General features: G+C 38.6%; 2 protein-coding genes across 2 annotated transcripts in view; one reads left to right on the top strand and one right to left on the bottom strand.

The window, feature by feature from the left end:
- The window catches only part of sntg1 (syntrophin, gamma 1), a 121,089-nt gene extending 96,476 nt beyond the window's left edge, over window positions 1-24,613 (top strand). Inside the window, exons 14-19 of the mRNA XM_061920481.1 lie at window positions 406-522; window positions 894-965; window positions 5,829-5,981; window positions 6,122-6,214; window positions 13,680-13,790; window positions 13,861-24,613. Of these exons, the coding sequence (XP_061776465.1) occupies window positions 406-522; window positions 894-965; window positions 5,829-5,981; window positions 6,122-6,214; window positions 13,680-13,790; window positions 13,861-14,043 (729 nt within the window). The 3' untranslated portion in view covers window positions 14,044-24,613. The remainder of the gene's footprint in view (window positions 1-405; window positions 523-893; window positions 966-5,828; window positions 5,982-6,121; window positions 6,215-13,679; window positions 13,791-13,860) is intronic.
- A 9,398-nt stretch (window positions 24,614-34,011) lies between these two features.
- On the bottom strand, window positions 34,012-70,025 carry pcmtd1 (protein-L-isoaspartate (D-aspartate) O-methyltransferase domain containing 1). Its single transcript, XM_061920482.1, has 6 exons — window positions 69,803-70,025; window positions 50,045-50,503; window positions 46,113-46,215; window positions 43,223-43,394; window positions 37,380-37,503; window positions 34,012-37,176 (listed from the first exon to the last, which is right to left on the bottom strand). Exons 2-6 carry the CDS (start codon window positions 50,349-50,351, stop codon window positions 36,794-36,796), a joined length of 1,089 nt encoding a protein of 362 aa, XP_061776466.1. The 5' UTR covers window positions 50,352-50,503; window positions 69,803-70,025; the 3' UTR covers window positions 34,012-36,793.
- Window positions 70,026-72,089: the final 2,064 nt, after the last annotated feature.

Raw genomic sequence — 72,089 nt, 5'->3', positions numbered from 1 at the left:
AAAAAACATTTTGATGCTCCTGCATTACATGATTCGAACCAGTACACACGCTAGCATTAGCATTAGCACACTGCCGTTACATAATTCATACATTTGTTAGCATTAGCATCACACATTTATAACTTGCGGCAATTTTGTTCATGTTTGCAATATGCTTGACTTATTGACCTAAGCTGAAAAACGTGCTAGTATTGGCATTACACTTTAATATGTATGATATGATACAAATTGATATGTTTTGGCATATGTACTAGCATTAGAATTATACTTTTATGAGTTCATAAACTAGCATCCAAACAACACATTAGTATTGATAAAAATAAGTAATATCTTATTGCTAATCATTACAATCCTTGTAATACATTGTTTCCTGTTACTGAAACAACATTTTGCTACATTGCACAGATCATCTACATGGGCTGGGCTGATGAGAAAGAGCAAGACTCAGTCCAGGACCGAATGTACTCGCCAAAGTTTCTGGCTTTAAGGGGTTCCTCTCTTTTCAAGTTCTGTGCTCCCCCGGTAAGCTTATTTTCAAACCTGTGTTGTTTATTTCTACTTTTGTACGTATTTATCTAGCTCGCAACTATTGGTGATTTACTCTGTGATTTATGATGATCATCAAATGTTTTTATACTGTTTTTGATATTAAGAGATTATGACAATCGGCATAAGCTTTCGTCATAATGGAGATGTGCAAAGGTACACACTGTAAGTGTTATTTCTGGCTCCACTTGATCTAAATGAAATGTACTAATGTAAGTGAAGGCTATGCATTGTGGCAGCTTGTTTATTATCAAAGACAGCGAGGGCTACTCAGTGTGAAGAAGAAACCTTTTAAAAACAGCAACCATCAACAACCATTCATTTACTGAAAGGTCTTCCACTTTCAGGTGACAACGTGGGACTGGACCCGAGCAGAGAAAAGCTTTACTGTCTATGAAATCATGTGCAAGATTTTAAAGGTAAGTCCCCATAAAAAACAAAAAGCACCAAAGGTGTGTTCATTGGAGAGAGGCTCATGCACTTAGACCGCTCAAGACAAAAATGCAATATAACATCAAATATTTCAATAATATATGAGTGTGAATGTTGTCTGTCTATCTGTGTTGGCCCTGCAATGAGGTGCCGACTTGTCCAAGGTGTACACCGCCATCCACCCGAATGCAGCTGAGATAGGCTCCAGCACCCTCCGCGACCCTGAAAGGGACACGCGGTAGAAAATGGATGGATGGATATTATCCATGTGTTATGTGTACAAGAGGAGGAGACAGCACAGACAACAGGGGCGTAGTATTAAGCTCTATTTGATAATATATATATATATATATATATATATATATATATATATAATATTGAATAAACAAGGGAATGGAGTGTGACAAAATACAAGAGTGCGTGGTGTTCGACTATGAGTGGGAAATAATTGCTGAGTGTTACCGTGAGTGTTGAGCGAGAGAGGCGGAAGTCCAACAGGAGCAGAGCGGGCTCGTAGATCCGTGAGCAGGCAGGAAGTTGGGGGCTATAGTGAGGCGTCGAAGGTCTGTATCCAAACGGGACGTCAAGATCCAAGACGTAGGCAAGGAAAAACGAGACACACAGCTCGAAACGTGGAACGAAGGTAGATGTACGGGTACAGGTAACTATGTTGTGTTGCGGGATAGTAGGTTGTGCAGGCTTATGAAGGCAGGCCTGATGATCAGCTTCAGGTGTGTTGATTACCGGTGATTGATTGCAGCTGTGCACCGACGCAGCCTCTGCCTGAGTGGCGCGCACAGGTGCACTCTTGGATGCGCAATCAGCACAGCAGACAGATGTGTGCGCATTGGAATGCACCCATGCTGTGACACCATTGATGTTATCCATGGATAATACGGATATTATCCATCCATCCATTTCTACCGCTTGTCCCTATCGGTGTCGCGGGGGGTGCTGGAGCCTATCTCAGCTGCATTTGGGCGGTAGGCGGGGTTCACCCTGGACAAGTCTCCACCTCATCTGTGTGAAGTTAACAAACGTCATTTAAAACTACTAAAGGAGAACAAAACGCATCAACTGAATTCATTTTAAACCGCCCCGGTCCCTGGTTCAATCCCCACCTAGTACCAACCTCGTCACGTCCGTTGTGTCCTGAGCAAGACAGTTCACCCTTGCTCCTGATGGGTGCTGGTTAGCGCCTTGCATGGCAGCTCCCTCCATCAGTGTGTGAATGTGTGTGTGAATGGGTAAATGTGGAAGTAGTGTCAAAGCGCTTTGAGTACCTTGAAGGTAGAAAAGCGCTATCCAAGTACAACCCATTTATCATTTATATTTATCTATAACAGCTATAAAATGATCAAATAAATTTGCTGAATGGACGATATGTGTAATATTTTATATTTGTGACCGTCCAAAATGTTGACACACACACACATAGAACGGAAGATCCGCGTCTGTCCATCGTCTGTCTTGGCAGCAAGAGCACAGATCTTGCCGCCGTGTGTGGAACTGTCAGTTTGCTAGTCCTTCTGACACATGCTAAATAAAAACGCAAAATAGTTGCTGCAAAACAGTTATGAGTTTTGATGAATCACATTGCGCATGCTAAAAAATTATATTTGCATTTTCTCCTCCCAGTATTGTGGATTTTATGTTAATCAGCATATATTTTGCATATTAATGAAGACAGAGACGCAAAATAGATTGCACACCTTATTCTGCGTAATTAACAGACGCAATGTACTTTGCACACGTTTAGTAGATCAGCTTTGCATGTGCTGTCAAGTTTGCCTGTGGGTTAGTACACTTAAACTTTCAGTAAATAGTAAATGTATTCTGATTCTTCGGTACACAGTCTTCGGTTCCCACGTCGTAAAAATTAAAGACAGTAATTGTTCCTTGCTTCATACATGGACTCTGTAATTAAATACAGCACAAACGGTCGCAAAAGGCTGCAGGAGCGGAGATCCAGACATGTAGGGCACCTCCCCATGCCCGGGCAGTGCGCATTACCACCGTCTTCAAAGACGAGGTGTGGAAGCGTACTGAACACCTCCACCAGTCATGAGTAGCAAAAGTGTTTCTGATTGGCAATCAGGACACACACCTGTCCCTAGTTGCCGATCTAGATGCTTTCTATGCCGGCTTGTACCTTGAACTGTGCTGGATCATTTTGCCTTGTACTTGATGTGCTGCATAGATTTTTGTATAGGGGTGGTATAGCTCGGTTGGTAGAGTGGCCGTGCCAGGAACTTGAGGGTTCCAGGTTCGATCCCCGCTTCTGCCAACCTAGTCACTGTTGTTGTGTCCTTGGGCAAGACACTTATCCACCTGCTCCCAGTGCCACCCACACTGGTTTAAAAAAAATGTTACTTAGATATTTGGTTTCACAATGTAAAGTGCTTTGAGTCACTAGGGAAAAGCGCTATATAAATATAATTCACTTCACTTTTTCTTTGCTTCCTGTGCACTTCCCAGCTGCACTATTTTTACATTTAGTTTTCCCTTAATAAAAGGGTTTTTCGTTGTCTCTGCGTCCTGCGGTCAAGACCAACAACACTAATTGAAGCGTCAAACAGCGTTGAACGAGCCCTGGCGTCTGTTACACCGTGGGGTTCACAGGAGTCGGCCGGCACGCATGGCGCTTGCGGTCACGTTCCTCCTGATGCCTTGATCCATTACCAAAATTTTCAGGACCCCCAAAATCTAAATTTTTTTCACCATACCTGCTTGGAAAATATGGGGACTTTTCATGCATCAAAGGCTTAAAAAAGACATCCAAATATATTGAATTAAAAAAAACTGTAATTTCAATGGGGTCCTTGCAGTGCTCAGCATCGCCCCTGTGGGGTCCTAATAAAATAAAGAATAAAATGAAATAAACAATTAAATAAAGCCACTTCAGACTGTCATCATTTGTAGCGATTAGGATCAAGATCTGAACTTGTGAAACCGAGTTAACGTTATGTGTTTTGTGGCGAACCATCAGATCAAAATTTGGCGTCAGGCCACTCCCAAATTTTGCAAGTTATCATCGCTTCACGGTGGAAGAGGGGTTAGTTCGTCTGCCTCACAATACGAAGGTCCTGCAGTCCTGGGTTCAATCCCAGGCTGGGGATCTGTCTGTGTGGAGTTTGCATGTTCTCCCCGTGAATGTGTGGGTTCCCTCCGGGTACTCCGGCTTCCTCCCACTTCCAAAGACATGCACCTGAGGATAGGTTGATTGGCAACACTAAATTGGCCCTAGTGTGTGAATGTGAGTGTGAATGTTGTCTATCTGTGTTGGCCCTGTGATAAGGTGGCGACTTGTCCAGGGTGTACGACGCCTTCCGCCCGATTGTAGCTGGGATAGGCGCCAGCGCCCCCCGCTACCCCAAAAGGGAATAAGCGGTAGAAAAATGGATGGATGGATGGATTATCACCCATCAGTTAAGTATCCATTTCTGATTGCCTAAAGTGCAGAAATGACAGCTAAATTGGTGATGCCATGGGGCAGTTTTCGCAGCTAGGCTTCACCCACTACAAGTAGGTATGAACAGGTACTGATCCATCAGGCACTTTGAGGTGTCATCATCGTCATTTCTACCAAATAAGATCAAGATTTGAATGTTCGTCTTTATTGGTAAATCATCCAAAGGAATGTTTGGTGCCATACCACGCCCACATCTTATGGCGTTGGCAAAATGTGTTCGCAATTTATCATCGCCTACATGTGTAGTATCTGTAAGATTAACCGCGACTCATTTGGTTAAAGTCCCTACGAGGAGTTTGTTAAAGTACGACCCCTTTTTTTGCCAAGGTACAAACCAAGGTGGCCAACTTCCTGTTTATTTTCAGGTATGGGTTCCTAGACTTTTACATGCGTCTCGTCATGATAGACGTCTCCTGCGATTTTTACTACGATACGTAAAACTGGCATAGGAGGGGCAAATATTTTACAATTTTAAAGGTGGCACTGAGAGCCAGTTTTGAAATTGCAATGTCGGGACCCACAAAATCAAAACATTTTCGCCATACCTGATGCACCTGAAAAAATATGAGGACTTTTCGTGCATGTTAAGGGCCCCTAAAAGGTGTCCAAAGTCCAAACGTATAGAAGAAGTGTCTGGCCCTAATAAAGATCATAACACAAATTTATACTAACTGAAAACTGTGACATCCATCCGTTCTACCATTTTCTACTGCTTGTCTCATTCGGGGGTGCTGGAGCCTATGTCAGCTGCATTCGGGCGGTAGTTGGGGTACACCCTGGACAAGTCGCCACCTCATCGCAGGGCCAACAAAGATAGACAACATTTACACTCATCTCATAAAAATACCATCAAAGGGTAAAGTAAAAACAGTCGATTTTTGTTATTTTGTTTGGGAATTAAGTTGATTGAGAGATTTGAGCAAAGAAAGGAAAAATAATATCCAAAATTATTTTTATGCTCTTTGAAAAATGAAGAATTTTATATCCTGTTTGCCTTTGGGGTGTTGTCGAATTTCTTCCAATAAATCGTACTCTTGTGCAAGAATTGAATTTGACATGAAAAAAAAATATTTAAGAAAATTGTATGATGTAGTAACACAACAATTATGGCCAACAATACAGCATAAAAATGACTTTACTATGAATAATAAGGTCTTCCTTTGTCCCCTAAGGGTTAGAAAACGCATAACATTTCTTTTTAGTCTATTTTAAAATGACATGCTCAATATTTTTTATTTGTATAATTAAACGATGACAACTGCAGCAAGCGAGTGTAGCTGATAGTAGCAGTGGGACAGCATTTCTAGAGTCATTCTGGGGATCTTGTGTTCGGTGTCAGTGTCATTGGACCCACACACGACGTCTGTTGTCTCCTCAGGACAACGACCTGGTGGACAAGAGGCAGCACTGCTTCAGCGTGCAGACAGAGAGCGGCGAGGACATGTTCTTCGGCGTGGAGCTCGAGTCGGAGCTGCTGGTTTGGGAAAAGGCCTTCCAGATGGCCACTTTCCTGGAAGTGGAGAGGATACAGGTGGGCAATGTCCATAAAGGATGATCATTTTAGCGGTAGGCTACGGCTGAAGATCAATGACATCAGCTCGCGGGAGGGAAAGAGATTTCTGCGTCGGTTTGTTCAACGCAAAGTTCACAATTTTTTTCTCCTCCATGCAGTGTAAAACGTACACCTGTATCATGGAGAGCCACCTTATGGGACTAACAGTTGACTTCAGCATGGGCTTCGTGTGCTTTGATGCCGCTTCTAAGGTGAGTGAAGAACACCACCACTGCCGTACAGAGGTAGAGGTAAACAAAGACTGCCTCTCTGGGAAGTCTGAGCCTCGCTATGAGTGGCAGAATCTGGATGGTTTGGGTTAAGGAACATTTGTTGTCAAACATCTAGGCAAAGTCACGACTTGCTGCTTGTTACCATGAACGACAAACTCGAAATAGATATGACTGAGAGCCTAATAGGGCGGTGTGGTTAGCGCTTGTGCTTCACAGCAAGAAACTCCTGGGTACGATTCCCAGGCTCAGGGTCTTTCTGTGTGGAGTTTGCATGTTCTACCCGTGACTGCCGGTTTCTCTCCGGGTACACTGGCTTCCTCCCACCTCAGAAGACATGCACTTGGGAATTTGAGTGTAAATCAGACCTGAAGAAATTAAGGCCCGAGGCCCGAATGCGGCCCGTTAAAGGCCTACTAAAACCCAGTACTACAGACCACGCAGTCTGATAGTTTATATATCAATGATAAAATCTTAACATTGTAACACATGCCAATACGGCCAGTTAGGTTTACTAAATTACAATTTTAAATTTCCCGCGGAGTTTCCTGTTTAAACGTCGCGGAATGATGACGCATGTTTGTGACGTTATTGGTTGGAGGGGACATTTTAGCCCAGCACCACTTACGGCTAAAAGTCGTCTCTTTTCATCGCGCAATTACACATTATTTTAGACATCGGTGTTGCTGAATTTTTTGCAATTTGTTCAATTAATAATGGAGACGTCAAATAAGAATGCTGTTGCTGGAAAACGGTGGATTGCAGCTGCCTTTAGCAACCGGTGTTTCTTTGTTTGTTGTGAAGCTTTAACACAGAGCGGTCAATCGAACATGTTTCTCTACGTCAACCAGCAAGTTTTTGGATGGGACAATTGTGATATTAAGTCGGCTCTTACCGGAGACTTGAGTGGACGTTCCTCATCCACAAATCTTTCATCCTCGCTCAAATTAATGATGAAATCGTCGCTTTCTCAGTCCGAATTGCTCTTACTGCTGGTGGCTCACATTATAAACAATGTGAGGATGTGAGGAGCCCTCACACCGGTGACGTCACGCGCACATCGTCTGCTACTTCCGGTACAGGCAAGGCTTTTTTATTAGCGACCAAAAGTTGCGAACTTTATCGTTGATGTTCTCTACTAAATCCTTTCAGCAAAAATGTGGCAATATCGCGAATTGATCAAGTATGACACATAGAATGGACCTCCTATCACCGTTTAAATAAGAAAATCTAATTTCAGTAGGCCTTTAGGCTTTTCAATCTGGCCTGCCGGATATTCCCAAATGATTTTTTTAGATCTTTAAGATGAAAATTGTAGCTGCCTTTATGATGTGCAGTGATGTTGTCAAATGACCGTAAGTCTTGAACTATACACAGTTTTTTCGTGGTTGAAATCTGCACGTTTGCATGATGTACTAGTTACGATGGTAATCTAAGTCACAGCAGCTCAGACGAGGCACCAAGCAGTGTGGGTGGGGAGCATTTCTACAGTGTTTCCAGAGCGGCTAGCCTGAAATGCTGGTGTCAGGGACAGATGCGGAAGGAGATGTTTACAACAAAGTTCTCAAGCATAGTGCTGTATCAGATTGTAGGTGTGGGGGGATTACCCATCGCGTTCATATGTCGCTCTGTTTGTTGCATTTTTGTTGCGTTTCGCTTGATATGTCTATAGAGAGGGCGTGTGACATTCACATGTTGTCAATATTCAGTGTATATAGGCCCTGCGATGAGGTGGCAACTTGTCCAGGGTGTACCCCACCTTCCACCCTATTGTAGCTGGGATAGGCACCAGCGCCCCCCGCGACCTCAAAGGGAATAAGCGGTAGGAAATGGATATATATATATATATATATATATATATATATATATATATATATATATATATATATATATATATATACATATATATATATATATATATATATATATATATATATATATATATATATATTTATACAGTATATACTGTATATATATACATATATACATATATACATGTATTTATATATATATACATATACATCCAGTATATATATATATATATATGTGTATATATATATATATATATATATATATATATATATATATATATATATATATATATATATATATATATATATAGATATATAGATATATATATATTTATATAAATATATATATATGTATGTAGGTGTGGGAAAAATCACAAGACTAATTCATCTCTACAGAACTGTTTCATGAGGGGTTCCCTCAATCATCATCTCCTGATGATTGAGGGAACCCCTCATGAAACAGTTCTGTAGAGATGAAGTAGTATTGTGATTTTTCCCACACCTACATATTGCGCTCTACCACAGTATCGAGCACTATTCTCTGGATAATCCAATCAAGACATATATATATATATATATATATATATATATATATATATATATATATATATATATATTAAAGCCACTAATGCAATACGGAAAAATAAGCCATGGTAAATTTGAAAATTTAAATGAATGACCAAATCTGTTACCCAGCAGTGTGTAACTCAGCATAATGCTATTTTTCTTCTGTGTAGCTAACTTTCAGTGCAATGTATGCATTTTTGGACTGTGGGCACAGTTGTTTTAAAGGCAAATTATCTAGCTGAGTGGCACACAAGTACAGCCATATTGTTTTGGATGTTTTTTGGCTCCATCTCCTGCAATAAGAAGACCCAATGTCCCCCAAGGATGACTTACTGTGGGGTAGATGTTGCCAACATATTGTTTACATTCCGCACAGGCCCAGTGTGAATCGAAGAGGCGGGAACTCCATAATGAACACAGAGTGTACCCCTGTGTGTGTGTGTGTGTGTGTGTGTGTGTGTGTGTGTGTGTGTGTGTGTGTGTGTGTGTGTGTGTGTGTGTGTGTGTGTGTGTGTGTGTGTGTGTGTGTGTGTGTGTGTGTATGCGTGTGTGTGTGTGTGCGTGTGTGTGTGTGTGTGTGGTGTGTGTGTGCGTGTGTGTGTGTGTGTGTGGTGTGTGTGCGAGCGTGTGTGCGTGCGTGCGTGTGTGTGTGTGTGTGCGCGCGTGTGTGTGTGTGTGCAGTTTGTATTTAATAGCTTCTTCCACAAAATCAGCTGTTTAATTCCTGCTAATGGACGAACAAACAAAGGACAGAACCACCAGCTCAGCAGGGATCAGGCCTTCCTCTGGCGAATTCACCTAAAGAGTCATGTTAGAATCATCATTTAACACAATTAGCTGCACCCCCAGGCTCTTGTATCAACACAAAACCATAACAATAATTAAAAAAAAAAAACATTTTGCATTGTGATTTATTATGATACAAAATGAGAACACCATCTAACTTTGTCTTGGCCGGAACCCATTCTTAAAGGCGATGCCAGTAGCATACTCTTCCTAATGGATGAAAAGCACTTAGTGTTGATCTGTTCAATAAATTAAGACATAAAATATGTGCATCTACATGAATCAGCAGATGACTCCATGCTGCATTTTACTGCATGTGACCGTACCAGGAAGTCCAGGAAGTCATGTCCCAGCTCATCAAACAGTTCAATTCAGTTTATTTGGAAAATGCCAACGATTCAATGTAATGCATCACATATTTCCAGTTGTTTCATTACTTCATGTCCGAAAAGAAGTAAGAAGAAGCTGAGCTTATTTAATCATACCCTTTTTAATATCATAACAATCTTCATCTCATTTCCTTACTGTTTTTAACAGTACAGTATATAAATAATGATAAAAATAATATAGACACATTTTAAATATATAAACAATCATTTTCTCCCCAAAAAAGTTCAATATGTTCATCGTATTTGTTTTTTGTATGTATATATATGTATATATATATATATATATATATATATATAGATAGGCGCCAGCGCCCCCCGCGACCCCGAAAGGGAATAAGCGGTAGAAAATGGATGGATGGATATATATATATATACCAACCCCATTTCCATATGAGTTGGGAAATTGTGTTTGATGTAAATATAAACGGAATACAATGATTTACAAATCATTTTCAACCCATATTCAGTTGAATATGCTACAAAGACAACATATTTGATGTTCAAACTGATAAACATTTTTTTTTGTGCTAATAATTATTAACTTTAGAATTTGATGCCAGCAACACGTGACAAATAAGTTGGGAAAGGTGGCAATAAATACTGATAAAGTTTAGGAATGCTCATCAAACACTTATTTTGAACATCCCACAGGTCTGCAGGCTACTTGGGAACAGGTGGGTGCCATGATTGGGTATAAAAACAGCTTCCCCAAAAATGCTGATTCGTTCACAAGAAAGGATAGGGCGAGGTACACCCCTTTGTCCACAACTGCGTGAGCAAATACTCAAACTGTTTCTTAAAGTGCCATTGCAAAAAAATTAGGGTTTTCAACATCTACAGTCCATAATATCATCAAAAGGTTCAGAGAATCTGGAGAAATCACTCCACGTAAGCGGCATGGGCGGAAACCAACATTGAATGACCGTGACCTTCGATCCCTCAGACGGCACTGTATCAAAAACCGACATCAATCTCTAAAGGATATCACCACATGGGCTCAGGAACACTTTTTTTTTTTTTCTTCTTTGTCATGAAAAAATGAAGTTTTTGTCATGAAAAAGGGAGGTTTTTATGGTTGGTGCACTGATTGTAAGTGTACATTGTGTTTTTTATGTTGATTTAATAAAAAATTAAAAACATTTTTTTTATTTTTTTTTTATAAAAAATTCTTCTGCGGCCCGGTACCAATCGGGTCACGGCACAGTACCAGGCGCGGCCCGGTGGTTGGGGACCACTGGTCTAGAACATATACATAAACATAAGCATGCTGCTGTGTCCATAGAAAGTTCTACATAACTTGATAGTTTCTTTAAAAAAAAGATCAGCAGAATGTAATATGTTTGAAGTAACTTAGTCAGATGAAAAGGAGGGCCATTCAATCAGTTTGAGACTGTTATCATGAAATCTGGACAGTTTTAGTTGAGGGCAACTTGTATTAAAACATCGTAGAAGAGTCACAACAGTACACTATGCTTATCACTACTGTTATTATATATGAATGATGGCCTCAGTTGAGTGTTTTTGCAAAAAATCGACCAATAATAGTTTCACTATAATGCATAGTAAAACTGGATAGTTTGGGCAAATGTGTGAGACATAGTGCATGTCACTGTCAATCAAAAAAATCTGAATAGATTGGTCAAATTTTTTTCGCCACAAAACAGGCTGTAATCTTCACAACTACTCAGTGGCCTAGTGGTTAGAGTGTCCGCCCTGAGATAGGTAGGTTTGGGAGTTCAAACCCCGGCCGAGTTAAACAAAATAATATAAAAAAATGGGACCCATGGCCTCCCTGCCCTGCTTGGTACTAAGCATCAAGGGTTGGAATTGGGGGTTAAATCACCATAAATGATTCCCGGGCGCAGCACCGCTGCTGCCCACTGCTGCCCACTGCTCCCCTCACCTCCCAGGAGGTGAACAAGGGGATGGGTCAAATGCGGAGGACAAATTTCCCCACACCTAGTGTGTGTGTGACAATCATTGGTACTGTAACTTTATTTTAAAGGCCTACTGAAATTAGATTTTCTTATTTAAACGGGGATAGCAGGTCCATTCTATGTGTCATACTTGATCATTTCGCGATATTGCCATATTTTTGCTGAAAGGATTTAGTAGAGAACATCGACAATAAAGTTGACAACTTTTGGTCGCTAATAAAAAAAGCCTTGCCTTTACCGGAAGTAGCAGACGATAACGTCACCCGTGTGATGACTCCTCACATCCTCACATTGTTTATAATGGGAGCCTCCAACAAAAATAGCTATTCAAACCAAGAAAACGACAATTTCCCCATTAATTTGAGCGAGGATGAAAGATTCGTGGCTGAGGGTATTGATAGTGAAGGACTAGAAAAAAAAAAAAATGTAAATTAAATAAAAAAGTGACGGCTCCTGGCTGCGGCATTGTGAGCATTTCAGATGTAATTAGACACATTTCCAAGGATAATTCTGGAAGATCCCTTATCTGCTTATTGTTTTAATAGTGTTTTAGTGAGATTGTAAAGACATACCTCGAGGTCGGATGGCTGCGGTGAACACGCAGTGTCACATAGAGAAGCCGAGGAGCCAAGCTCACAGCTGCCTTTTAAACAGCTGCTACAGGAGGACGAATAATCCACTGATGTCTCCGGTAAGATATATCTCACAATTTTCCCATCCAAAAACATGCTGGTTGACGTGGAGAAACATGTTCGCTTGACCGCTCTGTGTTAAAGCTTCACAACAAACAAAGAAACACTGTCTGTGTCTTGGTGCTAAAGACAGCTGCAATCCACCGTTTTCCACCAACAGCATTATTCTTTATAGTCTCCATTATTATTTGAACAAATTGCAAAATATCCAGCAACACAGATGTCCAAATTACTGTGTAATTGCGCAATAAAAGAGACGACTTTTAGCCATAACTGGTGCTGAGCTAGTACACTATATGTCCCCTCCAACCCGAAACGTCACAAACACACGTCATCATTCCGCGACGTTTTCAACAAGAAACTCCGCGGGAAATTTAAAATTGTAATTTAGTCAACTAAACCGGCCGTACTGGCATGTGTTGCAATATTAATACTTCATCATTGATATATATGCCGGAGCGGCATGGCGTAGTGGATAGAGCGGCCAGCCAGAAACCTGAGGGTTGCAGGTTCGCTTCCCACCTTTTGACATCCAAAAAATCGCTGCCGTTGTGTCCCCGGGCAGGACACTTCACCCTTTGCCCCCGGTGCCGTTCAAACTGGTGAATGGATGATGAATGAACGATAGGTGGTGGTCGGAGGGGCCGTAGGCGCAAACTGGCAGACACGCTTCCGTCAGTCTACTAGCTGTGGCTACTGATGTAGCTTACCACTACCAGGTGTGAATGAATGTTGAGTCCCACATCTCTGTGAGCGTTTTGAGTGTTTAGAAAAGCGCGATATAAATCTAAGTTATTTAAACTATCAGACTGCGTGGTAGTGGGTTTCAGTAGACCTTTAACAGTGCATCGTATGCTACTTTAGGCTGCAAAACAGAGTGGAAAGGTCAGAAACATGTTTGCAATAGTCAAAAAAGTTGTTTTGCATATTATGACAGTGCATAGTATGTAACATGTGCCACTTTGAATCCTAAAACATTAAATACGAATAGTCTTGCTTAAGTGTCAGATTAGCTGAATTGGGTATGTTTGGCTCTTTGGTTGAAGATTTGAGTATTTCCCCACTCATCTCTTGTTTTGACGATGATGTTCTAACCTCAGTTGATAGTGATACTTGCCTCCAGAGGATTCTAATAACAGAAGAAAATATACATTAATGTTCTTTTTACTTCCCTACTGGCTATAATAACATTGGCAACACTGTCGAGTTTCATCAATTATTCATTTTCATATAAACACATATGTGTCTGGTTGATAACGTTTCAGGCTGTTCTGTGGAGATACAAGTTCTCTCAACTGAAAGGATCATCAGATGACGGCAAAAGCAAGATCAAGTTTTTATTCCAAAACCAAGACTCCAAATCCATCGAAGCAAAGGTAAAATAACTCTTCAGATCGTGTCTTAATAAAAGAAAAGATGACTTGGTTGTTGATTTAATTTGTGCAGGAACTGGAGTTTTCCAATCTATTTGCGGTGCTTCACTGCATTCACGCATTCTTCGCTGCCAAAGTGGCGTGCCTTGACCCCGTGTTTGTGGAGAGCCAGGCCGCAGCCGCCAACGCCGGCATCCCTTCTCTGTCGAGCCTCTCGTGCAATTCGCACACTCCCAAACTAAAATTCACCACTTGACGCAGCACCTCTGGATTAGTCACGACTCTGTAGTTTAAGATGGGAGAAAGACAAAAAGGACTTCATAAAGACTTCCTCAGGGAAAAAAAAAGTCTGGAATTTCTCACAAAGCTTTTCTGGGACTTTGAGAGTACAAAAAGACTCAATGGACACCAAGTGTGCAATGTGAACATATTTTTAGGCCAACCTGGGACATCCTTATTATTAGTCAAATTATTATGATCCACACATCACAACAAGAAAAAGCAAGTGGTCTACTTTTGTATGAACGCTTACTGAGGTTTTGGAAGGATATCTCTGCTTACTTTTTGTTTGCTTGCACTACATGTGCAAAAGGGGACATACATCTTCAATTATTTAGGGATCCAGGGGTTCTCTCCCTTTTTATTTGTATTTGTGTTACCTCTGGAAAAGTGAGATTGAATTATGTCCATCAAAAATATAACAGTTAATAACTCGAGGTGTCATCTAGATTGATGATTTAATTTAAACAAATAAGGTGGCACAATTGTCCATCCATCCATCCATTTTCTACCGCTAATTCCCTTTGGGGTCGCGGGTGGCGCTGGTGCTTATCTCAGCTACAATCGGGCGGAAGGCGGGGTACATCCTGGACAAGTCGCCACCTCATCGCAGGGCCAACACAGATAGACAGACAACATTCACACTCACATTCACACACTAGGGCCAATTTAGTGTTGCCAATCAACTTATCCCCAGGTGCATGTCTTTGGAAGTGGGAGGAAGCCGGAGTACCCAGAGGGAACCCACGCATTCATGGAGAGAACATTCAAACTCCAAACAGAAAGATCCCGAGCCCGGGATTGAACCCCAGACTACTCAAAACCTTCGTATTGTGAGGCAGACGCAATAACCCCTCTTCCACCGTGAAGCCAGGGTGGCACAATTGTGAGAAATAACATTTTTCTCCACTTCCTGTCCGAACTGTTAAAACTCCCAGCGTACTTAAATGCGTCACAACAGGGGGGTGGGGTGGGGGGGTCTCTCCCTTTTTATTTGTGTTATCTCTGGAAAAGTGAGATGTAATGATGTCCATCAAAAATATAACAGTTTATTCCTCAAGGTGTGACACATGGTCATCTCAATTTATGATTTAATTTAAAGGTGACACAATTGTGATAAATAGAATTCTCCCACACTTCCTGTCCAAACTGTTAAAATTCCCAGGGTATTTAAATGCGTCATAACAAACCACGTCTACGTGACATCCTTCTCTTCTTCAGTCGGTCAGCCGTGGCCGCGCAACAATTTATCCATCCGTTTTTTACTGCTTGTCCCTCTCAGGGTAGCGGGGGTGGCTGGAGCCTATCCCAGCTGCATTCGGGCGGAAGGCGGGGTGAACCCTGGACGCGAAATGAAAATTAAAAATATTGATATGACTAATGGAACAGACATAATTACACTAGCAAACTACAAGTACATTTCAAGTTGAAGTGGCGGTGAAAAGCAGTGCTAACTTCTAGCAAACGTAAAGAAGAAGAGTAGTTCAGGTAAGTCACCTGTTGTATTTATTTCCTAAATGTAGTTACGTCAACAATATGTTGTTTAGAGCAGGGGTCACCAACATTTTTGAAACCAAGAGCTACTTTTTGTGTACTGATTAATGCGAAGGGCTACCAGTTTGATACACACTTAAATTGATTGCCAGAAATAGCCAATTTGGGTATTCCGTCGTACATTTTTTTTCCTTTTACAGGTTTTTTTTGTAGAGGATAAATGATGAAAAAAACACTTAATTAAACGGTTTAAAAGAGGAGAAAACACAAAAAAATGGAAATGTAATTTTGAAACAAAGTCTATCTTCAATTTCGACTCTTTAAAAGTCAAATTCAACCGAAAAAAAATGAAGAGAAAAACTAGCTCATTCTAATCTTTTTGAAAAAAAAAAAAATAATAAATTATGGAACATCATTAGTATTTTTTCCTGATTAAGATTAATTTCAGAATTTTGATGACATGTTTTAAATAGGTTAAAATCCAATCTGCACTTTGTTAGAATATATAACAAATTGGACCAAGCTATATTCCTAACAAAGACAAATCATTATTTCTTCTAGATTTTCCAGAACAAACATTTTTAAAGAAATTCAAAAGACTTTGAAATAAGATTTGAATTTGACTCTACAGATTTTCTAGATTTGCCAGAATAATATTTTTGAATTTTAATCATAATAAGTTTGAAGAAATATTTTACAAATATTCTTCGTCAAAAAAACAGAAGCTAAAATAAAGAATTAAATTAAAATGTATTTATTATTCTTTACAATGATAAAAAAAAAACTACTTGAACATTGATTTAAAATGTCAGGAAAGAAGAGGAAGGAATTTAAAAGGTAAAAAGGTATATGCGTTTAAAGATCCTAAAATCATTATTAAGGTTGCATTTTTTCTCTATAATTGTCTCCCTGAAAGTTATAAGAAGCAAAGTAAAAAACATAAATTAATTTATTCAAACAAGTGAAGACAAAGTCTTTAAAATATTTTCTTGGATTTTCAAATTCTATTTGAGTTTTGTCTCTCTTAGAATTAAAAATGTCAAGCAAAGTGAGACCAGCTTGCTAGTAAATACATAAAATTTAAAAAAATAGAGGCAGCTCACTGGTAAGTGCTGTTATTGGAGCTATTTTTAGAACAGGCCAGCGGGCGACTCATCTGGTCCTTACGGACCCGCGGGCACCGTGTTGGTGACCCCCTGGTTTAGACTCTTACTTAATGAGTTATTTGTCTGATGGCGCTGCTTTCAAACCACAAAAACGAGCACCCTTAAATACAGCTGCCATGTAAAAGTAACAGTCGACAACAACTGTACAAACGGTGATGGGCAAGCTACAAGGAAAATGTAGTTAACTAAGCTACTACTTACTCTCAATAAATGTTGCTGAGCTACGGGGTGAACTATCCCTGTAGAATGACCAGACGGAGGGAAATACTTTCTGAAGTGAACTTTGTTTATAAGGTGGTACAGCTCTCAGTGCTACTGGTTGTTATCACAGCTCCTATATAGATAAGAACCAGCTTGCGCATGCGCAGTACACAATAACAAATACAGTGGCTGCCAAGGTACAATATACCAAGAGAGCATTATATGAATGCTCCACATCCCTCTTCTTTAGCTCAACGTAAAAATAATATTTCAATACTCAGCTGAACTTCATAATAACTCAAATTCTAAAATGTATCAAAAAAAATCTCTATAGGGTCTTCAATGTCCAGAGGGTCTCCTTGTGCCTCACCATGGAGAGGAGGTGCTCCATAGACAGCTGAAAAGAAGGGCTGCAAGTCGGCACTGTCGGTCGTTGCTCGGCAACCACCAGATCAATCATCCATCCATCCATCCATTTCCTACCGCTTTTTCCATTTTGGGGTCGCGGGGGGCACTGGTGCCTATCTCAGCTACAATCGGGCGGAAGTTGGGTACACCCTGCACAAGTCGCCACCTCATCGCAGGGCCCAGATCAATCATATATCTGTGATATATGATTCAACTGTCTCACCTTGGATCTGGGACCTTGTGTTGAATTTATGTCTCTCCATTGTGATGTTTATTTGGGGACTGCAGATCTCCCGAAATTAAACATTCGGGGTCCTCTTTTGACTCAGCCCGAGTGATGACCGGCCCTGGTACGCCATCAGCGGCGGGTCTTCTCACTTCCGGTGTGTAAACAAACGATCTTTCTCTTTCAATAGCCTCCGATCCATCTAGATTGAGGAGAATGTAGGCTTGTGTGCGGACCGCCTTGTCATAGTGTGCAGCCACGATGAAAATGTCATATTCCTGTTCAAACACTCACCAGTTCTCTGCAATGTGTTCATCAAAGACGAGAGGGTCCGGTCTGCGGAAGCCGTCTGCCATGTTGCACGGCGCGCGTTGGAATTGCCGTTAGCAACGTTAGAAACGGTCCAGAGTTCTTACTTGATGTACCTTTGTGATCCGTGGCAAGCTGCACGTCCCAAAGTGTCCGCGTTCACTTCTGACACCATGTAGAATGACCAGACGTAGGGAAATACTTTCTGAAGTGAACTCTGTTTATTAGCTACTCGCTGGTACAGCTCTCAGCCCCCACTGGTTGTTATCACAGCACCTATCAGCACCTATATAGATAAGAACCGGCTTGCGCATGCGCAGTACACAATAACAAATCCAGTGGCTGCCAAGGTACAATATACCAAGAGAGCATTACGTAAATGCTCTACAATCCCCACAGAACTGTAGACAGCTACACTACAAGTTACACGGCAAAGGTAGCCTACTACATCAGGGGTCCCCAAACTACGGCCCGCCAGCGTCCAAAATCCAGGCCGTTAAAAAAAAAATTCCATCCATCCATCCATCCATCCATTTCCTACCGCTTATTCCCTTCGGGGTCACGGAGGGCGCTGGAGCCTATCTTAGCTCTCAGCTACAATCGGGCGGAAGGCGGAGGACACCCTGGATAAGTCGCCACCTCATTGCAGGGCCAACGTAGATAGACAGACAACATTCACACTCACATTCACACAGAAGGGACCATTCAGTGTTGCCAATCAACCTATCCCCAGGTGCATGTCTTTGGAAGTGGGAGGAAGCCGGAGTACCCGGAGGGAACCCACGCAGTCACGGGGAGGACATGCAAACTCCACACAGAAAGATCCCGAGCGCAGGATCAAACCCAGGACTTTCGTATTGTGAGGCAGACGCACTAACTCCTCTTCCACCGTGCTGCCCTATTAGTAATATTAAATTTATTTTTGTATTATTATTATTTTTTTTTTTAGAAATTTGTCCTTTCTAATCCATTTTCTACTGCTTGTTACTCTCTGTGTCTCCTAGCTGCTCAGGCAAATCATATTGTCTAAAAATGCACTTTCCCATCGACAACGTGACATTATCGCGAGAGCCCGGCAAGTGCCCGCTCTCTCAGTCAATTAGTTTACAAGGAATATATATTGCAACCCCCGAGTCAAAAAGTTTGGGGACCCCTGTACTACATCAACAAAACATAATGATGTTTTAATTAATGTACAACTTTCCACCATACAAATCTGCAGAGAATAAATGCGCAGTTTGATTGTTTATTTCAGTTAACACAAACTGGAAACATGCTCTCTGTCTGGCTTTTTTAACATATTAACATTTCTTCTAACTTGCAAAGTTGGGGTACCCTTTGCAAAATTAGGGGTGTGGGGGCACACTGGAAACAAATTAAATTAAAGGCAGTGAAACAATAACGATAATATTAAATAAACACTAAAATATATGCTCTATTGGAATGGAGAGTTTTCAGCACAGGATAAATTACTGTTTCAACAGAAACCCCAGTGGCAAAATGACAGTAACATGGCCAAAGAAAAAGCGTAACAACTTTGTCTCACAAAACACACATTATCAAATGTCATTTTTACCCTACAGCAGGGGCCGGCAACCCAAAATGTTGAAAGAGCCATATTGGACCAAAAATTCAAAAACAAATCTCTCAGGAGCCGCAAAAAATGAAAAGCCATATATAAGTCTAATAAGGCAACGCATGGCGTAAGTGTCTATATTAGCTCTAATAGTCTACTATCAGAATGACTACGTGTCGCAGTCTGAAGCAAATCTTCATTGACGGAAATGTTGAAATTTTATATTTATTCTACACATTTTTAAAACAATAGAAACCATTAGTAAAGCAGAGGCTACTCCAAAGGTGAGATAATTCCTGGAAATTACTGGCTTTTAATGGCCAAAGGTATAGATGTGTGTGCAAGCTAAAGGAAACAGCAGGCTGTCTTCTTTTAATAGATTTATTACAAGCTTTGGTAAGATAGGTAATGTTTGCTGTGGTTTGGAACAACATGGCACAAAATCAACTATCTGAAATGCAGCCAATATTACATACAGATAATGTGTCATGAGACATGCAAAACTAAAATATATACGTACACAGAGGATAAAAGTAAAGGATAATAAATAAGCTCAAATATACCTACAAATGAAGCGTAATTATGCAATATGTACATACAGCTAGCCTAAATAGCATGTTAGCATTGATTAGCTTGCTGATTAGCACACTAAGAAGTCACTAACATCAACAAAGCGTACCTCAGTGCATTCACGCACAGCATGAACCTTTTGGTGGACAAAATGAGACAAAGAAAGAGTGGAAGATTTTACGTGTAAACAAACTGTTGCGTCACAGTCCACACTATGGTGAGTTCAAGAACCGCCAAAATTAGTAGGACAAAACGATGTTCACCAAATACTCTCATCAGTAAAGCACACATACAAACATATTAAACAGTGGGCTTTCCAACAACTCGGAAGGTTTGTGTCATGTTTGTCCAAAAACATACTAAAACAAAAAAAATGTTTTCCCCCTTTTTTTTTCCATTTTCAATGCTTTTTTAAAATTGCTCCATGGAGCCAATAGGGCTGCACTAAAGAGACGCATCTGGCTCAAGAGCCGCGGGTTGCTGACCCTGGCACTACAGGAATTAATAAAAGTGAACATATTTTTGTGCCAGAACTGGGCTACTATGTAGCTTTTATACCAGTGTTATCTAAGCAGCATGGGGTAATCGGTATTGACACTTTCCCATCGCCTCTCTCCTCCCCGAGTGGTTTGTTCACACAGCTGTGCACTGTCAAGTTAGCCAGAACAAAACAGAATGTTTATAAAATGTGTAAAATAGTGTTAATTTAAAAAAAGTACCGGTAACTAACCTATTGATGCACCCTGGAAGAAACATAATTATTTAATTAAGACCCTCACTTCATGTGTTTTGTGCCACCGCTGCAGGAAATGTGTTTTGATTTTACGTCTTACTTTTAAAGTGCCCAGGGGGACAAGCGGTAAAAAATGGATGGATGGATTGACTCGCCATATCTTGCCTCTGATTGGGCTATATTAATATTTTGCCCTAACCTTAGCTAATCGTAACTCATCATCATAGATATCCTCAAAGGTAAACCAACCAATCATCATGGAGTTTCTCCTTTTTTTTTTTTTTTTTTTAGGATGGATGGATTTGCTTTTCCTTTTCACTCTTTGAAGCTTGTACCTTTTATGGATGCTACATGGGTCTAAAAATAGCTAAGCTACACCAATTGCTAGTAATTCAAAAAGTACAGCCATGCTACTGGGAAATGTAGTTAGGCTACTCGTGGCTCATTAACGCCCATCACTGTGTAAAAAGAACTAAAAACTAACAAAAATGACTCATTGCACAATCAATGCAAGTATTAAGCTTGTATGAGTAAGTTTGGATGAGTTGGGTGTGGACGAACAAGTCTATTAAACACCCTTAGGCCCTGTTTACACTGCACACCAAATCAGATTTGTTTTAGCCCTCAAGTGACACAGATCAGATTTTTATTTGTATTTTTTGCCAGTCTAAACGCTCCAAAGTATTTCAAATCTGATCTTTTGGCATCAGATTCAGGCCATATCAGGAGGTCGTCTGATTGGAATCTGATCTTTCCAAATGTGACTTCAGTCTAAACACAGTTTGACCTGAATGTGATTTTTTTCCGTTAGCTTTGGGCAAACTCTGTCACTCGTGTGCGCCGGGAAAGATTCAGTCGCCAGCGGAAGTGAATATTTCATCACAACAACTGGTTTCGGTGAGCAAAGTCTATTTAAGACGACCGAATATTATAAATGTATTATAGTGCGCAAATAATAGGATATATGTAATAAGTAAATATATATTTTCATTCTGAAGAAATAGCGATTGTTGAAAGACCGGAATTGACGCTGTGGCGCATTTGCTTACATGTGAGTTGAAAAATAAAGCTCACGTAGATACACCCTGATGTCCGTCCCTCCTCTACTTAACATCCATTGAAGGATTAGACCCCTCCCAAATAAATTACACTATATCCATTTATACATGATTTTTTTTTACATTTATTTTCACTTAAAAGAGTAACACAAATTTTGGCCTGCAGTGTATACAAAGTCTTAGAAGGAGGTGTCCAAATACCTTTGTCCATATAGTGTACTCTAGTAGCAGGAGCAAATTGTTTACCGCTGATTTAATTACATTCAATAATAGGCTCATCTCTACATCATAATTAGTAAACGTGACTAGAAAAGTAGACTTACTTTCCCAACAATGTGTAAATAAGCATTGACCTTAAAGAATGACTATGTGTAACGATTCATTTGTAGAAGTACTGTTAGTGTGGGGTGTCAAACGTGAAGCGCCACTGAGGAGGGTTTAGTTATGTCTGCTATATACTGTATATGTATATTTTTGCCACAATATAGATTGCAGGATTTGGCAAGTATTTGAGTATGTTATAGCCCTCAAAAAGATTATTTATTTGCCAAATTGAGATTAATAGTAAAGACTAAAAATTGTTCCATTTGTCATTTACCAACAAAGCTCAATTTTTTTTTTTTTGCTTACCATATTTTGACCCACGTTGGATTAGTTTTTAAGCATAGGAGCTCACAGTGGAAAACATGTGGACACCATTGCTCTATGTAGTATTCTCTAAGTCATTTATTATTAACTCTATGGACCAACTTAGAATACCGTATTTCCTTGAATTGCCGCGGGGCGCTAATTAATTTAAAACCTCTTCTCACTCCTGCGCTTACCAAAGGCATGCGGTAAAAGAAAGCATGCGCTAATTATTTTAAAACCTCTTCTCACTCCGGCACTTACCAAAGGTATGCAGTAAAAATTTTAGTTTGATGTAAGCTTGGACCTTAAATCCTACTGGATAGCTCTTCCCTTTATGCAATTTCAAATGACCGGTATTGAAATCCGCCTCCTCCATTTTGAAAATGATGACAGGGGAAGTGTCACTCGTGACATCACAAGTTTGACCAGGCGGTAATACTAAGCATGCGCTAATTATTTTGCGACGCGAGTTTGACCCGTCAGTAATTCAAGGCAGGCGCATACTAAATGCCCGGCGGCAATTCAAGGAAATACGGTAATATAATGAGCTATGATTGTTTACTTTTATTTCATGGATATATTTTCACTCCAGTTTGTAAATACTGATAGAAATACTTATTAAATATTACTTCTTATATTAGAAGGCCACTCAATGGTATGAGAGGCCATTTTATAATAATTCAGCTCTGCTCCAATTTGGACTTCTGAAGTCAAATAAATTGCAAATAATACCTGAGCTCCCCTGAGTCCATCAACTCTGGGGGTCAAATTGGGGTCATGGCAGAGTGATTCATAGTCCTGAGTTTTGAGGGAATGAAAGGTTTGTGCACAAATGAGGCTTCTTGTGCTTTGCAACGATCTTGGTTGGCATTATTTACCCCTCAAAAACACAGGATTTTAAGAGAATTGAGTGGATTTTATTTTTTGGCAGATGTTTTATTAACAAATGTGCTGTGTCATAAATAATAAATGAGATATTTTATTACACTGATTGTTTTTTTGTGTGTATTAGAGCGTACACTTATACAAATGAGCAAATAAAGCATTTTGGTCAATCTTTCTGATTATTGATGTCTCAATTGTAGATATAATATTTATTGATGAACTTTATACATTCCATTTTCAACACTTTTATAACAGTTTTATGTATCAAAATTGAGTACATTTAAATCACTAAGAGTTTTCATGTTTAATGTCTATTCTAATGCAGTCGTTTTCTAGAAAATATGTATTGCTTTACATGTATTAGCAAATATTTTTTTTCAAATTTAAAAAGGAGTTGTCAGGGCTGGGCGATATATCGAATATACTCGATATATAGCGGGCTTGTCTCTGTGCGATATAGAAAATTACTATATCGTAATATTCGAGTATACGTTCTCACGCAGTTGCTTTTAGCTGTGGGCATTACACTGCAGGCTTTTATCACTCTTTGTTGTCTCTCCTTCTCACAGAGACATAAAACAAGCGCACCGTCTTACATACGTCACATACATATACGCCCCTCGCGGAGCAAAGCGGTAGTAGCATGGTTAGCGTTAGCTGTGTTGCAAGTGTTAATACGAGAGAAAGAAAGTACGAATCTGGTAACAAATGAAGGAAGAATTAATTCCCAAGATAAACAGCAGGGGATCCATCGTCTGGTGGTGGTTTGGCTTCAAACGGGAATATGTCAAACAGACAACCGTAATTTGTCGAGTGTTAGGCAAAAGCGTTGCTACAAAAAGTAGCCGTACTGCTAATACTAAAAGTCACCTGCGATAGAATGAAGAGTGCTTGAAACCGCACATGTCAACATCTCAGTTCGGTGCCACACCAACAAAATGCAGAGGCAACCATTTCCACATTAACACCGTATGAAAAAAATACTCAACAACAGAAGGGGATAACGTCCGCAGGAACCTACCAAATAGCGAAGGACATACACTATTTGATTTACTATTATACCGCCCATTTTTATTTGACAGTTATTAAAATATCTTGTGTGACATCATGCACAGAAGTGCACTTTATTCTTTTTAAACTATTGTGGCGTTCTGTACAAAAAGTGCACTTTAATTTAGTGTTGTGTTGATATGTCATCTTAGTGACAATCTTGCACTTTCTGTTTTGAAATGACATGAGTGTTTGTGCCGCTGCTTAATAACTGTTTAATAAATACAGTTTTGTTAATTAACTTACTTGTGATTTCCCTCTCTGCATGAAAGTTTAAAATGAGCATATATTAATGCAGTATGAAGAAGAATGTTTTAATGTAGACACATAGAATCATCATACTGCTGTGATTATATGCATCAAGTGTTCATTCGAGGCTAAGGCAAAATATGGAGATATATATTGTGTATCGTGACATGGCGTAAAAAAAATCAAGATATTAAAAAAAGGCCATATCGCCCAGCCCTAGTTGTTGTAGTTGAATATTAGGGATGAGAATTAAAACAACTCACAATTCAATTGTAATTTATTTCCTAGGTTGACAATTCGATTCAGAATAAATTCTCACTTCAACATAATGCTTGATTAAAACCGATTAGCACAATATATTATTTGGTATAAAAATGATAATCAAACCTTATCAAAAAAAGTTACAAACCTTCCTTTTTGCTACTGATGTATAATGTGTATGCCAGGCACATGCGATCAGTTGGGATGGGTACGGAATCTAGTTCTTTTTTGGCATGGACCGAATCCCGCTGGTCCTATCAGGCAGGCACCGATTCGCGTAAATCCTAACGGTGCCATGTTACAGTACCTGGGTTATGCTTGACTTCACGCCTGGTTGCCGACTCAGCCTGCTCTTTGCACTACGACACTTGGCGAGCATTCTTGTAGCACTGGGAACGAATTCAGCCATATTATGTCTTACCTTCTACACACACTTATGCAACTTCCATCCATCTTCTTCCGCTTATCCAAAGTTGGGTCGCGAGGGCAGCAGCCTAAACAGGGAAGCCCAGACTTCCCTCTGCCAAGCCACTTCATCCAGCTTTTCCCGGGGGATCCCGAGTCATTCCAACGTCAGCCGGGAGACATAGACTTCCCAACGTGTCTTGGGTCTTCCCTGTGGCCTGCCCTAAACACTTCCTGAGGGAGGTGTTTAGGACATCTGGCTCCTCTCAATACGGAGGAGCAGCGGCTTTACTTTGAGCTCCCCCCAGAGGGCAGAGCTTCTCACCCTATCTCTAAGGTAGAGCCCCGCCACCCGGCGGAGGAAACTCATTTTGGCCGCTTGTACCCGTGATCTTGTCCTTTCGGTCATAACCCAAAGCTCATGACCATAGGTGAGGATGGGAACGTAGATTGACCGGTAAATTGAGAGCTTTGCCTTCCGGCTCAGCTCGTTCTTCACCACAACGGATCGATACAGCGTATGCATTACTGAAGACGCCGCACCGATCCGCCTGTTGATCTCACGATCCACTCTTCCCTCTCTCGTGAACAAGACTCCAAAGTACTTGAACTCCTCCACTTGGGGCAGGGTCTCCTCCCCAACCCTGAGATAGCACTCCACCCTTTTCCGGGCAAGAACCATGGACTCGGACTTGGAGGTGCTGATTCTCATTCCGGTCGCTTCACACTCGGCTGCGAACCGACCGAGTGAGAGCTGAAGATCCTGGCCAGATGAAGCCATCAGGACCACATCATCTGGAAAAAGCAGAGACCTAATTCTGCAGCCAAAAAAACAGATCCCCTCAACGCCTTGACTGCGCCTAGAAATTCTGTCCATAAAAGTTATGAACAGAATCGGTGACAGCAACTTCCTATGCTGTTAAAACACTTCATATATTCTAACACCTATGTAATTTTAACGTGAACACTTAAATGGGCACTCACACCTAATAATTGTCCAAAATTGTTTACTTTTAAATATGTTATGCCTGGCCTGAGAGCATACCAAGTGAACTGTTAAGTGATGAGGGAACACTGTATACAGAAAAATACATTAAAACAGTACTGTTCCAGCAAAATCTTGAAAAAAATCAACCTTCGATTGGATACCTTACACATTTTTTAACTAAGCAAACGCTCCACAATTTATCCAACTACAAGTTATTTGGAAGTAACCTTCTGATCTAAACCAACGCAAGTGTTCAATAAGACAAACACTTATTAATGGTTAGGGAATATCCAACATTGGGGGAGGGTGTCACATTAAAGAAAGGCGTGGCCTTAACCGGAAGTAGGTTAGACAGTAGTCCATACGTCATAATATTAAGGGTTTCCCCTTTGTGTAAACTATTGAGGTGCAACACACCATCAGAATTAGGTTTTGTTTCTTTTATACATGAAAACAATTTTAAGTGATATATTGTATGAATGGATATAACGTTTATAGTCTATTATTTACCTACTATTGGCTATAATAATATATCATGCAAACGTTCCTCATTACTTTATATTGACAAAAACGTGCGTGCAAATCACCTGTCAGAAGTGCGTCGAGCTGGCAAAAGTAAGGCGAGAAGGTTGAAGAGAAAGATGATTTAAGCGAATTAATGCATTTCTTGTTCAAGCCAGTGTAAACTACCCTAAATGTTTTGACAATACTACAGACAATAATGTCCAACTTTACGCTGTGCAAACTAAATTGCCACATTCAGGCAGGGCAGAATAAAGTGTACCCTTTTTTACCTTTTACAATTAACAGTAGCAATTGGAACTGCATTAAAAAGTCAAATTTTTTGTGTTAAAGCTAACTGTGATTCCGATCAAATAAATGGTTTTAATATAAATTGTATTATTAATAACTAATAATACTAATAATTGTTTTCAAATATACATAATACATAAAACATTTGTTTAGCCTTTTTGAAGAAAATACCCAACCGCCATATATATATATATATATATATATATATATATATATATATATATATGTATGTATGTATGTATGTATGTATATATATATATATATATATATATATATATATATATATATATGTACACACACACACACATAGTGGCAATCGAGGGAAAATCGTAATAATTGATGACCCCCCAGGTGGAAGTAGGTATTATCATTTATAATATTTATTGGGTGGCCAACATTTTTTTGTAGTACTAACTTCATAAAGATTTACAATCCTCACAGGAAGATATTAGATATTTATAGTAAAAATCATAAAAACAAATGTATATTCTTTATTTATCTATTCCAAACACCATCCTCACTCACGGTTTCAACTTTTGGTTCTTCTTTAAGATGTATTTAACTTTGTTTCGCCTTAAAAGTCAGTTTGATTGCAAGTAAATGTGCCAAACAAGCAGGGAATATGTTTGCTGAAACAAAATCCAGGAATTAACCTTAAACAGACGCTTTAGTATAGCTGCAAAGCACTCTGAGAACGGGAGTCAGCCAGGCGGCGTCAAGTTGTTTGCAGCCATTTTTATTTTACGTCGTGATGATTTGTGACCCCTACAGGTGCAAGTTGGTATTGTCTTTTGTAGTTTTAGAGGATTCCCTTGATTTATATTTTTCAATTTGTTAATATTATTTAAGGGAAATAGTTCCTTTAAACAACTATTTTTACAGCATTTTACAAAAGTCAAACAAGCTTGCCAGGGGCAATCTTATATTATCTAATTTTAAAGATTTGTCTTTATATTACCAAGACTGTTTTGTAATGATGGGGTTATAATCTTCCCAATACTTCCGTTTTTAACTGTCCCATTGCATTTAGGAAAAGCATAATTTACATTCATATTGGATTCACTTACTATATAAATGATATACTAACTTCAAGACGTAATCAACTTTTTATCACTTACTGAAGCCAATGTGATTGATACAAAGATAATTTAATAAGGTTTCAGTTAGTAATTTCCTCCTCAACTAATTTTCTGGGATATATGGCGTATTAATTTGACGTTATATTTAAATATTTTAAAGTGGTGTTAATTTTCCAGCACCCCTTGCGACCCCGAGAGGGACAAGCGGTAGAAATGGATGGATGACTTAGTGTGTTATAATATTTAACACATTATTTTCAATTGTCTGGCATTTTATTGTAGGAATGCTAATAGTTTCCTTCTTTTTTACCATGTTTAAACAAGTCTAAATGTAAACTTTTTTATTATAGTCTATTTTTTTTAATCTATTCTTCTAACACTTTTTAAATGTCTGTCACTGTAATGGTAGAAATACTGGTATTTTTCACCTATTTGCAATTATTGTTTACTATGTTTATCAGGATTCTTCTTCTTTGTAGTTTGTGGCGCCTATTATGTATGATGATGACTTAATTTGACGTTGTTTTATTTTGATTAAAATAACATGTATGTCTAATGTTTTTTCATTTTAATAATAATTACACGTTATTTTAAATGGCTATCACGACGTAAAAATATCGATACATTTCTTGTATTTCTAACTATTGTTTACATGTTTATTAAACGTATTGTGAATATAATTGCATTACAACTGCATTCTGGACACATTTAAAGGGTTTATCCCCCTATTGATGCTAAAGAATAAGAATTAGAAGCTTTAATCCTCTTTGCACAACATTTAATTTAAAAGTTGCAGTTAGTCCTTAGCTCCTTGATTTTAAAATATGTAAACAAGTGTAGTGTGACTTTATAGGACTTCTAGACTATCACATATTCCCACGGTTTTATCCTTGTTTTTTCTAAAAACTAACCGTGCCGTTGCTGAATGTATGCAGATCATAGTTTCTTATTTGTTAGTATTTTAGAGCACCTCTTTTTTAACCCCTAACCCTTTCCTAAAGCAATAATAATATTTCATATATATTTGCAGTCTAATTGTTAATGTTGTAAGATAGAAGACAGTAGTTTGTGCAAAATATTGTTTTTTTAGAGAGAGAGTGTTTTTACAAGCGTGTTATTACAAATCCAGCTGTGTACAAACAAAACATGAAATGTGGGCTAATACTTTACAGATACTGTAAAATGATTGTTCATGTTTTTCAGTTAGTATAGAATGGTGTATTGCAGGGGTCACCAACCTTTTTGAAACCAAGAGCTACTTCTTGGGTAATGATTAATGCAAAGGGCTACCAGTTTGGTTTGATACACACTTAAATAAATTGCCAGAAATAGCCAATTTGCTCAATTCACCTGTAATATATATATATATATATATATATATATATATATATATATGGGTATTTCTGTCTGTCATTCCGTCGTATAATTTGTTTTCCTTTTACGGAAGGTTTTTGGTAGAGAATAAATGATGAAAAAAACACTTAATTGAACGGTTTAAAAGAGGAGAAAACATGAAAAAAAAAAAAAAATTATATTTTGAAACATAGTTTATCTTCAATTTCGACTCTTTAATATTCAAAATGTAACCGAAAAAAAGAAGAGAAAAACTAGCTAATTTGAATCTTTGAAAAAATTAAAAAAATAATTTATGGAACATTATTAGTAATTTTTCCTGATTAAGATTAATTTTAGAATTTTGATGACATGTTTTAAATAGGTTAAAATCCAATCTGCACTTTGTTAGAATATATAACAAATTGGACCAAGCTATATTTCCAACAAAGACAAATCATTATTTCTTCTAATTTTAAAAGAAATTCAAAAGACTTTTTAATAAGATTTAAATTTGATTCTAAAGATTTTCTAGATTTGCCAGAATAATTTTTTTAAATTTTAATGAAATAGGTTTGAAGAAAGATTTCACAAATATTCTTCGTTGAAAAAACAGAAGCCAAAATGAAGAATTAAATTAAAATGTATTTATTATCCTTTAACAATAAAAAAACAAATTTACTTAAACATTGATTTAAATTGTCAGGAAAGAAGAGGAAGGAATTTAAAAGGTAAAAAGGTATATGTGTTTAAAAATCCTAAAATCATTTTTAAGGTTGTATTTTTTTCTCTAAAATTGTCTTTCTAAAAGTTATAAAAAGCAAAGTAGAAAAATAAATGAATTTATTTAAACAAGTGAAGACCAAGTCTTTATAACATTTTTTGGGATTTTCAAATTCTTTTTGAGTTTTGTCTTTCTTAGAATTAAAAATGTTGAGCAAAGCGGGACCAGCTTGCTAGTAAATAAATACAATTTAAAAAATAGAGGCAGCTCACTGGTAAGTGCTGCTGTTTGAGCTATTTTTAGAACAGGCCAGCGGGCGACTCATCTGGTCCTTACGGGCTACCTGGTTGGTGACCCCTGCTGTATTGCATTGCATTGTTGTGCATTACACACTGAAATGTGATTCAGCTGTTGACATAAAAGCCAGATTAACTCCCGCCGTGGCGACCTCATGGCTAATACCGAAGCATACCAATGTGTTGGTATGCTTAAAAAAAAAAAAGTTTCCTCAGTGTTCACGCTTACAATAATAATGTCGCTACGGAACGTAAATGAAGTATTTTTGGAATGCATTTTTAAATAGATTTAGAGGTTGAATGGATTGCATCCATTAGCTGCATGGCTAACTATGTAGAATGAGCCGAGTTGTACATGGTAGGATGCAAAATAATTCAAAACCTTTTGTCTTCTTGTCGCTCATATTAATTGTGAACGATGGGCAAAATTCCAAAAAAGGGCACTTATGTAATTATGTCACTTATAATACTGAAAGGGACAAGTGGTAGAAAATGGATGGATGGATGGATAATACACAATGTCCAATCTTACTTAAAAAGGCTACTTCAGCCCTCTTTCAATCACTTTTCTGGTGACATGTTACAAGAGATGTAAACCAGGCTTTCATTTAGCTTTAATGAGTGGACTGTGCGGTTTGTAATATTTCTTACACCCCTTGTAGGAACATCGATAATTCATGAACTTCTCCACATATTGGGAAATAATTGTAATAATATATACTGCCCGAATGCAGCTGGGATAGGCTCCAGGGACCCCGAACAGGACAAGCGGTAGGAAAGGGATGGACGGATATAGTACATTGTGTTTGTACTATTACTATAGTCCATGGATACGTTCTTTTAAAGTTAAAAAGCGGTTACTACAAGACAACATTAAGACCTTATGGCAGTGGTTCTCAAATGGGGGTACGTGTACCCCTGGGGGTACTTGAAGGTATGCCAAGGGGTATGTGAGATTTTCCAAAAATATTCTAAAAATAGCAACAATTCAAAAATCCTTTATAAATATATTTATTGAATAATACTTCAAAAAAATATGAATGTAAGTTCATAAACTGTGAAAAGAAATGCAACAATGCAATATTCAGTGTTGACAGCTAGATTTTTTGTGGACATGTTCCATAAATATTGATGTTAAAGGTTTTCTTTTTTTGTGAAGAAATGTTTAGAATTAAGTTCATGAATCCAGATGGATCTCTATTACAATCCCCAAAGAGGGCACTTTAAGTTAATGATTACTTCTATGTGTAGAAATATTTATTTATAATTGAATCACTTGATTATTTTTCAACAAGTTTTTAATTATTTTATATATTTTTTTCCAAATAGTTCAAGAAAGACCACTACAAATAAGCAATTTTTTGCACTGTTATACAATTTAATAAATCAGAAACTGATGACATAGTCCTGTATTTTACTTCTTATCACTGAAAAAAGGTTGAGAACCACTGCCTTATGGCAACATTTTCATGCAGTCTATTTTTAAGGCAATCAACACCATAAGTGTCTTCACATTGAGGTTTATAATATGATACCCTAATATATATATATAAATCGTAGTAAAACATGTACTTGTTGTGGAACCACGTCTGGTGGCATAAAAGGCCACCATTGTGCTACCAGAGAAGTGTATAAACCCTGGTAAATGTCAGTTATTTTATACTGCTGACAAAGTTTAAACTAAGTTTGCCATCAAATTATATGATATTGTGCCGTTATTTAATTCTATTGGCATTTAAAAAATATATATTTTTATTCTCTATCCACATTCTAAACTGACCATCCCTCAAAAGCCCCCATTTTCAGTGGCCCTTGGTTGGTTCATCCATCCATCCATTTTCTACCGCTTATTCCCTTTCGGGGTGGCGGGGGGCGCTGGCGCCTATCTCAGCTACAATCGGGCGGAAGGCGGGGCACACCCTGGACAAGTCGCCACCTCATCGCAGGGCATGTGTTGTCCAATCTCCCGGCACAATGTGAAGCTGTCTCCCCTTTACAAGAAGCAAGCCTCCATACGCGCGTCGCGAAAACGCCCCGTCGAAGTTTTGTCATTGAGTTGTGAATGGTGACTGTAATTCAAATGCACTCCTACAGTACAGAAGGTTCAAACACTGCCCTATGTTTATATCACAAGAAAAATCATGGACAAACCAACTGTGTGGTATCTGCAGTGTAGTGAATCTGGACTACAATAAAAGACTTACTCCCGCCTGGGGGGTCATAAATCCTTGTTACGCAGGGACTACAAAACAAAATGGCCAGTTTAGGCCTCACTCATTGTGTGTGATGTAACTCCCCACTGACCCTCACCTAGACAGCTGATGCATTAGAACCACGCCCCCTTTTTTGATTTACCAAAATATTGGTATCGATTTATGATTAATAAAGTATGTCTGATCTGATATATATATATATATATGTATATATATATATATATAATATGTGTGTGTATGTATGTATGTATGTATATATATATTATATATGTGTATGTGTGTATATATGTGTGTGTGTATTTATACTGTGTATATATATAGATGTGTGTGTATGTCTATATATATATGTATGTGTGTATATACACTGTATGTGTATATACTGTATATATATATGTGTGTGTGTGTATATATGTATATCTATATATAAATGTGTGTATATATATATATTTATATATATATATATACACAGATATATACTGTATTTGTATGTGTATATATTTATATATTTTACACACACGTGTGTGTGTATATATATATTTATATATATATATACACAGATATATACTGTATATGTATGTGTATATATTTATATATTTTACACACGTGTGTGTGTGTGTGTGTGTGTGTGTCTGTATATATATATATGTATGTTTATTTATATATGTGTGTGTTCATATATATGTATATGTATGTAATGTATGTGTGTATGTATATATTAATGTATATATTTATGTGTCTGTGTGTGTATCTATAGCCCGACCCATGAACACATTTTTTTTTAACCATATGCGGCCCCCGGGTCAAAACGTTAGGGGACCCCTGGTATAATGCATCTAAACTGCAATGCATGAAAAAAAATGCTGCTTGTGTAAAATCTTTCCAAGGATTTGTGAACATGTGGTAGAACACACGATGACCTCACTGTCTATCGGCATATTCATCCTGTTGTACAATCTACAGCCTTGCAGTAGTAAAACAAAAAAAAAGGTGAAAATAATAAGATGTCACAAGGGTGTGAGATGTGGAGATGCATGTTGGATGTTGCAGCATTCTCATTCTGTTACGGCAAGAGCCAGTTGACACAAAGTTTGTTGCAGAGTCACAGCCTGTTGCCAAACGCCTTAGTTCAAACAGCAGCTAAAGGAAAAAACATGTTTCCACCGCATCACGGCGCCTGCATGGCTCCTCTGCCTCCTTATCAGCACCGCTTTTCTTACTCCCGCCTTGTCAGGACACTCCAAATAAAATGGTGTCGTTAAAATGAGAAACCAAAGAAGGGTTTTACGATTGTGACCTTTATTTGTGTGCCAAACATCCACAGAGAAACAACACGTTTTAAATGAACTGCACGCTTCAGGAATCATCCAGCGTTCCAGAATTAGTTTCGGCTCTTAAAAGCAGCGTCGCTCGCGGGTCGTTCGGCTAGAAATTGGCGTACGGCCTAAGACTGAAAGTTTCTGCCGTCATGTGACTTCTCATTGGCTAATTTTAAATTGTAGCTAATACAAAGGAACCTCCAAAGTCAAACAACTTGTACATTTGCAAAGGTTAGTCAAGGATTAATTCCAAATATTTGCTTTTTATTTGTCCTTTTTGGAGTTCTGCTTACAAAAGTATATTGCTGAATGACAATTAAACCTGATATATTGACAAACCTGTAATCATTTAAAAAAGGCCACAAGACAGTATGACTTTCTGGTTTGGTAGTTTTGCTTTATAAAAGGTAGTTAATTAACAATGTTAGCATTTTGTCAGTTCGACTTTGAAGGTTCTACTGTACAATTTGTAGTAATTTTTTGGGCCGCAATTCAAATGAGGGATTTTTTTTTAACTGTCATCTTTCCTTATTGCTCACTTTAAAGGCATTCTGATTGAAAGTAAAAAAATACACAAATTAAATGTCACATCACAAACTAATCATCCCCCTTTCCCCCCAAATCAGATTATATGTAAAGGAAAAGAACACTACAATAAATGTATAGTTCTCAATCCAACAGACAGCAGTGGAGTTTTGGTGTACACAGTTGCCAGTGTGAAGTTACAGTACAGCAAGAAGGTGCTACAGTACAAGAAACCCAAAATGAAAGTGTACACTACTGTATAGTCATATATGTTGCTTTTCTGACAAATGTACACCTCAGCTTTGATCCAAACACTAAATAATGCATTGAAAGTAGGATATAGCGTACTGCTGGAATGATCATCCTTAAATGTGACGTTGGCACTTAAAAAACGCCACAACTAATAATTATGACAATACAACAGGAAAGTTCTGCAGATATTATAACGCAAGTCCGATCTGCAGTACAAATGTTCACACAATAAGGTGCTTTGTTGGATTTTTTACATTAAAAAGGCATTTTGCATTGCTTTCAATACAAAGCTTAAACTAATCACTTCTCAATAGTCCTTTTGATTGATTTATGATACATATTTTTGTTTAAAAATAAGTATTTCATGCATTTTCAACACTTGTTTCATTCTTGTAAGAGGATCCATCGATATCATTTGTCTCCCTCCAACGCATACCACGTCAAGTATTTCACAAAAAACGCAGCTCTCTGTAGAAAAGGTTGCGTTAAAAGGTGCCCGCCGTAGAAAAAGTATTTTTGTCGTGACCTCTTAGGAAAGGAAGGTAGAAAAACCCATCATGTGTTCCTCCCACCCCACCCTCCATATTTATAAAACTATGAATTTGCTTTTTGTTTCCTCTGTGAAAGAGGATTAAATCCGCAAGATGGCTGCAATAACAAGTACAGTGGAACCTACCAAAGTCGGAACGCCCCAAAAGTTGCACAATTTGGACATTAATATAAAACACAACATGCTTGAAACCCCCATAGAACTAAAAATAAGACATGGGAAAGCGTCTGGTTATTGCTTACATTCTGTATCTACCCCTATTAGTTCCAGCAATCCCTATAAAACGCCACTAGGTGACCATAACGCTTTGCAAACACATTCCCTATTACAATCTTTCCGGCATCCACAAAAGTTTGCGAAGTTTTACTATATTTTGGTTTGATTTAGTCCCGTTACATTGCGTCTACCTGGGCAAAAACAACACATTTACATTATTTTCTAACAGGGAAAAAAAGTGAATCAGCCATTCATAGAAAAGAGTCTGACTATTATCACATTTGATATACCAAACAAATAACGTACTCCATTTTTCCAGCAATGCCTATAAAACAACACAAGGTGACAGCATCGCTCTGTATTTATTGTCCATGTTACATTCATTCGAACAAGCATCTTTAACTGTGTTTTAGTTCGATTTTGTCTCATTATGTTGTTTGAGTGGGGGGAAAAAACGTTATTCTTTAATGCAAAAAATGTTTTGAAATTAGAAAAATGTGAAGCAGCATGTTGGAAATTGTAACCATAGAACGGCAAATAGGACATAGAAAATATCACCTAATATTTTACCGAGAAGATACTAACATAAGTACACTTAATAATTCCAGCAGTGCCTATAAAACACCACTAGGTGACAGTATTACTATTTGTACTATACAAATTATTGTGTCCCCATCAGGCATCTTCGGAGTGTGAGTAATTTACTTTATTGTAGTTTTTTTTATACATTTGGTCGGTAAACAACTAATTTCTAATGGGAAAAATGTGGTTTGAACTAGAAAGTTTAGCATTTTAACCATAGAACAGAATGTATCCCGAGTTGTTTACATTTTTTTTGTATTTTCTTTTTTATTGTGTAAAATGTTAATCTAACACTGCCTGTACAGTTAATTAAGTATTTTTTTGTTTTAAATTAGAACGACTTTAAACGGTGTGTTCCACTTTGGAGGTTCCACTGTACAAATCTTGTCCTCTGCAGACATTTTGGCGTGATCAAATTGCCAAAAACTAAATATTGAAATCTTCATTCTGTGTACTTTATGCACTGATATTTTATGTACAAAACCAAAAGAAAGCCACCTGTACAAAGAACAATGGTAACATTATTATCCAGTGTTATCTGTGACACCACTTCCCTGTACAGTTTTGGCATCAAGACGTGTTGGAAATAATGCTCCATTTGTACTGGAGAGGGAAAAAGGTTATTTCTTCCTATAGTAGAGTAAATATTCTTTAAGGGACTCCGGTAGCGGCAGAGCCATGATTTGGTCTCTAAACATGTTCGTCTGCTTGAGGATTTCAATATCCCCAACGTCTCTCTCCTCCTTGTCTTCCTCTTCGGCGTCCTTGTTCTCCTCCTCGCCGTGCTCCTCCTCGCTCTCCACCATTTGGGGGATCAGCTGGTTGCCCACGAAGACATAGGTGTTGATGCGGCGCCGCCTGCAGTGCCGCCGCTTGCGCTTCTGGGGGACCCGCTGAACCGCCCCTCTGGCCTGGTCCTCCTCGCCGCCTCCGGCCAGGTCTCTGAGGGTACGGCGGATGTAGATGCGAGAAAGATCCTGCAGGGTGCGCACTGTGACGGGGGCTGGGGACAAAGAGAGACAAGAGCGACCAGGACGGTCTTCTTCAGCGGCAACTTAACTAGGTCAGGAAGAAACTATTGCAAACAGGAAAAGTCTTCCCCGCTCCAAGCCAAAGTCAGACTGATTTAGCTTTCCAAAGATGGACTGAGGCACACTTTTCATTTTATATTTCATATATTTGTGGACAGAGGCTGGAGGAACTCACGCAACTGGACAGTGTCAGGCTTGTCCCCGTCAGCTCTGCTCTGCTGGGCCAGGGGGGCAAAGGACACGGCCAAGATGTTTTTGCTCTCCCATGTGCACTGTCCTGTCCTGGTGATCTGGGTCAGCTGCAAACACGCACATACAGCTCAACCTCCAAAGTACAACACTCTTCTTAAAGAGTATGTACACTAAAAAATTAACATGTTTTCCGGACCATTGGGCGCACCGAATTAAAAGGCGCACTACCGATGAATGCTCTATTTTTGTTCTTTTTTCATATATTTTCCGCACCGGATTATAAGGTGCATACAGGAATACGATTATTTTTTTATTTTTTCTAAATGTAAACACTTCCTTGTGGTCTGCATAACGTGTGATGGTGGTTCTTTGGTCAAAATGTTGCATTGATTATGTTTTACAGATCATCTTCAAGCCGCTTTCAGACAGTCGCTTCAGGATGCGCCGTTTTGTGGGCGGTCTTATTTACGTGGCTCACCTTCGACAGCATCTTCTCCCCGTCATCTTTGTTGTAGCAGTGTAGCGTGCAAGGACGGGGGTGGAAGAAGGGTCAAAAGATGGAGCTAACGGTTTTAATAACGTTCAGACTTTACTGAATTCAATAACGGAGCAGCATCTCCTCATCCTTGGCTTACTAGAGCAACATCAACACCGGAAATGTGTCCCATGAAAAAACATCTGACCGGAATCCTTTAATTACTGAAATTCCTTGGGTGAATAATGTAAACTCACTACACCGGTATTTTTTAGCGCTTTCATGGTGAGTTTACTGACAGATATAAGTAAGAACTTTACACTATATTAAAAATGGCAACATTGGAGGATGAATGTCCCATAACAAGAGAAAAAGAAGAAGTTTATCACCTTCGGAGTCGCCACGGACTACAAAAGGCGGATTCGTGCAAATTGTCAGGACTTTTACAGATCAGCAGGTACCAGAAGGTAAGAAAAGTTGCTTTAGCATAATATTGCAAAACAAAAACGCCAGATATTATGTCTTACCTTATACACACACCATAATAATACTCGTAAGTTAAAGCACAGTACAATACATCATGCTGTGCGGCTTCATAGCTTACCAAAGTTGTACTGTGTGTGTAATGTTCCATATTTTCAATGGAACATATAACATTTTGGTGTTGTTTACTTGAGTCATATTATAGTCTACACCAGGGGTCCCCAAACTTTTTGACCCGAGGGCCGTATTGGGTTAAAAAATATTTGACCAGGGGCCGCGCTATATATATATATATATATATACACATATATATGTATATATACATATATGTGTATATACATGTATATATACATATATATGTGTATATACATGTATATATACACACACATATATATATATACTCATATATATATATACATATACACACATATATATATATATATATATAATCTAAACTGTCTTTTCCTTAAACTGAACAAAAGTCATATGTCCACTGATGTTTAACAACTCTACACTCTGAGTCCAATTTGTTTCCCCAACGATTTTGCATTTTTTCCTTCTCGTGCACTAATTGACTGAAAGATTTCGCACTTGCCGCCTTTGTGGTGCAAGCGTGATGACGTCCCGTTACCGCTGGGAAAATGCATTTTTAGACAATGTGATTTGCTTGAGCGGCTAGGAGACCCAATAACAAGCGGTAGAAAATGGATTGATGGATGGGCGAAAAAGGACAGATTAAAAAAAAAAAAAACCTTTTTTTTTTAACTTGGTACTACCTGCGGGCCGGATTTTGGACGCTGGCAGGCCTAACTTGCCCGCGAGCCGTAAATTGGGGACCACTGGTCTACACATATCTCTTATGTATGACTGGCCTCTACTGGTCACACTTATCATTTCACCATGTACCAAATAAAATAGCTTTGAGGTCGGTAAGCACAACAAGAATTATTCTGTACATTAGGCGCACCAGGTTATAAGGCGCACTGTCGATTTTTGAGAAAATGAAAGGATTTTAAGTGCGCCTTATAGTCCGAAAAATACGGTAATCCACTAAACAATTATTCTTTTGGATTAGTATAAGGAAAACAAGGCGTAATATATGCAGGAATAATCATATTTTGACTAGTAGTTTGTCTAACTTTGTCCCTTCAATGATCTATCTTTTTTATGAGTCTTCTTTTCTCACACAAATTCATATTTTATCATTACATTTTCACAAATGACAACGCTGTTTTCATTAGAGCTTGACCTTATGTAAAATGTAAATTTTCTTCAAGTAACCTTTTCCCCCAATTTTATTTCTCATAAGATAGTAAATAATTAAAATTGTGTCATATTTTAGAAGTCATCCCCAGAATAATAGAATATTTTTTTGTTTTAAATAAAGAAAACTTTTCATACGCATGCTTTTTTTTTTTTTTTGTAAAATTATATTTTTTTGAATAAATCAGATTTTTTTTCTTGGATTATTTACCTTTTTTTTTTGTAGATTTAACTTGCTCTCCTATAGGTTTTTTTGCGAAATTCAATTTCCTTCAAATACATTTTTTCCTACATTCATCTTTCATAATATATTTATGGTAGCGATTCATTTATTTTGCCATTTTTAAAACTTTGTTCTCAGAAATTACTTACATTTCCTTGTTTAAATATTTTTAACTTCTCATACAAATGCATCTTTTTTCAGTAAAATTCTTACCACTATTATTACTATTATCATGCCTGTCTGTGAAATTGAGACATCAAATTATTTGGTTGTTCTAACAGATTGAGTACAGGAAGTGAACAAATATGTAAGAAGAAGAAGAAAAAGATGAACCGTAGGATTAAATAAACTCTGCTTATTCCTACGCCTTTTCGGTCATGTTAAGATGTTAAATTGTAAGTATTTGATGTATTATAGGGATGGGAATCGTGTGATTCGATTCGTTTTGATTTTTCACAATCAATTTTACAAAAGCTCATCTTGGCTGCAAACCTGCTGTAAGTAAGCACGCAGAAGGCCTAAAAAATGCTTTTTAAGAAATACATTCTTAGTAAAAAAAATAAATAAATCGATTTATTAAAAAAAAAATTATCAATTTAGAATCGCAATTTGAATGTGAATCAATTGTTTTCAGCAGTCTTATTGTGCATGTTCAAAATGAATTATTACTATACTAGGGTGTAGCGCGCCGCCACAGCATTCTTATTACCGCCATACCTTGAAAACTTTGGATACGCTGAAGAAGATGGATGGATGAATGGAACAAATTAAAGTCATATAATATATTGTAGCTCCCACAAGAAATCACAAAGTCCGCGCTATTTTTTACTTTTATCAATAATCTTATGATACCAACGGCACAATTCAACTGGTTTTAAAACACTTTAATTTTGTGGGTCCGCGCTTCCCCGGACACACAACAACAATTCCACATTCTCTGCCAATCACCTTTCACGCACCTTGCGACCAAGAAAAAAACTGACTTTAAATCCAAACCACACGAACATTAAACATTAACATTAGCTTGTCTTTATTGTATGGATCTACATATATACATATAGCCTATTATTTGCGCATTATTGACAAGTGATGTACAGAAAACTCGACCACCGAAAAAAGACTTAGATTACCAAAAAAACACACTGCCGAAACCGGATGTAAACAAAGTACATGCCATTGTGACTGCCTGGAACGTTGTCTGCAATGTGCACGTCATGTTTATATACAGTATAGTGCAGCTAGCTAGACCCACAGACAGCCATCTACACAATGTGCAAATATTAAGAGGACAGTGGTGGCTTTTAAGAAGAGAAAGTCCAACCGGAGCAACAGCGCCAAGCAAGTGTGACGTCATGCTCGCTGCAGCTCGCCTCTTTCGTCAGGGACAGGAGGAGTTAACAAGAGTCTCTAAACACGAGTACATTCTACAATAACACCAGAAGAAGGTGCTCCATTGGTTGTTAGTGTTTTTTAATAAATAAAAAAAAGTCATTAAATATTATATTTTAACATACTTATACAGTATATATGTTAAATACTAACTCAGAATAAAATTTGTTTTAAATGTATGTATTAGGGATGTCCAATGACATCGGACTGCTGATATTATCGGCCAATAAATGCTTTAAAATTTACGTAATATCGGAAATTATCGTTATCGGTTTCAAAAAGTTAAATTTATGACTTTTTAAAACGCCGCTGTGTGCACGAACAGAGCACCAATAAACCTTAAAGGTTTTGCATGCCGGCCCAGTCACATAATATCTACAGATTGTCACACTCACGACGAATGCAATTCATACTTGGTCAACAACCATACAGGTCACAATGAGGGTGGCCGTATAAACAACTTTAACACTGTTACAAATATGCGCCACACTGTGAACCCACACCAAACAAGAATGACAAACACATTTCAGGAAAACATCCACACTGTAACACAACATATAAACACAACAAAGCACTAACTCTTCCAGGACGCTATAATATACACACCCTGCTATCCCAACCCCACCCCGCCCACCTCAACCTCCTTATGCTCTCTCAGGGAAAGCATGTCCCAAATTCCAAACTGATTTTTTGAGGCATGTTTAAAAAATAATGCATTTTGTGACTTAAATAATAAATATGGCAGTGCCATGTTGGAATTTTTTTTCCATAACTTGAGTTGATTTATTTTAGTAAAACCTTGTTACATTGTTTAATGCATTCAGCGGGCCATCACAACTACAATAGGCATAATAATGTGTTAGTTCAACGACTGTATATGTATCGGTATTGGCTGATATCGGAATCGGTAATTAAGAGTTGGTCAATGTCAGAATATCTGATATTGGCAAAAAAGCCATTATCGGACATCTGTAGTATGTATACATTTTTTTTAAAATCATTTTTAAAGAAAATCATATCATAGCAAATGATGCAAATTACTGTATGACACCACGGCCATAACAACGCTCACACCGCCGCAGGTATCTTGTTCGTTTATGGGAAATACTGCTTTACCATACCAATACATTGGACTTAATTCTGATACCTTTTTTCTTACACTACTTTTTCTTGTAATATTTCAGATTTTTCTTTTAATTTATGACTGTTTCCTTTGAAAAAATACATACCTCTTTGACATATAAAATGTTTTACTTTTTATTTTTTTCATAAACATAATGACTAATTTCTAATAGTACAATTAATAATTGATTCGCCAATTTTTGGCAATAATTATCTGGGACGGTTTTTGACTTCTGCTATGGACACATTGTTATAAAAAATGTTCTCAATAAAATGAGTACGTTTTTAATATTTTTCCGACTCATCCTCATAAATTTGCCACACACTTACTTTTAATCATAATCCAATCTTTATCTCTCACAATTTTTATAGCATTCCGAAGTGAATCCTTGCATTGTTCGGACTTTCAGCTGTATTCATGAAATATTCTCCTGCAACAGTATTTGTACAATAATACCATTAGACACAAATACTAACGAGGTATGTATTGAAGCATGCAGTGTGTTGATAGGGCAGAAAAGAGAAGCCTGCTAACGTAAGAGGTGTATATTTAAATAGCTATCAAGGTACAATTAAAGTGAACTCGGGCTGCATGCTAATGTTGTATCTTTACAGCGTTGAGGGTAATAATTAGAGGGGCGTACAATATAGCTCCATTAAAACCTTTGTGCCAGATGTCATCTTCTTTAGGCTGCATGGATTTAAATGTTTTAGACTGACTAAATGATAAGTTCCTGCCATCCTCCACCCCTAAATACACCAGAAGACTCTCCTACTGTACCTCAGCCATGCACAGTTTGGTATGAAACATTAATGATTGTGCAGCTTTTAAACGCATGCAAGTGCAGAGCACAGCCTGTACAGGACTCACCTGATCCTCTATAGGCATCACCAGAATTCCGCCGACTTTGAGCAGCACTTTCATGTAATTTTCATGGTCTTTCTGCACCCCCGCCCCGCAGTAAATGCGATCGTACTGGTGGCTGTCTGTGGAGATTTCCAGGCAATTGCCCACCACAAAGACGGGCTCGCAGAATTCAAACCTTTAAAGGGGAGGACAAAGCATCACTGGAAATGCGTGGTGGCTTAGGGGAAAGTAAGTCAACACCACCGTCAAGAGGCCATTATTGAAGTAGAGTTGATTAAAAAAAAAATATTTGGCAGGAAGGTCACTTAATGTCACGCAATGGCTGGTTGGTGATCCTGACTTTTCTTTGTTTTGTGTGAATGTAATTGTGGTTTCATTCTATGTATGCAACAACCTGCCTGGGGACTACAGGCTGAAATTAGCCTTTGGCTAAAACCTGACATATTACATATTTATTCATTAATATTGGCTGTGCATATTTTAAATACAGAATTTCATTTAATTAAACTGCGAATGGGTTCTCTTTGTTCACTTAAAGCAAAGTGTCAAAGTCAAGGCCCGCGGGCCAGATACGGCCCGCTAATTAATTATCTATGGCCCCCAGGGTGATATTTGATTAGTATTAGATCCAGCCCGCAAGCCACAGCCACCTGCTGCTGTTTTGCACGCACCAATACTCCATCAGTGTTGGCGCTAGGAATTTTCAAAATAGGGTCCCGGGGACCCCATCAAGTCATTAAATTGGGCTCCCACAGTAAATTTTTGGGGTCCAACTTTTTTGTAAGCGTTTTAAAAATAAGTTATAAATGTATGCATTGTCCTGTTTGGAAAAAGGTCATAAACGTTACTTAATTCGTTACAAATAAATAAAACAAACTTATTTTTCTGCATATGTAAATGTATTCTGGTATAAACATTCATTCACGTTATTCTGGTCTAAACATTACCGCTGCCTGTGTGGTACTTTGTATAATCCTTCACAAGAAACTCCTCGAATAAAAATTGTTTCAAATTGTGATAATCGTGATCAAATAAGATTGAAAAAAATTATCCGTGATCATCTTTTTTGCCATATCCCCCAGGTCGAGACAAAATAACGGCATGTTTTGTTGCAATAAGCTGGAGTATGTTAAAACTATATGAAGAAGTATTATTGTGGTTTATTTCGTCAGAAAAACTAACGTCGAAATGACAGCAATTGCATGCTTTCAGGCACTGTACAAAGAATGAATGCTCCTGAAGCACGTAAACATGCATGTACATCAGGGATATCAATGCTGGAAAAAATATTTTTCATTTATCAATCAGTTATTTGACTTATTGGTCCAGGTCTACATTTTTATTACCACAAAAGATTGTACACCACCAACATTATTTAACATCTTCTTTTATCAAAACCTGCTTTTTAATTCTTAAAGGGAAACTGCACTTTTTAGTTATTTCTCGCCTGTCGTTCACAATCATTATGGAAGACATGAGAAGGAATGGATTTTTAAAAATGCATTCTAAACATTAAATAAATGTAAATAAAAGTCAGCTTAGCCAATGGGAGCTCCAATATTCCGCCCATAAAATCTGATAGCCATTCAAAAAGCGCCAACAATACTCCATTTACATTTCGTGACTTGAATATTACCCAAGTATTAGTTATATCGTTATTATAAGTGCTACCACAAGCAAACTATTTATAGCGGCGAGCTAATCACTTATGTGGCTCCCTACCTTTACTTCATCAAGTGGTCTGCTGCTTTCTCGCTTCCTTGCTCCATTTAAATTTATTCTAGATCATAAATGTATCTAATCTGGACATGAGACTCTGAGTAGGTATTATGACAAGTTGGGACATTTAGGTTCTGACGAGAACGACATGTAAAGCACTTGTCGCTCCCACACCCTGCTTGTTTGTGACAATAATAGAGGAATATCCTAGCATTCGGCATCCTAATAACAGCTGACGTTGCACAGTAAGTGATGTTTTATTAGGTGTGTTAGCTCTTATAAAGTCTGCAGTGAGCAGAAATCAGTGATGAAGAGAAAAAAAGCCAACGTCTTGATGTGTTTTTGAATTTAATGTGCCGCGTATGCTTCAAATGGTCAAAATATTAAATATTATAAATATGCCCGTACTTACATTACATATATACTTAAATCATGTATATAAAACCCATGTCATATGCCTTTTTAATCAGAATCAGAATCAGAAAAGTTTTTACTGCCATTGTTTGAGAACGGGTTCACAAACTAGGAATTTTACTTGGTGCAATCGTGCAACATAAAAGACATATAACACAGAATAGAATAACATGAGCTGTATTGTTCACGTGTCTGATGGCCGAGGGGAAAAAACTGTTTAAGACCCCACTGTTGGTTTTGTTAGGTCATATTTGCTCTAAACTAAACTAAATTGATGTTAACCCACCTTTTTGTTATGTTTTTTTCAAAATAAGAATCGGTATGAGAACGAATAAACAACCCAATCATTAAGTAGAATCGGAACCGAAAGAATCTGATCAATTCCCATCCCTAGTTGTGTTTCTTCCTTATTTGTGATTATTCCAAGCTGATTACCTGACCCTACCCATGTCATTTTTCATGCATGGCAGCGGGATCTGACGTAAATATGGCAGCCTGTCATAATTAGGACGGTCAGCTGGATGAAAAAAATACCGATAGCCGTATCATTTGTCCTGAAACGAGTCCGGGATGCAGAAAATACCCCTACACACCAGTTAGAATTTGCTAGCATCTCAACATCTAATCACAAACATTCTACTTTGCTTTATTTCATGCTTTGTAAGCTGTTATTTAAGTTTATTTTCCGATTAAAAGTCAATGAATTGTGTTCAGAAGCAGAGAGGCCAATGCTAACGTTAGCCTGTGTTTGCGTACATACTTATCAAAGCTTTCACTTTCTTTGATGAAACTGTCCAATTTGTCTCTGGCGTATTCAACCACATCCTTGTGGAGCTCCACACCGTGGTTCACACCGAATGGACCTGGAGAAAAAACACAACCAACAATCAGTCCCTCTAGCATTTCATCTGCTTTTTTCGTGATTGTTATGGCCTACAAAGTCAGATTTTGTGACTGTGATTTTTTTCATCAGTGTTTCCAGTGATTTTTAACCCCAAAAAGCACCGTATTTCAACAAATAATATATCAAACATTTTTAAGCATTGACAGCAATTTTGTGTGCTTAGGGCCGTTGTCCTGCTGAAAGATGAACCTTCGCCCCAGTCTGAGTCCAACCAAGCTGTCTCTGTACATTGCTGCATTCATCTTTTCCTCTATCCTGACTGGTTGTCCCGGTTCCTGCCACTAAAAACCATCCCCACAGCATGCTGCTGCCACCACCATGCTTTACTGCTGGGATGGTATTGGCCTGGTGATGAGCAGTGCTTGGTTTCCTACGAACATGACACCTGGCATTCACGCCCCTAAGAGTTTAATCTTTTGTTTCATAGGACCAGATAATTTAGTTTCTCATGGTCTGGGATGTCTTTCAGGTGCATTTTGGCCAACTTTTCCGTCTGTCCACTCAACTATACAGGCCTTATGGTGTACTTCTGGAAGGTTCTTCTCTCCACAGATGAATTCTGTAGCTCTGACAGAGTGAACATCACGTTTTTGGTTACCTCCAAGACTAGGACCCTTTTTCCCTGATCACTCAGTTTAGACGGCCAGCCTGCTCCAGGAAATGTCCTGGTGGTTTCAAACTTGCTCATTGGGACCTTTAAGGCCGCAGATATTTTTATGTACCTTTCCCCACATTTGCGCCTCATGACCGTCCTGTCTCGGGGGTCTTTAGACAATTCCTCCGACTTCATTCTTGATTTGTGCTCTGCCATGCACAGTCAAGAGTGGGACTTTATATATAGACACAGGTGTGTGCCTTTCCAAATCATTTACAACAAACAGAATTTACCACAGGTGAACTCCAATTAGGCTGTAGGAACATCTCAAGGATGATCAGTGGGAACAAGATGCACCTTATGCTACAGTGAAAAGGCTGTGACTACTAATGTACATGTGATTTCTTCTTTCTTTTTTTATAAATACAAATTTCACATTGTCATTATTGGGTAATGTGTGTAGAATGTTGAGGTCAAAATGAATGCATTCCATTTTGGAGTAAGGCTGTAAATAAAATAAAATAAAAAGTGAAGCGCTGCTGTGATTACTGTGTGTGTGTGCGTGCGTGTACAGCATATAATGTATGTAGATTCTGTACATATAAATGTACATAACTTTAAAAAATAATTCAATAATTACAAAAAAATAAACTCCCTCTATCAAAATGTAAAAATAGAAATAAAGGCATCAGGTAATATGACAAACAAGATGACATTATTAAAGAAAAAAACACCTAATATTTGTCTTTAGATATATGGATAACGTTAATCTACAGTCTTAAAGAACGAAGCGCTGCGGGAAACCCTGTACATACACACATATATATATATACATACATACATACATACATACATACATACATATATATATATATATATATATATGCATATATATATATACATATATATATATATATTTACATATATATATACACACATATATGTATATACATATATATATACATATACACACAAGCACAGATTTAGACAAATTTGTGAACAATATTTGAGAGGAATAGGTCTTTTGTGTCTATAGTAAAAGTTTTAGATCTTTGAGTTTAACTCATGAAAAACGAGAGCAAAACCAAAAGTTTTGCATTTATATTTTTGTTCAGTATATATATATATATATTAGGGCTGGGCAACGATAAAAAAATTTAATCGAAGTTAATCGCACTAATTCTCCGATTAATCGCGATTAACTGCATTGTATACGCAAAGCCCAATAATGAATTCAAAAGTAGTGTGTAGTGCACCTTTATTGGAATATTCTCCTACAAGAACAAAAGCGCCAAAACATTTGTTGTGCAAACACAATTTAAATCAGTCCTTGTTAAACAGTAGCAGTTAAATAGCATATTTTATGAAAATCAACTCAAAAAATGGAAATACAAACATTTAAGCTTATTGCCACTGCCAGGATATTTAAGTTATCCTGTTTGTTATGGAAAATAAATATAATCTACATACAAATCTCTGAGCCACAATCATAACATCTGAACAGGCAATTTCTGAGGTAACAGCAGAAACATTTTTTTTATCAGCTACTACCTATATTATAGGTAGTGGGCTGTTTTAGGGAATTTTTGATCAAATTATCCGTAGTAGCAATATTAATAATGTTGTGTTTATTCTGCGTAGTGCACTTAAAATAATTATGACCATAAATCTCGGAATTGATATGATGGGAATTTTCCGATTGTTTGCTTGGTGCTTTGATAAACTGAACGCATATACATGGTACTATGTTGTGATGTTATGAGCCAGGGAAAAAAAGAACTACCCTACCCAGCATGCAACAGGAGTGACGAGCATGCGCGGTAGCCCGGTATAGGTTGTGTCGCCATGACAGCATCTTGTATGTTGTGATATGCACGCTCTTAAAGCAAACGTTAAGAACTCAGCAAACACTTCTCGTCTGCATTATTCATGAATGGACAGACAACACATATACTCCGCTGCTTCACAGGCCGCTGGATGTAGCCGGCAAAGTATTCCCATGCTAGCTAGCCGGTCTAGCAAGCACAAGTCATTCAGTCCAAAACGGCCCGATCTATCCACATTCAGAATTGTCTGGCGGTCGTAAGTGATCCCGGAGTGACCACGCTTATGTAAGCCAGCCATGAAATTTGCAGAATTGTCCGGTATTTTTGCCAAATGTTCCATCTTTACCAAGAGCCCCTCGAAGCCGAAGCCCATCCGGGCGACGCCATCTTGTTAAGAAAAGGAGTCAACAAAATAAAAACATGTAAACAACATACGCAAATGTGCGATAAAATAATTGTCGGCGTTAATAGATTGATGAGTTAACTCGTAATTAACGCATTAATTTGCCCACCACTAATATATATATATATATATATATATACACATAAACACACATCTTTATATGTGTGTATATATATATATATATATAGACACACAGATTTAGACAAATTTGTGAACAATATTTGAGAGGAATAGGTATTTTGTGTCCATAGTAAAAGTTTTAGATCTTTGAGTTTAACTCATGAAAAACAAGAGCAAAACCAAGTGTTGCAATCATATTTTTGTTCAGTATATATATATATATATATATATATATATATACATACATATATACACATACACACACATCTTTATATGTGTGTATGTATTGATATATGTATATTTGTACGTCTATTTCTTTTTGTGGATTGCAATTGGTGTTCCCAATGTTAAACACCCCTGCCTGTAATAAATAAAGTTAAAAAAACATTATGAGAATAAACATTCAAGACATAGTGAGAATTTACGAGAACAAAGTTGAACTTTGAATTCCAAATATTTTCCTTGATGTTAAGAATACATTATTGTCATATTGTGAAATGTTTTCAATGTATTGAGTTCATTAAAATTATTATTTTTGACTTTATTCTTATTCAACTTATTTTTATAAACTTATTCCTCATAACCTTTTTCCCCACATTTGGGGAATAATGAGTGTCATAACACAACCATTCTCACAATTGTACAACTTCTCCCTTTTACTAACATAGTAAGTTATTTTCCCAGTGCACATTAGATAAGATATATGCTTTCCCCTGTAATTGTACTACTTCTTTTCAAACAACGAAGGGCTTATATTGTTTCTAAATCCCCATTGAACTAATTAGATTGCTGTTATAGTCCCAACTATTAGTAGCGTGCCACTAGCTAAAGGGTCCATGCTTACCAATGATGAGACCCACCATGGTGCTCAGGTAGCCCGTCCCACTGCCCAGGTTGAGGAAAGAAAGTCCCGGCTGCAGCTTGAGGGCCTCCATCACTTCAGAGTAAATACATGGAGCTGACAGGTGGATGTTGCCATGTTTCCACGCTAAGTCTTTGTAGGCGCTGTCCCGATATCCGTCAAGATAGTAGTCGCCACGGTCTATGGCCCGGAATGCCTGCTCCACTCTATCTGTGCGAATATACTGCGCTTCTTTCAGGTTATCGATGAGGTCGTCGTTGTCTTCCCCTGCGCTCACTGCTCCCCCCATGCCGAATGACCAATAAAAAAAAACAAAAAAATAAAAAAGGACCAGAAAATTAAAAGTGTTGGATATGTCTTCAGTGAGGCATTGGAGTTGTTGGCTGAAATAGCGCCTCTGGTGTCAACTCACAAGACTGTCATCTCCAGGACGAAAGTGACCTGAGAAAGATTAGAGAAACATGTTTTGTTTATTATTTAACCAGGAAACAATCCCATTGAGATTAAAAACCTTTTTCAAGGGACTCCTGGCCAAGAGGCAGCAAATTTACACATAAAATTACATTCACATTACACATTAAAATGACAGAATGAACAAGTAAAACCGTTACAGATAACTGAGGCTCCTTCAAATGCTCTCAGTTTAGATTAAAAAGCATTTAAGTAGGGCTGGGCGATATGGCCTTTTTTTAATATCTGCATATTTTTAGGCCATATCGCGATACACGATATATATCTCGATAGTTTGCCTTAGCTTTGAATTAACACTTGATGCATATAATGACAGCAGTATAATGTTTCAATGTGTCTATATTAAAACATTCTTGTTTATACTGCATTAATATATGCTCATTTTAAACTTTCATGCAGAGAGCGAAATCACAAATAAGTCAATTGACCAAAACTGTATTTATTAAACAGTTATTAAGCAGTGGCACAAACATTCATGTCACTTCCAAAACAGAAAGTGCAAGATTGTCGAAGACATTTTAAAAAAACCTATTAGTGCACTTTTGTGCATGATGTCACTAAGATGACATATCAAAACGACACTATATTAAAGCGCACTTTGTGTTCAGAACACCATTAAAATAGTTTCAAACAAATAAAGTGCACTTTTGTGTATGATGTCACATAAGATATTTCAATAACCGTCAAATAAAAATGAGCTGCCTAATAGTAAATTAAATGGTGTATGTCTTTCGCTATGTGGTAGGGTACTGCTGACATTATCTTTTTGTGTTATTGTCTATTTTTTTCATACGTTGTTGATCTGGAAATGTTTGCCTCTGCATTTTTATAGTGTGGGCGTGTGGTACCGAATGGAGATGTTGACATGCGGAGTAAACACTCTTCATTCTCTTGCAGGTGACTTTTCAAATGATGCTACATATTAGCAGTAATGCTACTTTATTAGCAACGCTTTTTCCCCACACTTAAAGGGGAACATTATCGCCAGACCTATGTAAGCGTCAATATATACCTTGATGTTGCAGAAAAAAGACCACATGTTTTTTTATCCGATTTCCGAACTCTAAAAGGGTGAATTTGGCGATTTAAACACCTTTCAATTGTTCGCTGTCGGAGCGATGACCTTTCACCCGTGATGTTACAATGGAAAGCAATCCGCCATTTTTTAAAACACATTACACACACAAGTCAAATCAGCTGTTATTTTCCGTTTTTTCGACTGTTTTCCGTACCTTGGAGACATGCCTCGTCGGTGTGTTGTCGGAGGGTGTAACAACACGATCAGGGACGGATTCAAGTTGACTTAGGTGGAGTGTGCATGGATTAGCACGGCATGCTAACCGATGCTAACATGCTATTTAGGCTAGCTGTATTTACATATTGCATCGTTATGCCTCATTTGTAGCTATATTTGCATCCAGCCTTTCCCTCCACCCACATTTAATGCCAAACAAACACATACCAATCGACGGATTCAAGTTGCACCAGTGTCAAAAGATGTGAAAGTCCCTCGTTTGTTCTGCACATTTTACCGACGATAGCGATGCTACGACAGAGATGCTACGACAGAGATGTGTGGATATCCTGCGACACTCAAAGCAGATGCATTTCCAACGATAAAGTCAGCGAAATCACAAAGGTGAGTTTTGTTGATGTTATTGACTTATGTGCTAATCAGACATATTTGGTCACGGCATGACTGCCAGCTAATCGATGCTAACATGCTATTTAGGCTAGCTGTATGTACATTTGTAGCTATATTTGCATCCAGCCTTTCCCTCCACCCACATTTAATGCCAAACAAACACTTACCATGAAAAAGGACACTGCGTGGAGCGGGGACCGGAGTACCTACAGAGAGCGAAGTACCACTTCAACAGGGAAGTGCAGAAAGCTAAATCTGTGTGCTCTAACTGTCTACAGAAACAGTTCCGCTCCAATGACTCTGCAGCCATGTGGAGAGGATTAAGGGCCCTTACGAACTATAAGCCCAAAGCCCCCCAGGCCCTGAATGACCGAACTCTCGCTCAGGACCTCAACACACATTACTGTTGTCACGAACGGCCTTCAGCTCATCAAAGCTCTACTCCCCCCACCATAACCCCACCCACCAACTCCAGCACTACATTAAAGGACTTAAAGGACTCCAAGGTCATTAAAGGACTCCAAGAACATCACAAAAGGCCCTCTCCATCCGAGAGGAGGATGTACGCCGGCAGTTGTTGAAGCTGAACATGTCCCCCCCTCCACCTTGAGACACTGTGCGGATCAGCTAGCTCCTGTCTTCACTGACATTTTTAATACCTCTCTGGAGCTATGCCACGTGCCGTCCTGTTTCAAGACCTCCACCATCATCCCTGTCCCCAAGAAAGCTCGGATCACAGGACTTAATGACTACAGACCGGTGGCGCTGACGTCTGAGGTCATTAAGTCCTTTGAGCGCTTGGTCCTGCCCCACTTCAAGGACATCACCGCCCCCCTCCTGGACCCACTGCAGTTCGCCTACAGAGCCAACAGGTCTGTGGATGATGCAGTGAACCTGGCCCTCCACTTCATCCTGTAGCATCTGGACTCCCCAGGAACCTACACGAGGATCCTGTTTGTGGACTTCAGCTCTGCCTTCAACACCATCCTCTCTGGACTGCTACGAGACAAGCTCTACCAGCTCAGCGTGCCCGACTCCCTCTGCAGGTGGATCAATGACTTCCTGACGGACAGAAGACAGCACGTGCGGCTGGGGAAGATCGTCCCGGAGAGTCAAACTACGAACACTGGTACTCCTCAGGGCTGTGTACTTTCCCCCTGGCTCTTCTCCCTGTAAACAAACTGCTGCACCTCCAGTCACCAGTCGGTGAAGCTGCTCAAGTTTGCGGACGACACTACTCTTATAGGGCTCATCTCGGATGGCGACGAGTCTGCCTACAGGAGAGAGGTGGACCGGCTGGCGTCCTGGTGCAGCCTCAACAACCTGGAGCTGAACGCCCAGAAAACATTGGAGATGATCATGGAGTTCAGGAAAGTCACAGCCCCACCATCCCCCCTCACCCTGATTGACTCTTCCACCCCTGTCTCCATTGTGGACTCCTGGGCACCACCATCACCCAGAACCTCAAGTGGGAGCCGTCCATCAGCTCCCTCATCAAGAAGGCCCAGCAGAGGATGTACTTCCTGCGGCAACTGAAAAAACTGAAAGTGCCGACTGAGATGCTGGTGCAGTTCTACTCAGCCATCACCGAGTCCATCCTCACCTCCTCCATCACCATGTGGTTCCCTGGCGCCACAGTCCGGGACAAGCATCGATTGCAGTGCAAGGTACGTGCTGCTGAGAAGGTGATTGGCTGCAAACTTCCCCCCCTCCAGGACTTGTTCTCCTCCAGGACCGGGAGGCGTGTGGGTCGGATCACAATTGACTCTTCTCACCCTGGACACAAAATATTCTCCCCTCTTCCCTCAGGCAGGAGACTACGGTCCATCCAGACCCACACCTCCCGCCATCTAAACAGTTTTTCCCCTCGGCCATCAGACACGTGAACAATAACAGGATCCGATAGCTCAGTTACAGCTCATGTTATTCTATTCTGTGTTATATGTCTTTTATGTTGCACGATTGCGCCAAGTAAAATTCCTGGTTTGTAAACCCGTTCTCAAACAATGGCAATAAAAACTTTTCTGATTCTGATCGCCGAATAGCTTCAATAGCTATTCGCTCAATAGCTTCAGTTTCTTCTTCAATTTTGTTTTCGCTATCTGCCTCTACACTCCAACCATCCGTTTCAATACATGCGTAATCTGTTGAATCGCTTAAGCCGCTGAAATCCGAGTCTGAATCCGAGCTAATGTCGCTATATCTTTCTTTTCTATCCGCCATGTTTGTTTGTATTGGCATCACTATGTGACATCACAGGAAAATGGACGGGTGGATTTACAGATAGCAAAAATCAGGCACTATAAAGCCTTTTTTCGGGATACTCCATGATGATTATTATTATGAAAAAACTTCGAAAAGTAAAATAAGCCACTGGGAACTGATTTTTATTGGTTTTAACCCTTCTGAAATTGCGATAATGTTCCCCTTTAACATACTACGGTTGTCTGTTCGACATATTCCCACTTGAAGTCAAACCACCGCCGAACGATGGACCCCCTGCTGTTTTTCTTTAATATTAATTCTTACTTGATTTATTACCAGATTCACACTTTCTTTCGCTTGTATTACCACTCGCACGGCTCCGCTAGCATCACAGCTAATGTTACCCATGCTGCTACCTCTCGGCTTCACGAGGGCGTACACATATGTGACGTATGACGTGACAGTATGTGACGTGTGTAAGAAGGTGCGCTTGCTGTCTTTGAGGAGACACAAGAACGAGTGGGAAGAGAATGCAGTGTAATGCCAGCAGCTAAAAGCAACTGCCTGAGAACGTAGACAAACCCGCGATATATATGGTATATTGATATATCGCCCAGCCCTACATTTAAGGATAAAAAAGTCCAGTCTCTTACTAACATGTTCCAAGCACAAGGAGCTGCATAGACAAAAGCTTGTTTCCCTTGCTCAGTGCGAGCAAAAGGAACAGAGCAACAGATGATCGTTGGATCTCAGTGCAGAAGAGTTTGTACTTATCTGTGTAATCAATGTACAAATGTAATTGGGCAACGGTCCCAGAAGAGCCTTGTAAATAAATGTGTACCAATGAGACTCCTAGTGCAGTGGTTCTCAACCTTTTTTCAGTCATGTACCCCCTGGGAACATGTTTTTAATTCAAGTACCCCCTAATCTGAGCAAAACATTTTTGGTTGAAAAAAAGAGATCAAGAAGTAAAATACAGCACTATGTCATCAGTTTCTGATTTATTAAACTGTATAACAGTGCAAAATATTGCTCATTTGTAGTGGTCTTTCTTAAACTATTTGGAAAAAAAGATATAAAACTAAACAAGTGATTCAATTATAAATACAGATTTCTTCACATAGAAGTAATCAACTTAAAAGTGCCCTCTTTGGGGATTGTAATAGAGATCCATCTGCATTCATGAACTTAATTCTAAACGTTTCTTCACAAAAAAAGAAATCTTTAACATCAATATGTATGAAACATGTCCACAAAAAATCTAGCTGTCAACACTGAATATTGCATTGTTGCATTTCATTTCACAGTTTCTAAATTTACATTCATATTTTGTTGAAGTAGTATTCAATAAATATATTTATAAAGGATTTTTGAAATGTTGCTATTTTTAGAATTTTTAAAAAAATATCTCACGTATCCCTTGGCATACCTTCAATAGGGAGCGGGGGTCGTGGGGGTGTATATTGTAGCCCGGAAGAGTAAGGGCTGCATGGAATTCTGGATATTTGTTCTGTTGTGTTAAGGTGCGGATGTTCTCCCAAAATGTGTTTGTCATTCTTGTTTGGTGTGGGTTCACAGTGGGGCACATATTTTTAACAGTGTTAAATTTTTTTCTACGGCCCCCCTCAGTGTGACCGGTATGGTTGTTGATCAACTATGTCTCACTGCGTCTACAGAAGCCACATACAACATGTGGCTGGGCTGGCACACTGTTTGTACAGGTTGTAGAGTACGCTGAAGGCAGTGCCTCCACGGTGTATCTTTAATATTGTTGTTTGGGTGAAATTCGGGAGAATGATTACCCCTGGAGGGGCACTGAAAATTGGGAGTCTCCCGGAAAAACGAGGGTATACAAGTATGACGCTGTAAAGCGCCGTTCATATAAAACTTGCGGGCCGCACAAACATTAAATTTTCATATTAAGGTGCCGGCCGCAAAATAACGTCTCGTGGGCCGCAATTGGCCTGCGGGCCGTGTGTTTGAGACCACTGGCCTAAACCCTTTCGGTCTGTAACAATGTCATTTTATGAATGTACAATTTTTTGTCTATGTAAAACTGTTTATTTTGTTGACCAATGACCGAAGAAATAATTAACTATTCTATCAGACATTATTGGGAGGTTTTGTATGAGTGTTCCTAAAAATCAGATATACTGTCACCCAGAAACATTTTTTGCTCTAAATTTGGCCCTATAGTCTATATTGAGCAACCCTAGTTTGTTCCCAGACCAAACATTTAAAGTGTGAACGCACAAATTAGTCCAGACCAAATCAACAGCACATAATGATTACAGCCAGGCAGTGCACTCCGATTCATAAGCAACATCGACTAAATTGTTAATGAGCAATGAATCAATGATTACGCTCATCCCTACAGGTGTGTCTGACTAATGTGGGATGCTTTACATTATTTACAAGCTTCTTGCGCATGGGAGTAAACACCGGGGCGATTGCAAGATGATGTTACTGAGCTTTCATACCCACCCACGTTTCCTCAAGACTAACATTGCGTACTTCACGATCCACGTCTCAAATTTCCTCTCTGCCTCCTCAGCATCTCCGTCATCATCTGACTCAGCTAATAAATTCAGACTTTGGGAGGCCACTTGATAGTGTGGGGTTGTTTTCCATTTCTCAAAGCTTCATAGATTTGCAAGCCCGCCCCCTCCCTCCCTCCTCTGCCATGCTACTTGGTCCTTTGACTCACTTCTAGTTCAAAGAAGCAAAAGTGGGTCAGGTAAAGTCTTGAACAAATAAAGCGCCTTTAGGGCCACTGCTGTACAATCTTACAGGAGAAAATCCTCAGGGGGGGCAGTTTGAACCTTTAAAACAAGCATGAGTGGACATTTCACACCTCAAAAGTCAGGTGACAGGGCACAAGATGCCCTCACTCGACTCCTGACGTGTACAGAAAAGTGCTCAATGTAAGGTCGGGGTCACGACTGACAGCTCAGTCCTGCATTGAGACGCCTCAGTGAATCATGCCAGATGACCAAATAGATCCTTGGGCACAGCAAGCTATTAAAATTCTACCAAACGTCACTGTATTTCTAATCCTGAAGTATGTTAGTTATGTTAATATTAAATGAGCTTGTATTAGTTAAACAGCTGCCATAGCAAGTTAGATTGCATACAGACAATGCAGTATATCAGGACTTTACACTATAATAGATATGATGGCTGGATAATTAAAATTTTCGATTATGGCTTTTCACAATCATGAAAACATAATCGGGGAAAAAAAACAATGGGCCACGCAACGTACATGCAAATTCTGGAGCTTGTAACAGAGAAATGGATGAGGAGCGAATGAGTGAAAAAAAAGCATGTTTACTAGAAGTTTGGGATGTCACCATGGTTGCTAGGGCTGGGTGATATATCGAGTTTGTAAGATCTATCGCTATATCTTTAAACAAGATATGAATAAGAAACCGTCTTAATATCTATATAATTTATTTCACGTTAAAACGACCAAACACCGCTTACTTGTTGTGTTTCTTGATTCTGCCCCACTCCTCATTTCCTCTCATGGCCTACTAAACCCCTCTTCTTTCTCCTTCCAAGACGTGGTTGGACGTATAAGAACATCCATGATTGGTTGGTTGTTTACTATGATGAGTTGGTTGATATTAGGGCAATCAAAGACAAGCTAGGGCAGGTCAATGAACCAGGAAGGGAAATCACAACAGACATCCAAAATGACGATGAGAGTCGTAGGAGACAAGAGCGATGTATATATTAAAAACTTGTGGAAGATGGCAGAGGGATTATCTTCTTTATGTTTTTCTTTTAGCAATCTAGACGATGTCCAGGAAACCCACAATGTGCCTAATTGGCCACATTTGGACAAATGTATGCGTCTGGATAAAACATTAATTTGAGTTGTTAACCATGTAAGCCCAAATTTAAACTGTTCTCGAATTGCCAAGTTGAGCATATTTAGCACAAGAAACTCTGCCAAAAATGTATTATTTGCTCAGCTATTTTATTTATTTTACGTAGAAAAAATATGTTTCTATTTTATTTATGTTACGTAATTCTGTGCTACTTAAACAGATTATTTTCTGTGCTTTTAATACTCATATTGACTAACTGGGTTAATAAAAGTGCCACTGACTGTTTACACTAAAGTTGTCAATCACTTCAATTTCATTGAATCTTGCTCAAAAATAAATACCTTTATATGTATACTTTCACCGAAATATATTTTGAGATATATATCTAATATCGAGTTTGAATAAAAATATGTCAAGATATTCATATTGCCTCGCCCTAATTGTTGCCATTTTTTGTGACAACAAAGGCATGTTTTTCGCGTTCACGTAACCAATAAAACAGAATCCGCTGTTCAATGCAGAATATCAGGAAAATTTACATTAAAAATATGTTGTCATTGTGACTTGGCTTGACTTTATTAATTCATGCTTGCAGTGGAGCCATGGCCCCACTGAAAAAACAGCTTTACAATAAATATCAAACAAACAACAATAAAAAAATGAAAAGAACAGACAGTATTTTAAACATTTTGAACATCCTCAGGGCAACAGCAGCATGGAATTGGTTAGCATTCTGGTATATGACTATATTACTTATTTATTTAGTGTCGTTATACAGCTTAATTGCAGCGTGCGGGGTAGAATTTTTAAGTCTCTTTGTCTTTGGTATGGGCTCGGGTGAGGAGAAGGAACATTTGTTTGGGTAAATAATTTGTCTGGAACCATTATTCATCCCTAAGACACTCAATTGGCCCGTCCTGAACTAAACAATGTCGAGGCGGTCTCTTGTAACAGCGACTAAATTATGAAGCTAGAGCTAGGAAGGACACTCAATATACCCACAACACATCTCATCTGCTTGTGTTGTTAAAATGGTACAAAATGGTAAATGGTTGTATTTCTATAGCGTTTTTCTACCCCTTTTTAAGGAGCCCAATGCGCTTTGACAGTATTTCCACATTGACCCATTCACACACACATTCACACACTGATGGCGGGAGCGGCCATGCAAGGCGCTAACTAGGACCCATCAGGAGCAAGGGTCAAGTGTCTTGCTCAAGGACACAACTGGCGTGACTAGGACGGTCGAAGGTGGCGATTGAACCAGTAACCCTCAGATTGCTGGCACGGCCACTCTTCCAACTTCGCCACGCCGTCCCCAAATGTTGTGAATAACATCATTCATGGATGTAACAACAATTTACAAAGAGCAGTCAAAGTTTAAGAGGCGCTCACTCTTTTTTCAGAACCTCAAGTCAAGCTGAGAACAGGAAAACCCACTTCTTCCCTTCACAATTATAGCGCGATGTGCCGCCACATCCGATTTGACTGCTCTAACAAAATACAGACAAGAAAACAAGGATTTTTTTAAGGATTTAAAGGATGATCATAAATGCTTGAAAGATGCGGCTAATGGGAGTCAACCTCTGAAACAGAGGTATCGAAGTTGTTTTCACTGAGGGCCACATCGCAGTTATGTTTAGCCCCAGAGGTCCGCTTCTAACAGTGAATACTATTCCAGCCATCCATCCATCCATTTCCTACCGCTTGTCCCTTACGGCAGTGCTCCCCAACCTTTTTGTAGCTGCGAACCGTTCAACGCTTGATAATTTGTTCCGCGGCCCGGCGGGGGGGGTGGTGGTTCTTTTTTTTTCTTTGTCATGAAAAAGGGAGGTTTTTGTCATGAAAAAGGGTTTTTTTGGGGGGTTGGTGCACTAATTGTAAGCGTATCTTGTGTTTTTTATGTTGATTTAATAAATAAAAAAAAATGTTTAAATAAATAAATTTAAAAAATTCTTAAAAAATTCTTCTGCCGCCCGGGTTGTGGGAGGCGTGGAGCCTATCTCAGCTGCACACGGGCGGAAGGCGGGGTACACCCCCCAGGACAAGTCACTACCTCATTGCAGGGCCAACACAGAGATTATTACACATTTTTGTAACGCATTGTATTGGATTTTTTTCAAACTAAAATGTTAAAAAATATCGTAAGTTGCAATAATTTCACTTCAAAATGTAGTGTATTTTACTGTAAATGGAAAAGCAGTACTGCTGTTTTCATGGCAAAAAAGGCAGCTCAGTTGCCAGAATTTTACATTTGTATTTTTACTGTAAATAAAAAAAATGCAATTTAACAGTGAAATGTTGACTTTTTTTTTTACCGCAAATAAACAACTGTACATTTTTCGATGTATTACTGTAAATGCCAAAACGACACCACAGTTAATTACAGTAAAAAAAAAAAAAAAAAAGTACTGTCTTTTTCATTTAGAGAAAAGTGCTGTAAAAACCTCAGTAAATTTCACAATTTTACCATGAAATCTATTGCTACTTATAAAATACACAATTTGATGGGTAATTTACTTTGAACTCATTATTAGTAGAATTAATTTATATTTTTAAAAAATGGTTTGCATGTTTGATAATACATTTTTGCATAATTAGACAATATTTAAGTTAATATAATATGCAATTACATGGAGTACATATATTTATTTTCTCCCAAAATAGAAAAAAAGACTACATTTAAAAAGAAAATTTACGGTACTTTATCGATACATATTATTTCCAGGCTTTCGAGGGCCTGCTCTAAAACAACTTCAAAATCTTCCGGCAACATGTTATATACACACTGCAAGTCTAAATATAATGTATTAACATACATGTTCATAACAACGTGAGAATCGCGATTCAAATTTGAATAGATTTTTTTCCCACACCCCTAGTACATATGCTGTCTGCCAAGCTCAGCTGTGTACAAACAAAACATGAAATGTGAGATAATACTTTACAGATACTGTAATTAGATTGTTCAGGTTTTTTAGTCAGTATGTGTTAATGTCCTATCGCGAAACTCAAACGCCTTTCTTGTAGACGTAGAATCGAGCTTATCTCTTGGCAAAATTGTTAAGGTGTGCCCATTTTACGGCTAAAATTGTAGTACGCCGATGTGTTACTAAACTAGAAAAATAGTTTTCAGTTTTCGGTCTTTACAGTTTTCGCTACAGCTTGGTTATTATACAGGTTACGGAATGAAAGGAAGTACTGTTTCCAATGCATTTTTAAAGTGATTTAGAGGTAAAATTGATTGCTACCGCTAGCTACATTGCTAGCCACTCAGAACGATCCCATTTGTACATGTTAGAGTGCAGGGGGAAAAAAACCCTTTGTCTTCTTGTCTCTCACAAGGATCGTGAACGATAGGCTATATTCCAAAAAGTGCAGTTCCTCTTTCAGAGTGAAACATCTATGATCCAATTGGCTCGCTAGTTGGTAACTTAGCACAGGGATCCCCAACCTTTTTCGCACTGGGGACCGGTTTAATGTGGGCTAGTTTTTCACGGACCAGCTTTCCATGTGTGGCAAATAGATATAGCAAATAAGTGCATGAAAAATGAATACATGAGTAAACTCACCATAACATTCAATTAGTGGAAGCCCCTGGCCTTTTTCCTTTGCAAAAAAGCTCTCCATAGACTTTATTTTTTTGCTCATTTTGTGCTAGTAGTAGGCTTTGTTTTGGCTTTAGTATCTGATGGGTTATAGGTGATACATCACATTCAAGGACAAAAGCATAAATATATAAGAAAGCTTTAAATACTTGGCATTAGTTATATGGATTACTATTTCCATTCTAAAAGTTATGTATTCATAGTTTGTGCAATATTTCATACATACATACTCTAGTGTTAGCTTTTTTGGTCCAAATTTCTATGCGTAAATACATCCGTTATTACTAAGTACTTATGTAATAGGACGATGTGCACTAATACCAGCACTTTAACTTACTAAGCCAAAGGAGATGTGTATTTTTTTTCCTTCAGCACAATTATTATATACAACAATTTAGCACTTCTCCATCTGCTTTATGCACATTAACTCCTAAAGTCACTGTGTTCCTGATCTGCCCTGATCTTTGGTCATCAACCTGCCGCGGACTGCAGATGGAACCTAGCTTTGACTGACCGTACGTCCTCTTTTCCCCCGACATGTCCTTTTTTGTGGGGCTGTCCCTGCTGTCTCGGCGGAGTTTCTTAAATGCCTCAATTGTCCGGCATTTTGAGTTATGGTTGCGTGTATTTTCAATGTATGTTCAGGGTTAAGGAGTTAAAAACAAAAATTGTTAAGGTGTGCCCATGCATTAGTAGCATTTGTACGGGAAGGGGAGAGAGAGACAGAGCGAGAGAGTTATGATAAAAGCGCATGCGACGCCAGGCTTTGATTTTTATCGATAAATTTATCAGATTTTATTTTTAAGAGTGTCAAAAGTGTGCCCATTTTAAAAACACTATTAAAATAAACAAAAACATACAAATGTTAAATAAAAAAGCTTAGGGGCGAAATGAAATTTAGGAAACGTTGCAATGTTGACTAATAAATAAAAGTTGTTTTTTTTCTTTCAAACTGTCATTGCTCAAAACATAATAATGAATAAAAATCAATGTTATTATGAATTATTGACATATCCAAGGTTGCGATTACTTTGCATCAAGTATTCCACTTTGAAAAATATTTTTGGTGGAAGATTTTGCATATTTTGTGTGTTTACCATTAAAAACATAATTTTGTTTCACAAAAAAGGGCGGAAAACCAACAAACAAAAAAACAACATAAAAAAAACTAAAACATTTTGAAATGAGGGACAGATCTGAAGTTGATGTAGACTCCAGAGTTTTAAGCGTTAAATATAAAATGTGCGTATGCCCTGGCACACCATTATCATCATTTCATGACCGATGCAAAACCTTTTTTACACTTTTATACTGAAATAAATACACCTACAACTTATTAATTAAAAACATTGAAAAAACTACCAGCAGCGGGAAAGAAGAACGTGAATGAATGTTTATAACTAAATACAATTTACAAATGTGTATTTTTTCTTTTTTTCTTAATGAATTAATTAACATTTATGACAACGTTTTTCCAAAACACAATAGAGAATGGGGGATATAACAGGATAATGCATACGTTTATCATTTGTTTTCAAAAGGCTTACAAAGAAGTGGGACCCAAAAAATTTACTGTGGGACCCCATTTAGAAAATTCCTGCTGTCAACAGAGGAGAAAAATGCTTTATTTAAATAAATATATTAGTTATAAAGTTTTTAATGAGCCTTGTCCTAATGTAACAAAGAAGTAACAAATATAGCAAATGGCAGCTTCCTATTAGGAGTTGTATAATACATCTATGAACAAGCCCAATGGTGTGTCTGGTGGGACGGACGAAAGTTAAGTAGAAGAAAATGCGGTCGGTTGTAAATTTAATGTCTCCGTGCGTCAAGGACCAGTTGGGGACCATTGACTTAACACAGGGGTGTCCAAACTTTTTCCACTGAGGGCCACACATGGGAAAATAAAAGCATGCCGGGGCCATTTTGATATTTTTCATTTTCAAACCATAACAAAATATATGGATTTTTAAAAATGATTTTACCTTTAGGGATCACAGGGACTATTAAGGGCCTCTGTTATTAAAATGTTAAAATTAAGTCAAATATTATTATTAGTTTTTAGTTAACGCTTACAGTAAATCTCGATATCAACTTTAAAAAAAAGGTTTTATGGCTTTTTTATCAAAAAAAAAATTGTTTTTTGTAGTAAAACTGAAATATGCAATATTTAGTCATTAGAGCCCTAAAATATCAATAATGCAGGACACCATTGATTTTAATTATTATTTTTTTTTGAGTAATCACAGTGAAAAGATAAATAAAATACCACTAAATATATTTGGGATACAAAAGGTGCCACACTCATAAAGTGATACATTTTTATTAGGTTTTTTTTTTTTTTTTTTAACTTTCAACACTTACGTTACGAGATGAACTTCAGATACATCTGTCAATTTTACGTTTAAACTATTATTTTGTTTGTTTTATGCTATTTTGTCAAAGAAAACTTTGTTTTTATATGGCAACTACACAATATGTGTAATATTTACCACATAAAACATATTAAAGTGAAATATTTGAACTAATTGGAGCTTTGAAAATAATTCTTATAACATGGATTTTTTTGTCATTGTTTTTTTTTAGCAATGGCAAAAAAATAAATAAGAAAATGATTGATTGATTGAAACTTTTATTAGTAGATTGCACAATATAGTACATACTCCGTACAATTGACCACTAAATGGTAACACCCGAATAAGTTTTTCAACTTGTTTAAGTCGGGGTCCACGTTAATCAATTCATGGTAAAGATGTTTTTTACATGGTAAAATAAACACAAAAGAAAAAAAAAACAGCCTGCATGGCAGCTATACTGTTGGATAAGCTCAGAGCAATCCGATTTGATAAAACCTCATCGAGCTGGATGCAATCTTACTTGGAGGGGAGGAAACAGGTGGTAGAGGTGAATGGCACCGTGTCCCCTCCCCTCTCAGTAAGCTGTGGAGTCCCCCTTGGCAGTATACTAGAACCTTTACTGTTCTTAATATACGTAAATGACATGCCATCAGCATGCGACTGTGAATTGTTCCTGTTTGCGGACGACTCTGCCCTGCTGTTATCCGGCAAGGACAAGTCACAGGTGGAACAAATCCTCAGTGCTGAACTCCTTAGTATTTGCACCTGGCTCGCTGACAACAAGCTATCCATACACTTAGGTAAAACGGAATCCATCCTATTTGGGTCCCATATCAAACTTAAGAAAGTCAGTGACTTCACTATAAAAGTGGGTGACATTGTTATCACCAGGAAAGATGAGATCACCTACCTAGGTTCCATTCTAAAGGCTAATATTTCCTGTGATAAAATGGCAACCAAGGTAATCAAAAAGGTCAACCAAAGAATGACATTCCTCTACAGCAGGGGTGGGCATTACGTCGATCGCGATCGACTGGTCGATCTCGGAGGGTGTGTCAGTCGATCTCAAGCCAGGCATTAAAAAATAGACATAAAAATGAGCAATCATCAATCATACCAAAACTTCACTTTCATCAGTTGTTTGACATTCTCGGCACCCGAGGATCTTGTGAGATGACAGCTGGCTGCTGCAAGCTCATATTTAAGAAAAAAATCACTAACAGGGCGGACGCAGAGAAACACATTTTATTTCTAGAGACTCCGTACCTACTGTCAACACTCTAAAGACCGACTGCACAGTTCCTGTCTTCACCATAAAAGACCTGTTTCATCCTGCCTGTGGTAACAAAATAAGAGTCTCAGAAAGCTAGCGTGCACAAGCTAGCAAGCTACGGAGTTTGATGCCAATGTATTTCTCCCCCACCCTCAGCGACAGCTTTCACACTTGCTTGCCCACCCGCACACTCACTGACGTCACTCACCTGCTGCCAGACATTAAAGGGCCACACACATATGCTACTCTCATAACAAAGTGTTTAAAAACGAGTATGCAAGTTGGACAAATGAGATGCCAAATCCAACCACTTTCATGTGGTATTGGACAGAAAGGAGGACTTTTTTTTTCCTCCATTTGAAAATGCGGACGTTATTAGCACCACTGTCTAATTCCAATCAATGCAAGTCATCAGAATCAAATACACCAACTTATATTCTTGTCTTCATGAAAGAAAGGAATCTATGTGTGTTAAGAATGCTTGTATTATCATTAAACACCATTAACTTGTTAACAAAAATGTCTCTTTCATAAATAAATAAATATAAATTATAAATAGGAATGAGGTAGATCTCCTCGACTTGGTCAATTGAAAAGTAGCTCGCCTGCAGAAAAAGTGTGAGCGCCCCTGCTCTACAGAATCTCCTCCTGGTCAACAAAAGCACCTTGAAGATTCTAGCGGGAACTCTCATTTAACCCTTTTTCGATTATGCTTGCACCTCCTGGTACCCCAGCACCTCCAAAACCCTCAAATCTAGACTCCAAACATCCTAGAATAAGCTAGTCTAGTTACTTTTAGACCTCCATTCCAGATCACACCTCACTCCTACCCACTTCTCCAAAGTGGGTTGACTCAGGGTGGCGGACAGAGTGAAACAACTTGCACTGAGCCTAGTCTATAAAATCCGCTACACCTCCCTGATACCTAAGTACATGTCAAACTACTTCCTTAACGTAAATGCCCGCCATAACAACAACACCATTGGGAGCTCCACAAACCACGTTAAACCCAGATTCCGATCTAACAAAGGTCTTAACTCATTCTCTTTCTATACCACATCAATGTGGAATGCACTCCCAACAGGTGTAAAAGTAAATGCATCTCTATCCTCCTTAAAAACTGCTCTAAAACAACACCTCCAGGCAACTTCAACCCTTTACTAATACCCTCTTCCATTCACATCCCATTTCCCCGGATTATAAATAACCTAAAGTAAATAATAAAATGTACTTTTAATGTATTTACTTGCTCTTATGCTATCTGAACTCACTGTTCTCTGCTCACTGTACATATCCTACCAAGTCAAACCTACACTGTTCCAATGTACATTTCTCTGTTGATGCAATAGTTGATGACTGAAGTACTGATATCAACCAAAGTTTCTCGTCCCACCCCCCGGATTGTAAATAATGTAAATAATTCAATGTATATGATATGATGATTAACTTGTGTGATGACTGTATTATGCTGATAGTATATATTTGTACCATGAATTGATTAACGTGGACCCTGACTTAAACAAGTTAAAAAACGTATTCGGGTGTTACCATTTAGTGGTCAATTGTACGGAATATGTACTGAACTGTGCAATCTACTAATAAAAGTATCAATCAATCAAAAGTGTTGTGTCAACATTGCAACTTTCTCTCGTTAGATTTCACCTCATTCCAAATTTTTTAATGTTCTTTTTTATTTTTGCAATAGCATTTCCAGACTGTGTGGGGCGCCAGTAAACAATTGGCTGCAAATGGCCCCCCGGGCAGCACTTTGGACACCCCTGACTTAACAGGCCCCAAACATAAAGGCCTACTGAAACCCACTACTACCGACCACGCAGTCTGATAGTTTATATATCAATGATGAAATATTAACATTGCAACACATGCCAATACGGCCTTTTTAGTTTACTAAATTGCAATTTTAAATTTCCCGGGAGTTTCTTGTTGAAAACGTCGCGGAATGATCACGTATACGCGTGACGTCACGGACTGTGAGGAAATATTAGCGCTGCGCACACACACAGCTAAAAGTTGTCTGCTTTGACCGCAAAATTTTACAGTATTTTGGACATCTGTGTTGCTGAATCTTTCGCAATTTGTCCATTTAATAATGGAGACTATGAAGAATAATGCTGTCTTTAGCACCGAGACCAAGCTGGCGTTTTTTGGTTTATTGTGAAAGCAGAGCGGTCAAGCGAACATGTTTTCTCTACGTCAACCAGCATGTTTTTGGATGGGGAAATTGTGATACATATCTTACCGAAGACATCCGTGGATTATTTGTCGTTCTGCAGCAGCTGTAAGCTTGGCTCCTCGGCTTCTTTCTGAGACACTGTGTGTTCAACGCAGCCATCCGACCTCGAGGTATGTCTTTACAATCTTTACTTTACAATCTTTAAAATCTCACTAAAACACTATGTGGAGAGGTGGAGCCGACGAGCCGACAGCAGGACAGGGCAAAATGTTGTCCTGACCAAGATGGCGGCCAGGAGGCGGGGCATGCAGCAGAGCGGAGAGGCGGGGCACGCCTGGAGCGACACTGCAGTCATCAGCGTCAGGTGCGTACACAACACACCTGCGCTCAATCATTACATCTTCTGCTGCAGCATAAAAAGGGCGAGGGAGGAGCAATCGTGGCAGAAGTGGGAGAGGAACAACCCAACAACAATGACCACGAGAGCGACGAGATCGACCGAGAGAAAGATGAGCCCCTGCAGCCCCCGGATACTGAAAGGTGTGCCGCGACGACCAGGAAGACCCAGCAAGCCAGAAATTGGCGCGACAGACTGGCAAGACATAATGTTAGTTAAAAGAATAAACACGAGTCAAACCTGCTACGATGCGTCTTGTATCGATCGGCACTGCACCCCACACGATGACGGCAGGAAACGCGTCACACACAATTAAAACAATAAGCAGACAAAGGATCTTCCAGAATTATCCTAGTACATGTGTCTAATTACATCTGAAATGCTCACACTGCCGTCGCCCGGAGCGGTCGCTTTTTTTTTCTTTTTCTAGTCCGTCGCTATCAATATCCTCAAACACGAATCTTTCATCCTCGCTCCAATTAATGGGGAAATTGTCGCTTTCTCGGTCAGAATCGTTTGCGCTGCTGGCGTCCATGATTGTAATCAATGGGTGGATGTGAGGAGTCCGACAAGCTGTGACGTCACACGCACTACTTCCGGGAAAGGCAGGGCTTTTTTAAGAGCGACCAAAAGTTGCAAACTTTATAGTCGATTTTCTCTACTAAATATGGCAATATTGCGAAATGATCAAGTATGACACAGAATTGACTTGCTTTCCCTGTTTAAATAAAATCTAATTTCGGTAGGCCTTTATGAGTTTGTCCACGCAATGATGCAAATAGTGGATTTTGTGATGTTTACTAAACTAAATACCGTGACAAAGCTACGAATATATTCCACATAGGAGTAGTAAAAACATTATGTTGTATTCACTCAATGTTTTTCTTGGCTTAGTTACTAAATTACCAAACGTTTTCTACGTTTCATAAATTTTCCGGGTTCCGCTTAGAGTGACACCTCCATCATCCAATCAACTCGCTCGTTGATCACGTGACGTGGTTGCCACACAGCAGCCGCCTCTCATCCAATCAGGGCGAATGACGACACAATCAAAACAACAACAGTGTTTGTCATGGCATGTCGAGCAAGCAGGGCTTGTTAATCATGGCGTTCAGCCTTCACCATATTCGACCACATTTTGAGAGAGTAAATGGCGAGCCATCGGTTACGACATAAATACTGTGTTAAAACGACTGTGTGCTTTTAAATGCACCTTCTGTTGTGCAAAATAACGCCGTTCTCTGCAATGCGATTAACCCAAATCTCCAGCGGAAACTGGCTGAACCAGTTGGTTAGAAAAAAAAAGTGTCATTTAATAACCAAGTCGGACAAGTCCAGTAATGATGGCAATCAAGTCGATGCTCTCTTTGGTGACATAACTTCGCTCGTGTTTTTGTTTTTAAAGCCAGCGACTGTTCAACATGCATTTTGTCAAAGCGAGCCATGACGACATTTTAAAGAAAACAAAGGCCAAATAAACGTCAGAGAGCTCCACGCAGTGTTGTGATGTTAAAGATGATAAATGGCCACAGCTCGCTAGCGTTAGCTTGCCGAGGGCCTGAGTGCGCCATCGCCAAAACACACAAAGGAGCTTTAGAAGAGCTCGCAGAATGGCGTCTGCTTGATAAAATAACCACGATAAACATGCGCCAAACACACATTCTCATGAAGATGATTCAACTACATTGTTGAACAAAAATAAAAAATAAAAGAATGAAAACAGGTTAGTTTGGAATCAAACGAACAATACTCACAACAATGTCGTGTCGCATCAAGTCACTGTTTCGTTTTTGGGTGCAATGCGGCGCTCAAATAAGGCTTTTTTTCCGGATTTTCCAGCTTTGGTTCAAATACTTGTTGTCCGTTGTTGTGTTGGGGGGAGATGAAACGAAGAAAGTAGAGTAGAGAGGACGAGCGCCTGTGTCCAAGTGGAGGAAAGAACAGCTGACAGGATGTAAACACAGCAGGTCACGTGCTCTGGACGCATCGAGAGAGGACGACATTGTTAGTATTATAAATAAAAAAGGCATTAATTAATACATCAATTAAAATGTGGACTTTATTTTTATGTTATTTATTTGATCGATGCAATAATACATTTTTCATATATTATGTAGCTCAGCTCAGTGGTTCTCAACCTTTTTTCAGTGATGTACCCCCTGTGAACATTTTTTTAATTCAAGTACCCCCTAATCAGAGCAAAGCATTTTTGGTTGAAAAAAAGAGATAAAGAAGTAAAATACAGCACTATGTCATCCGTTTCTGATTTATTAAATTGTATAACAGTGCAAAATATTGCTTATTTGTAGTGGTCTTTCTTGAACTATTTGGAAAAAATATATAAAAAATAAAGAAAAAATTGTTGAAAAACAAACAAGTGATTCAATTATAAATAAAGATTTCTAGACATAGAAATAATCATCAACTTAAAGTGCCCTCTTTGGGGATTGTAATAGAGATCCATCTGGCTTCATGAACTTAATTCTAAACATTTCTTCACAAAAAAAATAAATCTTTAACATCAATATTTATGGACCATATCCACAAAAAAAAATCTAGCTGTCAACACTGAATAATGCATTGTTGCATTTATTTTCACAGTTTATGAATTTGCATGCATATTTTGTTGAAGTATTTTTCAATAAATATATTTAGAAAGGATTTTTGAATTGTTGCTATTTTTAGAATATTTAAAAAAAAATCCCACGTACCCCTTGGCATACCTTCAAGTACCCACAGGGGTACGCGTACCCCCATTTGTATAACCACTGATCTAGCTAGCTATCCTGATATAGGATAGGATCAACTTCATTCCACAATGGAGAAATCACGTGGTTGCAGTGTAGATACAAAAAGGCTACAACAGTAGGGTGAAAACACATGAAAAAAAATCTAATGACAAGAAATAATTAAAGGCCTACTGAAACCCACTACTACCGACCACGCAGTCTGATAGTTTATATATCAATGATGAAATATTAACATTGCAACACATGCCAATACGGCCGGTGTTTACCAAATTGCAATTTCAAATTTCCCGCAGAGTTTCTTGTTGAAAACGTCGCGGAATGATGACGCGTGCGCGTGACGTCACGGACTGTTAGGAAATATTAGCGCAGCACCACTTGTGGCTAAAAGTCGTCACTTTTCATCACACAAATAAACAGTATTCTGGATATCTGTGTTGCTGAATCTTTTGCAATTTGTTCAATAATAATGGAGAAGTCAAAGTAGAAAGATGGAGTTGGGAAGCTTTAGCCTTTAGCCACACAAACACACGGTGATTCCTTGTTTAAAATTCCCGGAGGTGAAGCTTTACTATGGATCATAGCGCGGTCAAGCGAAATGTCAACCGGCAGGTTTCGGTGAGAAAATTGGGTTAAAAAGTTGCCTCTTACCGGAAATCTGTGGAGTTTGCGCCGTCCTTGTATCTGCCGTGACTTCCCTCAGACACTGGCCTCAAGACACCCGTGGACACACCCCTCCGACTATCAGGTACTATCTAATCTCACTAAAACACTAGCAACACAATAAACAGATAAGGGATTTCCCAGAATTAGCCTAGTAAATGTGTCTAAAAACAGCTGAATCTGTCCCAATGCAATCGCCTTTTTTTTTAACTTTATTTTTTTATTATTTTTTTTTGTAGTCCTTCTCTATCCATATCATCATCCACAAATCTTTCATCCTCGCTCAAATTAATGGGGAAATTGTCTTTTTCTCTGTCCGAATAGCTCTTGCTGCTGTAGGCTCCCATTAAAAACAATGTGAGGACGTGAGGAGCCCTCACCCTTGTGACGTCATCGTCTGCGACTTCCGGTACAGGCAAGGCTTTTTTATCAGCACCAAAAGTTGCAAACTTTATCGTCGATGTTCTCTAATAAATCCTTTCAGCAAAAATATGGCAATATCGCCAAAGGATCAAGTATGAGTCTGACACATAGAATGGACCTGCTATCCCCGTTTAAATAAGAAAATCTAATTTCAGTAGGCCTTTAAAGGCCTACTGAAACCCACTACTACCGACCATGCAGTCTGATA

Source organism: Nerophis ophidion, linkage group LG14, assembly GCF_033978795.1.
Source record: "Nerophis ophidion isolate RoL-2023_Sa linkage group LG14, RoL_Noph_v1.0, whole genome shotgun sequence".
Taxonomy (NCBI): domain Eukaryota; kingdom Metazoa; phylum Chordata; class Actinopteri; order Syngnathiformes; family Syngnathidae; genus Nerophis; species Nerophis ophidion.
The sequence above is the reverse complement of the archived record's forward strand: the minus strand, read 5'-3'. Positions and strand labels throughout refer to the sequence as shown.

Excerpts from the sequence above, each read along its gene's own strand:
- pcmtd1 (XM_061920482.1), bottom strand. The coding sequence starts at position 50,351 with ATGGGGGGAGCAGTGAGCGCAGGGGAAGACAACGACGACCTCATCGAT. Across the intron at positions 43,395-46,112 it reads GAAAGTGAAAGCTTTGATAA|GTTTGAATTCTGCGAGCCCG; the intron begins GTATGTACGCAA and ends TCCCCTTTAAAG. Across the intron at positions 37,177-37,379 it reads GCCTGACACTGTCCAGTTGC|CCCCCGTCACAGTGCGCACC; the intron begins GTGAGTTCCTCC and ends CTTTGTCCCCAG.